Raw genomic sequence first — 72089 nt, forward strand, 5'->3', positions numbered from 1 at the left:
TGTGAATGTTTTAAGCTTAATAAATGTGAAGAAAAAAAAAAAATATATATATATATATATATATATATATATACAGTATATATATATATATTAAGAAAATATAAAAACCTTAGCCATGGCAGTGAGTTTTGCACGTGCAAGCAACACTACTTAAGAAAATGTAAAAATCTAGTCTAGTATTTGTGGTATCTGTGGTTGCAATCATTTAAGATAACATCTGATTATGATACATTATAAATATTGTTTTGTTGTAATGCATTATATATACAGGCTTCACAGAACATTAAAGATGTAATGAGCAAATGTTTTTAGTGTTGAAATGCAATCTTTTCAGGAAGCTCCGCTGGAGAATTTAGACTGAAGAAATATTGCTTGTTTATGAATATGAAATCATAAGCACCTGCTTTACATCATGTTCCCCCGTTCCCAAATTACATTTCTTCTGTAAACCTTTCAACCATTCAAGCAGATCCTTTTTTATCCCAAACCTGAAGCGTTTATGGTTATCAACCGCAAGTGAAGCGAAGTTATTTAAGCTCAATAAAGCATGGCACTGCTGTATTGTGTGTTTGCAGTGTTCAACAACTGTTTATTATTCATACGCTTCTGCCAGATGTATTATATTAACAGACATTCGGACCTGTTTTCTAGCATCCACACTTTGAGCTTTTACTGTCAAATGTGAATAAACATGAAATTACAGCTGTCATGTTTCATTGGAATGTCAAAGTTAATTCATGGCCTATAGTTATGCCTTTAATAATTATAATGCATTTACATGCACGCTTCACACTGGATCAAGCATTCACGGAAAAGTTCTTTCAGAGGCTTTTCCTGCACAATGGGATCTGGAATTTTTTGTTTTGGTTTCTTGTTGATGCCTATTAATATTGTAGTGTGTTGTACGCGTGAATACGGTTATTTAGGAAAAGTTGCAGGCCTCTTAGAAAGTGTTAACCTGAACGGTCATGATCTTCAATGAACATGTCCAACCTGCGTGAGCTGTGAGGTTTGTCCCGTGTGAAGGGGAACATGAGTGTTATGTAAACTGTGCATGCATGCGCACACACAAACGAAGCATTGAGCAGCCGAGAGTGATAAAAGACATGCATCACTGGATCTCTGTTGGCCTGATGGGTTTACAGTGGCAGAGCCCGCGCTCTAATGAGAGCTGACAGACGGGACAGAAAGAAACTGTGAAAATAAACAGCTGAACATGAGACGCAAGCTCTCTGACTCAGGTACATTTAATCACCTTTAATCCCATTACCTTCATGACCAAACACTGAAAACTGAGGGGATCTGTTTGATATGCAAGATATATGTATCTTAACATATAGTATATATATATATATATATATATATAAACTTGTATACAAACTTTTACTCATTAAATTCAGTGGCTGGAGGTTTTTTACACTGCAAAAAAAAACTTTTTTTTTGTCTTGTCTTATAAATATCTAAACATTTTTAAATGAAGATACATTTATCTGAGAAGGAAAATGACGTAAGATAATAATCTTGTTTTCTGAATAAAAAAAAAATCTAAATTAATTGTTTATGCTTAAAACAAGAAAATATGACTGTCTCCCGATGTATTGGGTCAGAAAAAGAAACTTTTTTCCTTTGAATTGCTTATTGTTCTTGTTTTAAGCATAAACTCGCCTATTTTAAATACTTTTTTCCACCCAGAATGTATAATTGTCACAGTATTTATTCTCCCGAGTCTTTCTGGTAGAAATGTTGTCACGTAAATTACAGAAAACAAAGGGAGAACTCAAATGCAAAGGGAAAAAGATATTTATTACAAAAGAAACACTAAACACAAAACAAAACCCACGAGGGGGAAAACATAACTAAATACAAAACAACAACTTCAAAAACGAACATACCAAAAGGGGTCACGGGAGAACAGGAGACGTGTACAAGACAACGATCCGACACAGACTGCAAACACAAAGGAACTTATTAAAGGGACAAATCAGGCAGGTAATGAGGGAACAACAGGTGGGACAAATGAAACCAATAATGTGATAACAAGGAGGGTGGGGTCAAAACAGAGACAGGAACACAAACACCACATGTGCTACACAAGACAGGACAGGCATGTGACATTACCCCCTCCTTAAGGAGCGGCTACCAGACGCTCCACTAGGGACGGGAGGGACAGACCAGGGTGGGACGGGAGGGACAGAACAGGGTGGGACGGGAGGGACAGACCAGAGTAGGGCAGGGGAAATGGACAGTTCGGGAGGCCAGGGCGGGCCACAGAGTTCGGGCGGCCAAGGCGGAGACCTTCCCTCGGGCGGCCAGGGCGGAGACCTTCCCTCGGGCGGCCAGGGCGGAGACTTTCCCTCGGGCGGCCAGGGCGGAGACTTTCCCTCGGGCGGCCAGGGCGGAGACCTTCCCTCGGGCGGCCAGGGAACAGGCACCGGCTCAGGAACAGACATCACCGGCTCGGGCACTGGAACTGGCAACACCGGCTCGGGCACTGGAACTGGCAACACCGGCTCGGGCACTGGAACTGGCACCACCGGCTCGGGCACTGGAACTGGCACCACCGGCTCGGGCACTGGAACTGGCACCACCGGCTCAGGCACTGGAACTGGCACCACCGGCTCGGGCACTGGAACTGGCACCACCGGCTCGGGAACTGGCACCACCGGTTCAGGAACAGACACCACCGGCCCAGGAACAGACACCACCGGCCCAGGAACAGACACCACCGGTCCAAGTGTGCGCGTAGCCCACACACACCACATGGCTGTGGTCATAATGGCCAGTGTCGCGGTCACTGAGGGCTCAGAAACAGACGGCTCCGGCTCAGGAACTGGCACCACCGGCTCGGGCACTGGAACTGGCTCGGGCACTGGAACTGGCACCACCGGCTCGGGCACTGGAACTCCCACCACCGGCTCGGGCACTGGAACTGGCACCACCGGCTCGGGCACTGGAACTGGCTCGGACACTGGAACTGGCACCACCGGCTCGGGCACTGGAACTCGCACCACCGGCTCGGGCACTGGAACTCCCACCACCGGCTCGGGCACTGGAACTCCCACCACCGGCTCGGGCACTGGAACTCGCACCACCGGCTCGGGCACTGGAACTCGCACCACCGGCTCGGGCACTGGAACTCGCACCACCGGCTCGGGCACTGGAACTCGCACCACCGGCTCGGGCACTGGAACTCGCACCACCGGCTCGGGCACTGGAACTCGCACCACCGGCTCGGGCACTGGAACTCGCACCACCGGCTCGGGCACTGGAACTCCCACCACCGGCTCGGGCACTGGAACTGGCTCGGGCACTGGAACTGGCACCACCGGCTCGGGAACTGGCACCACCGGTTCAGGAACAGACACCACCGGCCCAGGAACAGACACCACCGGTCCAAGTGTGTGCGTAGCCCACACACACCACATGGCTGTGGTCATAATGGCCAGTGTCGCGGTCACTGAGGGCTCAGAAACAGACACAGGCTCAGGAACTGGAACAGACACAGACACTGGCTCCGGCTCAGGAACTGGAACAGACACAGACACTGGCTCCGGCTCAGGAACTGGAACAGACACAGACACTGGCTCCAGCTCAGGAACTGGAACAGACACTGGCTCCGGCTCAGGAACTGGAACAGACACTGGCTCCGGCTCAGGAACAGACACTGGCTCCGGCTCAGGAACAGACACTGGCTCCGGCTCAGGAACAGACACTGGCTCCGGCTCAGGAACAGACACTGGCTCCGGCTCAGGAACAGACACTGGCTCCGGCTCAGGAACAGACACTGGCTCCGGCTCAGGAACAGACACTGGCTCCGGCTCAGGAACAGACACTGGCTCCGGCTCAGGAACAGACACTGAAGGTTTGAAGGGCGTCTCCAGGATCCGAGCTAAACGCTCTAAATAGCCGATCAGTGCCCCCCTGGCCATGAGAATGGGCATCTCCCGATCTGTCTCCGACTGGGCAGACGTGGCTTGAACCATCTCTGGCTGGGCAGATGTGACCTGAACAGTCTCTGACTGGACAGACGGAACGTGAACAGTCTCGGGTTGGGCCACTAGACTCGGGACCACCAGACTCGGGACCACCGGAACAGGGACCACCGGAACAGGGACCACCGGACTCAGGATCTCTGGAACAGGGACCACCGGAACAGGGACCACCGACATAGCCACGGAGGGGTTCTTTCCTCTCCTCCTCCGTTTCGGAACCACCGGAACTGGGACCACCGGAACTGGGTCGAGGAGGGGCCAGAGTGGAGAGTGGTCTTGAAATTCCCCTCGCCCACCTCCTCTACTGTGGCCTCCACGGGTCCCGCGAAATATGACCAACCGGGTCCCCTCAAAACTTTGCCTCCTCTCCCGCTCGGTGGCTGGGGAAGAGACCCTTTGCTGAGTCCTTGACATGGTCGGATCGTTCTGTCACGTAAATTACAGAAAACAAAGGGAGAACTCAAATGCAAAGGGAAAAAGATATTTATTACAAAAGAAACACTAAACACAAAACAAAACCCACGAGGGGGAAAACATAACTAAATACAAAACAACAACTTCAAAAACGAACATACCAAAAGGGGTCACGGGAGAACAGGAGACGTGTACAAGACAACGATCCGACACAGACTGCAAACACAAAGGAACTTATTAAAGGGACAAATCAGGCAGGTAATGAGGGAACAACAGGTGGGACAAATGAAACCAATAATGTGATAACAAGGAGGGTGGGGTCAAAACAGAGACAGGAACACAAACACCACATGTGCTACACAAGACAGGACAGGCATGTGACAAATGTATCTTGATTTAAGAATGTTGAATATTTGTACTGGGACAAAAAGACCCCAAAAAGAGGGGTTTTTTTCTGCTATGCAAACGTGTTTTAAATGCATCTTGTGTGTCTCAAACATCCCGTTTATCCACTCAAGTCTTACAACCCCAGTTCTGGATATATCTAACAGACATCTGAAACACCACTTTAATCACTTTACTTTAGTTACTTGCAATGTCACACAGAGCCCTTTATATCTAAAGGTCTTTCCCTTTAAAGAATGTGTTCTTGTTCCTCATACAATAGCTTAAAATCTTTGCTCAAAATGTATCTCATTTCCTCAGTAACCCCATATTATAATTTTAGCATTTAAAGGAATAGTTTATTTAAAATGAAAATTCTGTTATCATTCACTCACCCTCAAGTTGCTTCAAACCTGTATGAGTTCTTTCTTCTGTTGAACACAAAAGAAGATATTTTGAAGAATGTTAAAATACTATGGAAGAAAAAAAATAATACTATGGAAGTCAATGGGGTCCATCAACTGTTTGGTTACCAACATTCTTCAAAGTATCTTCTTTTGTGTTCAGAAATAACAAATAAGAACCATACACTTTGCCAGTCCATGTTTGAAAACATCTCAACAGTGTATCAGATAATGTGCAATTTATATGTTATTAAATGTCACGTTGGAGTTTTATTCCTCTGATCTGGATGATGTTGTGATAATTGAACGCAGTCTTGAGTTACTGATCAGTTTAATTTCATCTGGAAGGATCTTTGTGTTCCGTCATCCCCAGAATACAAGGCATTAAACACACACTGATTGGCTGCTGTATGGTAATTACATTAATCTCTTTTAATGGCATTTTTCTCATTCCATGAATATCTGCTCTATTCAGATGAGGGTCTGTCATAAGCGCTCAGTGTGTGTCTGATCGGGACTGTGTTGTCATACAGACGGCAGTGGCTATAAAATTGGAGACAGTCATTTTTTGGGGAGCGCCGACGCTCATCAAAAGCCCAGTGTCTGTGTTTCTGAGCCGGAAAGGGTCGTGATCGCAGCGATTGGGCGTTTGATTTATTGGACGCTATGTGAAATGAGGAATGTTGCCTGTGTCCTGCAGCAAACAGACTGAATTTCACATGGAAATCTTTAACTGGCTACAGAACAGCACGACTCCAGTAGAGACAGTGTAATTGTTGTTTTGAAATGTGAAAGAATGTAGAAAGCATCTCTCTTCTGCTCTCTACATCTTTTATTCATTTTTAAAAACATTTTTATCCAGCTATCCCTCCCAGAATTTGGAGTAGCAAAACTGAAAAATCCACCCAAGTAATGGTTTTCAGATGTTTGTAATTACTTAGAATAAACTATTATATGATTCTTCAATATTGTACATATATAAAGGTTTTAAGAGAATTCACTTATGCTATTTAATAGAAAATTCTGTAATATTCTGAATATATATGAATATATATATATATATATATATATATATATATATATATATATAATACATCTATCTATCTATCTATCTATCTATATATACATATATATATATATATATAGTTCAAAAGAACGGCATTTTTAAAAAATATGCAAAAATCTAACCTTTTATTGAAGTAAAATAATCACATTATGAAATAAATATTTTTCTCCAAAACACATTGGGAACAATTATTTACCCCTTTTATTAAATACTTTTTGCAACCTCCTTTTTCCAAGATAACAGCTCTGAGTCTTCTCCTATAATGCCGTATGAGTTTGGAGAACACCTGACGAGAGATCAGAGACCATTCCTCCATACAGAATCTCTCCAAATCCAACAGATTCCCAGATCCATGTTGGCGCTTCTTCTCTTCAGTTCAGCCCACTCATTTTCTATAGGGTTCAGGTCAGGGACTGGGATGGCCATTGCAGATGCTTGGTTTTGTGCTCAGTGAACCATTTTTGTTTTGATTTTGATGTTTGTTTTTGGATCACTGTCCTGTTGGAAGATCCAAACATGGCCCGTTATAAGATTTCTGGTAGAGGCTGTCAGGTTTTGATTTTTTGTCTGTTTGTATTTGATCGAATCCATGATGCCATGTATCTGAACAAGATGTCCAGGACCTCTGGCAGAAAATTAGGCCCACAGCATTAAAGATACAGCAGAGTATTTTATTTTACACATGGGGTACTTTTTTATCCCTGTATGAACCAAACCCATATTAAGTGTTTGCTGTCAAAAAGCTCTTTTGTTTTTTGTTTCATCTGTCCATCGAATGTTTGAAAAGTAACTGACACTACTGGAACTTCTAATGGGACGGGTTCTATGGTCAGATGAAACAAACAAAAAAAAAATGCTCAAATTTTCAAACCCATTATTTTTTTCACATTTTTGTTATGTTGCTGCCTTGTTAAACTATTGTTTTGCATCTACATGAACTGGGTATAGATCTCAGAGACAGACACAGATCTGGGGAAGACTACAATATATATATATATATATATATATATATATATATATATATATATATATATATATATATATATATATATATATACACTCCTGAACAAAATCTTAAGACCGGGGGAAGCATTCCAAGTTTTACGCATTTTATGCTGGAGGATCATAACAGGGTTGTAAGTGCTGCTTCAAAATGGCAAAAGAAGAAACAGGAGCAAGACACAAAAAAATAGAGAGTAGGCAATTTATTGAAAACTTCATTTAAACTCAAACAGGCTGTTCATCAGCTGATCAAAAGTTTAAGACCATAGCCCAAAAATAAACCCACAACATAACTAAAAGTGTCAAAAAAAGACTCAGTAGTGAGTAGCCCCCCCGTTCTTGTTGATCACTTCAAACACTCGCTTCGGCATGCTTGATGCGACTGTTTCCTGGAGGCTGCTGGGAACGTTGCTCCATGTGGTGAAGATGGCTTCACGAAGGGCATCCACGGTCTGGAACTGACGTCCGTTTTTGTAAACTTCCCTTGCCATCCAACCCCAAATGTTCTCAATGGGATTTAGATCAGGGGAACACGCAGGATGGTCCAAAAGAGCGACGTTATTCTCCTGGAAGAAGTCCTTCGTCAGGCGGGCGTTGTGAATTGCAGCGTTGTCCTGTTGAAAGACCCAGTCATTACCGCACAGACGGGGGCCCTCAGTCAAGAGGGATGCCCGCTGCAACAGATCCACATAGCCAGCCGCCGTTTGATGCCCCTGCACAACCTGAAGCTCCATTTTCCCATTGAAGGAAAAAGCACCCCAGATCATGATGGAGCCTCCTCCACTGTGCCGCGTAGAAAATATCTCCGGTGGGATCTCCTTGTCATGCCAGTAACGTTGGAAGCCATCAGGACCGTCCAGGTTAAATTTTTTCTCGTCAGAGAATAAAACTTTCTTCCACCTTTCAATGTCCCATGTTTGGTGCTCCCTTGCAAATTCCAAACGGGAAAGTTTGTGGCGTGGGAGGAGACGTGGCCTTTGAAGACGTTTTTTGTTCTTGAAGCCCTTCTCTCGCAGATGCCGTCTTATGGTTATTGGGCTGCAGTCAGCATCAGTAAGGGCCTTAATTTGGGTTGAGGATCGACCTGTGTCTTCACGGACAACCCGTCGGATCCTGCGGCTCAGTGCAGGTGAAATTTTTTTGGGTCTACCACTTGACTTTTTTGTCCCATAACTTTCAGGATCTTTTAAGAAATGTAAAATGACTGTCTTACTGCGTCCAACCTCGGCAGCGATGGCGCGTTGCGAGAGGCCTTGCTTGTGCAGCTCAACAATCCTGCCACGTTCAAAGAGAGAAAGCCTTTTTGCTTTTGCATCAGGAGATCATGACAGTGTGACTGCCTGAAGAACAATGACATGAAAGCCATATTTTTACCTTTTTATGGCTATGGTCTTAAACTTTTGATTAGCTGATGAACAGCCTGTTTGAGTTTAAATGCCGTTTTCAATAAATTGCCTACTCTCTATTTTTTGTCTCTTGGACCTGTTTCTTCTTTTGGCATTCTGAAGCAGTACTAACAACCCAGTTATGATCCACCAGCGCGAAATGCGAATACTTGCAATGTTTCCCCCGGTCTTAAGATTTTGTTCAGGAGTGTATATATATATATATATATATATATATATATATATATATATATATATATATATATATATATATATATATATAAAATAAAATGCTGCAATGGAAGAAGTTTGGAACAACCAGGACTCTTCCTAGAGCTGAGCAAATCGACATATTGCAAACTGAGCAATTGATGGAGAAGGGCTTTGTTTAGAGTGGTGACCAAGAAGATGGTGGTCACTCTGGTTGAGCTCCATGATCATACATGCAGACGGGAGAAACTTACAGATCGACAAACTTCACTACAACACTCCATTTATATGGGCTTTATGGCAGAGCGGCCAGACTCAAGCCTCTACTCAGTAAAGACACATGAAAAAACACTTGGAATATGCAAAAAAAAAAAAAAAAAAAAAAAAAAAAACTAAAAAACTAAAGGACTCAACACAATATTCTCTGGTCTGCTGAAGCTCAGTTCCATCATGTATGGAGGAAACCAGGCACTGCTCTTCACCTGCACAACACCATCCCATCAGTAAAGTGGTGGTAGCAACATTATGTGTGTTTTTCAGCGGCAGGGACTGGGGGGTTTGTCAGGGTAGAAGGAAAGCTCAACACAGCAAACTATAGAGATATCCTGAATTAAAACCTGGTCCAGAGCAATCAGAGCCTTGGGCTGGGCAGAAGGTTCACCTTCTAAAAGGACAATGACCCTAAGCACACAGCTGAGACAATGCTAGGCTTAAGCCCAATTTATACTTCTGCGTTGAACTCACACCGTAGCTACGTCGTAGGCTGTGTGTAGCATGCGTACCCTTCGACGTGCACCTCTCCAAAAATGTAACAACGCGTCAAGTCTATGCGGACTACAAGTGCAGTGATTGGTCTGCTAGAACCGCTCACATGCTCCCTCTGCATGTGTAATTGCGCGTCAACGCAGACAACAACGGAGAAGTATAAATGAAAACTAAAGCGTTGCCTACAGCGTAGAGGCTCTGGTGTAGGTTTGACGCAGAAGTATAAATTAGCCTTTATGGACAATTCTGGTAATGTCCTTGAGTGACCCAGCCAGAGTCTGTGCTTGAACCCAAACCAACATCTCTGGAGAAACCTGAAAATGACCGTCCTCATCCAGCCTGACAGAGCTTGAGAGGATCTGGAGAAGAATGGCAGAAAATTCCCAAATGCAGATTTGCAAAGCTTGTCACATCATACCCAAAAAGACTTGAGGCTGTTAAGGTACTTTAACTAAGCACTGAGTTAAGGGTTTGAATACTTATGCAATATACTTTTTTCAGTTTTTCAGTTGGAACAGGTCTGGGGGTTTTTAACAAACAAAAATGCGAGGAAAAAATAAAAATAATAAAAAATGAAGGGGTTTGAATACTTTTGCAGGGCACTGTATGTATACATAAAGTTATTGCCATGTGTCAAATTAAGTCCTCAACAAGCTGCACAGTTTAAGATATTGTAAATACTTCAGGATAAAAGTTTGTTCAAACCAAGAAAATATTATTTGGCCATTTAGAAAGAATATCATTGCCAAAATGGTTTTTAATGGATGTGTGTGCGTTTCATTTTTTCTGTTCTTTTTCAGGGACGTCAGCTCAGAGTGGTTGGACTGCAGAGACGAGCTGAAATCCCAGATTTGGATGAGCTCCATCAGGGACCCAATAAAGGTTTTGAGTAATGAACGAAGCACTTCCTGCACCAGACTTTTATTAGGTTGTGCTCAAATGCACCAAGTCTCACCATGACTTTCCTGCGAACTTCATCCGTTTCCATGTTCAGTAGACTCCGTGGCTCCCGTCAGCCCGGGACATCACGACTACTCCAGCCTGCCAGATATTAACCACACGGTTTGCACGGGTCAGTTTCCATTCTGATTACGAATTAGTTGTTGTTTTAAGACATCTTATGCACTTCTGTATGACTACAGATGTGAGAAGCTGGGGAAGAAATGATGATGAACGTCGTCTCCAGTTGCGTCTGGCCCCTTGAATCGGGAGCGTCACGATACCATGAAGTCATAGCAATCATCTGGGCTACAGTTAGTGCTCTTTCTCAAAGCGAAGTGAGCAATATAATTTCTTGAACATTCCCATTTGATGTTGTTGAGGTCATGATTATGACTAGTGTCTTTAAATGCCGGCTCAGCTTTGAAACACAAAGCAGATTCCTGCAACAACCCTCATAAATCATTGGGAAAGGTATTGACTAATATGGAGTCTCAAAGGGGGGTGGAAAGCTGTTTGGGAAAAGCTGCAAAGACTTTAATTATGGGCTCATAAAATGAGTAAGTTCTTGAAAAGGGGCGGCCTTTCCCTTTCTTCGCTGCCTGGTTCTGCACAATCACTTTTACCCAAGCACTTCTTCCCAATGTGGGTGCGAGTTTCCCATAAGTGACTCACGTAGAGGAACGCAGCAACAGCAGACAACTGGAGCTTCACACCTCAGTGGCTAAATCAACTGGCTTGTGCGACTGGCAGACTGGGAGAAGGACAGACTTCCTGAGCAGGTGTCTGGATTTTCACGTTTCCAGCACGTCGTGTCCCAAAAGAGTTCACGATCTGCAGGTTCCAGGCTCGCTGTCACATATCAAATCCGAACAAACACAACCAGAGCTCTGTGTAAGGTCATGTTGTCTGTTGCTAAGAATAACTGGCTGAATTGAGCATTGTGCAGGGAAAAGTGAAAAGGTTTTTGACGTCTCCTTCCTCACAGTTCTACATGATTCCTGTAAGCAGCGGTTGGCGGAGAAGAAGGTAAACTCTATTAGGGCCCCTATTCAGTGGTTCTCAACTAAAAAAATATGACCCCGAGTACATTAAATTAAGTGTGCGTGATCAACCCCATCTCACAGCAATTAGGTGGCTAATTTGTGCAAATTCATACAAACTCATTCGTACAACCTCACTCGTATGAATACGTAAGATTTTTGCTAAATTGTACATATTTTACGAGTTGCCCAATTCGTATGAATTCGTACGAATGACCTACCCCTGACCCTGTCCCTAAACCTACCCATCACTGGGGTTTAGACAAATCGTAAGAATTCATAAGAGTGAGTCCAAAAAATAAGTACAGTGTATATTGTGTTCATGTTGTATTGCAAACCACTTCTGGTGCTACTGAGGTGGGATACAGGTACAGTAAGGTTCGGGACAGGTTTAATGATACGGTTTGGTTTAAGGGTGGGTTAAAAGGTAAAGGAAGGGTCAACAGTGTAATTACATGCAGGTATAATTATAATAATAAGTACAATGCAGAAACATGTCTGTACATAATGAGTGCATTGTATAAAGTAAGACCCACTTTTTTATTCATGAGCATCGGTATTGTATATTTATTCGTATGATTTCAGAAATCTTGTCATTTTGCTTTATAAGTAAATGTGGTAACACTTTACCAATAGTTAACAACATTAGTTAACATGAACTAATAATGAACTGCACTTCTAAAGCATTTATTAATCTTTGTTAATGTTCATTTCAACATTTACTAATACATTATTAAAATCAAAAGGATTTTGTATTGTGTTGTATTTGTTAACATTAGTTAATGCACTGTAAAGTAACATGAACAAACAATGAACAGCTGTATTTTTATTAACTAATATTAACAAAGATGAACAAATACAGTAACAAATGTATTGCTTATGGTAAGTTCATGTTAGTTAATACATTAACTAATGTTACCAAATGAAAACTTATTGTAAAGTATTACAATGAATGTATATTCATTTAAAAATGTTAGATAGTTGCACTGGAAAATAAGGCAAATAAATATTAAGAAAGACATTTTCTGCAGTGTAGAATAACTTTTAGCACATTTTTTGGACAGTTTTCTCTTAGTAACCATAGCATTAAACTATTATGACTTATTGGTATTGGGCAGAATTTTAAAATCTGTTCGTCCCTAAATCAAATGCATGCTGTAAAATCTGGATTATGGAGCAAAACACGTAGAAAACGACTTGTAAGTACATGAACACTGTTTTAAGCAATGCTAGTTTGATGTAATGTGTTGTTGCATTGCAAAAGAATGTACAACAAGACATTGCATTGGCAAAGCATTCTGAATTCGCTTACTGTATGTTTCTGTCTTAAGGAACAGGCCAGGAGAGACTCCCTTCGGAGGATTCCTCCACTCTTTAGCCAAACGCAGTGGGATGGAGGGTCATGTGACCGTCTAATAAACATGTCCAAACATGTCTCAATGGGTCACAGATGAGAACGGGCTTTTAAAATACTTTCTCTCTGTTTTGAAGTGATGTGGCTGATAGTGGAGTGATTTACACAGAAATTACTGAATAAAGCCGCCTTTCTCAGAGCTCGGATTGATAAGGATCTCGGAGCAGAACGGACTGTGCTGATATAAACACTGAGAACAGTCCAGGCAATAGCGTGGAGCCCCAGTGCATGATGGGATATGTGAGTATATGGCCATCTGTGTCAGGCACAAATCTTCAATGACCAATATACATTGATGCCATTGAAATTTGTAATGACTAGATTGATGTCTTTGGAAAAGCTTTATTTTGATTATGCATGAGGGGAATTAAAATGTTTAATATTTTGGTTGTAATCAGAGTCCACATATAGGTACCCCATATATAACTTACGGTTTGATCTAACTTACGATTACCACATAATTGAATTTCATGGAATTCTCGGGAAGTCTTCTTATTGATATATTACGTTTCCATAACATGCATTATGCTGCCAGTTATTTAACATGGTACACCTGGATGAGAGTAATTTGATTATTAGTGGTGTTTGCGAAGTCAAGCATGCTTGTATTTATAAATCCAGTTTTGCGTGACTGAAATATTACGTCAAGTTGCTACAGCTTGAACAGTGTTTATTATGAACATTAGAAATTGGATAAATAGCAAGCTTATCCTGGTGTTTAACCATCGTTTATAAAGCTTTTAGAAACTAACAAAGAAAATGATTAAGTACTGATTTCATTTTAAGGATCAGTGATTTGTAAAAATATGCGAATGTGAACACCGCTAATTGCAAACTGAACAAAGAGGTGATGCGTATAGTGATACAGCGCCGTTCTCACGCTAATGAACGGACCCTGGAGGTAGCCAGTACTATCAAAGCATGTGGGGCAAAGAATATGTTTTTTCATCCACAGCCTGACTAATTATACGAAAATAACAGCCAAGATGGAACAGCATACCTTTTCTTCAGAAAGAAGGAGGATTTTTGCTTAGCTTGGCATTTGAAACGGCTTCTCGATATTTGACACCTCTGAGAAGTAGTTTGCCAAACTGAACCGTAGCCGCGTCCAAAAGCCCAGAGCACAAATACAGCACTGAGCACCTGGGTGTCTTAATGTTTGACAAGAAACAGACCACAGCCTAAAAAAAAAAAAACCTCAGCAACCCTCTGTTTCTTTAAACAGGTGGTCACGGGGCAGGCCGTTTAAAGTGATGTTGAGAACTCCTTCAGTAGATTAACTAGTCGGTGAGAGCCGGCACACAACTGTTAATCGGCACATCATGTAATTAATTAGATTAAAAGTTTGCATAGGCCTATATCTAACTCTCTCGATGCAAATGTAATTATGTATGTATAGATATAGGCCTATGCAAACTGCAAAATATATATGAGAAATATCACACTCGTAGCCATGGCTCTACATCAGCATGGCTGTGAGTCGAGTGAGGTAGGTTTAATCAGCTGTGACATAAGGCCATACACATGGCTATGAGTTTTACTGAGTAGAGTATTTTATTAGAGAGAGAGAGAGAGAGAGAGAGAGAGAGAGAGAGAGAGAGAGAGAGAGAATAATAAATCAGTAAAAAAATAATAAATCAGTTTTCCTTATCCGTGTGCGCTGATGAAAGCGATATATTTGTCGTAGCATCCTTTCAAGGGTTAAAGGTGCAGTAAGCGATTTCTGAAACACTGTTGATATTTGAAATCAACCCAAACAAAAACGGCCCTTCCTTTATTGCTTCGTCTCCGAAATGCACGAACACGCAATTCGAGATTGGATGCCTTCTTTATCATAGCTGAACAAAGCAAAATAGTTTCGTGAAAAATAAAGCAAAGATGACGAATGACAGACAAGGAAGAACAAAAAATGAACACAGTACACAAGAGTATACACTCACCTAAAGGATTATTAGGAACACCATACTAATACTGTGTTTGACCCCCTTTCGCCTTCAGAACTGCCTTAATTCTACGAGGCATTGATTCAACAAGGTGCTGAAAGCATTCTTTAGAAATGTTGGCCCATATTGATAGGATAGCATCTTGCAGTTGATGGAGATTTGTGGGATGCACATCCAGGGCACGAAGCTCCCGTTCCACCACATCCCAAAGATGCTCTATTGGGTTGAGATCTGGTGACTGTGGGGGCCATTTTAGTACAGTGAACTCATTGTAATGTTCAAGAAACCAATTTGAAATGATTCGAGCTTTGTGACATGGTGCATTATCCTGCTGGAAGTAGTCATCAGAGGAAGGGTACATGGTGGTCATAAAGGGATGGACATGGTCAGAAACAATGCTCAGGTAGGCCGTGGCATTTAAACGATGCCCAATTGGCACTAAGGGGCCTAGAATGTGCCAAGAAAACATCCCCCACACCATTACACCACCACCACCAGCCTGCACAGTGGTAACAAGGCATGATGGATCCATGTTCTCATTCTGTTTACGCCAAATTCTGACTCTACCATCTGAATGTCTCAACAGAAATAGAGACTCATCAGACCAGGCAACATTTTTCCAGTCTTCAACTGTCCAATTTTGGTGAGCTTGTGCAAATTGTAGCCTCTTTTTCCTATTTGTAGTGGAGATGAGTGGTACCCGGTGGGGTCTTCTGCTGTTGTAGCCCATCCGCCTCAAGGTTGTGCGTGTTGTGGCTTCACAAATGCTTTGCTGCATACCTCGGTTGTAACGAGTGGTTATTTCAGTCAAAGTTGCTCTTCTATCAGCTTGAATCAGTCGGCCCATTCTCCTCTGATCTCTAGCATCAACAAGGCATTTTCGCCCACAGGACTGTTTTTCCCTTTTCACACCATTCTTTGTAAACCCTAGAAATGGTTGTGCGTGAAAATCCCAGTAACTGACCAGATTGTGAAATACTCAGACCGGCCCGTCTGGCACCAACAACCATGCCACGCTCAAAATTGCTTAAATCACCTTTCTTTCCCATTCTGACATTCAGTTTGGAGTTCAGGAGATTGTCTTGACCAGGACCACACCCCTAAATGCATTGAAGCAACTGCCATGTGATTGGTTGATTAGGTAATTGCATTAATGAGAAATTGAACAGGTGTTCCTAATAATCCTTTAGGTGAGTGTATAACAGCAAGAGTTGTTTGTTAGTCGCCAGCAGCACAGCAGCTCCAGACAAACAATGACACTCAAACCTGTCCTGTTACTACAGCTAACATTACAACAACAGCATATCTTGGTTCTGTGAAACATCAAAAACCAAAGTTACTCACATATGGAGCAGAAACAACACAACCTCTGCATTCGTTTTCAGGCCTTCTCGCTTAGATCTCTCCAGCGCTGAGAAACTTTTGTAATGTCAATGCGGGTCCTAAAGCTCTTGCCTGATCATAACCCTTCTTTTTCCTGTGATTTTCCTCTGACTTCTTCTCTTTTGTAAAGTCTCTCAGCCATCTCTCTTTCTACAGTCTTTCTTCAAATCTCCCTCTTGCTCACTCTCTCTCCTCCCCCATCATGAGTGACATGCCCCCTACTGCTGATTGGCTCACTTTCTCCTCCCCCAGCATGAGTGACATACTGCTGATTGGCTCACTCGCTCTCCTCCCCCATCATTAGTGACATGCCCCCCACTGCTGATTGGCTCACTCTCCTCCCCTAACACAGTCTCACCCCCAAACGTCACATACTGACGGGTCTCGACCATAAAACGTCCATATGTGACGATTCGGGTTATGGGTAGGTTTAGGTATGCGTTAGGGTACCGCTAAGAGGTGTTGCTGGTGCGCTTATGTCTTCGTCTCATATGGACGTTTTAGGGGTACCCTTTTCGTCGTATGTTGCCGTATGGTCAAGACGCGTCAGTATGTGACGTTTTGGGGTGAGACCGGGCTGCCTCCCCCATCATTAGTGACACGCCCCCCACTGCTGATTGGCTCACTATCTCCTCCCCCATCATTAGTGACATGCCCCTTACTGCTGATTGGCTAACTCTCCTCCCCCATCATTAGTGACACGCCCCCCACTGCTGATTGGCTCACTTTCTCCTCCCCCAGCATGAGTGACTTACTGCTGATTGGCTCACTCTCCTCCCCCATCATTAGTGATACGCCCCCTACTGCTGATTGGCTACAAGTGTGTTGTGCTGCTCGGTCCAATCCGCTTTTTGCGTGATTTACCAGTTGGGTCTCGCTTATGGTGGTGTGCAAAGTTCAAATTATCTCCATGTTTCAAACCATTTTTTATTCCTAAAAATCTGCATTTTTAAATTGACTGAATAGTCTACTTATTCACTAATGAAGACAGTCCCTTGCCACCACCTAATGCATAACAATATAACCTGTTGCTGAAAAAAACAGACCATTTTTCAATACTAAACAGGTATTTAGATAAAATATTATTTATTGAACGATAATATTTATGAACAATGATAGCCATTATAAGAAGCTTGTACAATGGGAAATAGACAAGCAAACAATTCAGTCTAATTCTTTGACCTCAGTCAAAATTATTTGCCTGGGAACAAATAATAGATTCATGAGCCAAAGATTGAAATGTCCGAAAGGACTTGGCGAGGTAATGTTGTTCTCCACAGTGTACATGAGCGCTGCAATGATCGCCCGGTGATCGCCCGGACCTCACAACCCCAAAAAAAAAATTCTAATAGGAGCTATCTTTATAAATAAACTGCAGTCTCTAGGTTTAAGCAACTACACTCTTCAAAATTAACTACAGAGTTTTCTCCTCGGATTGTTGTATAACTGTAGTATATAAGCTATGCAAAAAAGAAACGTCCCTTTTTCAGGGTACTGTATTTATAATATTGTAAAATCTAAAAAATGTTTAAACAATGTTTTTCATGCTCGTTCAATGAACCAAAACTAATTTTTTTTCATGCACCTGTGGAACAGTCCTTGAGACACTATGGGCCATAGGGACACTATTTACTAAAGAGGGCAAATTAGCATGAAAATACAATCCCATAAAAGCACAGATTTGAGTGGAAAGTTCTGCGCGTGATCTACTGTCGACGTACAAATTAAAGGAACACAGACGCAGCCGGATCATTTCTATAACGACCAACGCAATCTACCAAGACCAGCACAAAATAGCGTGTGGTTTAAGACATGCTTTTTTGGGTGGTAAATAAAGACGCAAATACCAGTAAACTGACTAGCGCAAACCTTAGTAAATCACCTTGCATGATGTATTTAAATACTCTCCTCTCATAAATGTTGCGTCTGAAAGGGAAACTCCTGACAGAAGTTGTTTTTTTACGGCAAAAGAGATTTGCGCTGTTGCAAGCTATTAAATCGAGTCCTAACAGTTTACAAGCGGTAAACAATTAAGGTCACAGTTCCAATAACTTAGGACGCTAAAGAGACCTTTCTACTGACTCTGAAAAACACCAGGAGACAGACCCAGGGTCCGGGACAACCTGTGTGAACGTGCCATAGTCCTGCTGCAGGATCATGAGGACTGCAGATGTGAACAGTGAAATAAACTGCAATGTCCTTGATGTAAGACCACAGTGCTACAGGGAGACAAGGAGGACAGCGGATCGTTCCTGAACTGCGAAACCACGTGTTACCATGCGTCCCTCCAGTGTTTGAGAACTTGCAAGTGCCTTGGTAGAGGAGTGGAGTAACATCATAAATCTGACTATGGGTTATCAGCTCACTTGTAATGACTTGGAGTTTTACTAAATCCTTCAGAAGGAATTACTAATTATTTGGAGGAGTATTCTAAATTGAAAGTATGATAACTCCCTAATAACGACAGAAGTCACTGTAAACTATTTGGATCAGAATTCCAAAATGAAGCTCATGGTAACCCACTAGTAATGACTCAAGTGTTACCAAATCCTTAAAGGGAATTACTATCCAAATCTTACAAAAAAACTCAAATGCTTGCAATGACCATAATTAGGTAGTTATCATGCTTGTCTCTTTAGAATACTCATCCAAATAATTCAGGTCATGAATGTTGCATTTTAAAATTCTACAAGTTACAGTTTATGAATTAGAATTTCATAACTCTAATTTGTTAATAAGCAAATGCAATTATATTTTTGTCAGTTTATGCTGATGTTTATTTGTATTTTTCCCTACCACATCTGAAATGGATATTAATAGGTTTTTTATTATTCATGTTGTTTTCACAGAACAGTGTTCATTAAAGTGATTCTTCTTAAGCACGTGTGATATGATAGTTTCTCTACTCTGAACATCAAAGAAACGCACAACACACTGCATTAATTATACTGAAATGTTCCTCATTAAAATGAAATTACTCATCTGTAGCTGTTTAAAAAATTAACAGTAACATGAATCAGAGAAAGTAACGTGAATCATTTGGGAGATTTCTCCTGATCTCTCCCGGTCTTCAGACTGCATGTGTTCCTTCATAAGATTAACAGCTCTTGTTCTTTACCGATTGAAGTCGCATCCGTTTGGGACACAGCCTGATTCAACACAGTTAAGGCCCATTCACACCAAAGACCATAACTGTAACAATACCTACAAAGTTGTAATAATCGTTCTAATCCACATATGATGACAGGGGAGTCCACACTAAAGCCTAACGACAATGATGACACAGGAACCATATCGTAATTACTTTCAGAATGATTTTTTTTCCAGCTGATGAACAATAAAAACATAAATATATAGGTTATAGTGTCTGTTCGGCTCATGGTGTGAACGGGCGTTTACTCATAAACGGAACAAAAAAAGATGGAAAAGTGTCTTCATCATCATTGTAGTTTTAAAACAGCAGTTGTTAATGAGATTATCTGATGGCAGGCCTAATGTGGAAAAATATCCAGCCACCTCAACAACATTATTATTGGGTGGTTGCTATGGAGTATTTCCCATTATCATGTCTCTATGATATCCTGGCCTGTAGATATATGGCCTGTGTCCCTCATTCACCAATGACTGATCTTTGCTTAAAGCATCTACCTAGATGTACTGGAGCTTATTCTCAGACAGGGCGACGGTTTGATGTCCTCTGTGTCTCTGGCTGTTGTAATGACAGGCGGTTGTTTGCTCTGGCTAAACTCAGACTCTTCAGTGGTGTTTAGATCAGCCAAGCTCACACTCCACCCCACTCATCCCCACCCATTAACATCAAAACCTCTCATCAGCTGATACGTGATGGATGTGAACCACATGTTTGAACTGTCTCTGCTGGGAACTTATATACTTAATACAATATATATATAAATTTGTAATCTTTTTAAATGTAATTATTGATCCATTAGCTGATGGTTGTAAATGCTATTCATTATTGGAACAATATATTAAATGAAGCAATATGCATTCAATTTGTATTTTTTTTTCTCAGATTTTTGAACAGTTGCTTTTATAAAAATGAATATATGAATATATTATCATATATATTATCAGATATAGGTTTTCTTAGAATACTAATAAAACATATTAAATTAAATGTATTATTTATAAAATATAATTAAGTATATATTAATTCTAGTCAATAAGTATTGTTCAAATAATATAAAATGTAAAATAATATTAATAGAAAAACTAAATGTAATAAAGCTATCATCTCTGTCTGTCATTAATGCATTTTTATAATAATTCTATTCAATAATTATTATTCAATAATGTAAAACTATATTTATAATATTCAATATACCATATATAATACATTATTATATAATATAATATACAATATATATTATTTATTAAATATAAAAATACTAAATTTGGCTCAGTAATATATATATATATATAGCCTACTTTTTATATTTAATAAATAATAATAATAATAGTTATAAATTTCTTAATAATTATTATAATTCTTATGTTAATTGAATAATAATTATTTAGTAGAATTATTATATGATTAAATGTATTTGATAAATATTAAATGCATTTAAATACAGGCTGACCGATAGATAAATAAATGGATGGTTTTTTTTATTTTAAATGTGAATATCTGCTTAAAGTGAATGGTTATGATTATACAAGCAAATATGAGTCCAAAGATAATAGACATAAACAAAACGTAAGTTCTGATTTATTAGGTCTTACCAACTGAAAAGGAGTTGGGTTGACAGTATCTATCAAATGTAAAAAAAAAAAAAAAAAAAAACCTCTGGTTTCCAGTGGACATATTTTGGCTTTTGACATTTTGTTAAATACAGTTACATTGATTGTTGCAGATAAATTGTATTAGATTTACATCTTAGTAATTATAAATGGCAAGTGAAACTCGCGCTTTCCCAGCGATGATGACTTAAGCAGAAACAGAGAGCGTGTATTTTAAGACACTGTTTTCTTAAATACCCACAATGAGAGTTCAAGCCATGTAGACTCAGCATATTTCATATCAGAACAAATATATGTTTTCACGTGTTTACATTCGAACACAGTGTGTTTTTCACATCTTGGAGTCTACATGTCCCGTGAATGAGTTGTATTCATTTCATCTACCTAATACATCAAGACACTTCCAGCAAAAAAACGCGCGCGCTTTCCAAATGCAGCCATAAAATAGTGTGAACATATTGAAGATCCATTACGACGCAGACAATATTTTCAGATATTCAAATCAGGGGAGTGTGATGAAGGTGATTTACATGATTAAAGCTGGTAAATCTGCCAGTGCTGGCGGAGGAGGACGCGCGTACAGACAGACTCAAATCTATGCGTGCGTGCGCGTGTGCGTACGTGAGTGTGTGTGTGTGTGTGTGTAACGGAGCACGTTTCCATTGCAGTTCTGACCAGCATTCGCCACAGACCCTCTCGACCAACCCAAATGTTGCCCTGTAAGGGCTCAGGAAGCAAAGACCACACAGCTCAACGACAAGTAGCCTACAGTATGTTATTCCCAAAATGGGGAATGTCATTTTGAGGCTAACACTTCCATTAAGTAGTTTTAAGTCTATTTTACAGCTGTGTTGAGGGTTTAACTGTGTTTTCACTGCCTGTGCTGGCTTGTGGTTGGTTATATCAGAATGCTGATTATTGCTTGTTTGTATATATGCTCTTGTGGCCGTCTGGGTTGGTTAACCAGTCCAGCGATTGTGGATGTGCTGATCTTTTAGAGTCCTTCAAAATGATTGGAGTTCATAGTGTTTATTTAATGCAGGAACTATTGCCCACAATGTAGCAAATTGTATTTGGCTTCACAACAGAGAACACGTCAGATTCCACATGTAGATTAAAACGGTAACACTTTACAATAAGGTTTCATTAGTTAACTTGGACTAATAATGAATTGCATTTATTAATCTTTGTTAATGTGAGTTTCAGCATTTACTAAAACATTGTTAAAATCAAAAGTTGTATTTGTTAACATTAGGTAAAGGAATTGTTCATCCAGAAATGAAAATTCTGTGATCATTTACTCACCCTTAAGTTGTTTCAAACCTGTAGGAGTTTCTTTTTTTCTGTTGAACACAAAAGAAGATATTTTGAAGAATGTTGGTGACCAGACAGTTGACGGCACCCATTGACTTCCATAGTATCTTTTAACCGTCTGGTCACCAACATTCTTCAAAATATCTTTTGTTTTCAACAGAAAAAAAAAAAAAAACTCCTACAGGTTTGGAACAACTTGAGGGTGAGTAAATGATGACAGAATTTTCATTTTTGGGTGAACTAATCAAGAACAAAGATTAACAAATACAGTAACAAATGTATTGCTCATGGTTACTTCATGTTAGTTAATTAATAGCCTACATTAACTAATGTTACCAAATGAAACCTTATTGTAAAGTGTTACCATGAAAACTTACTGGACTGATTATTTAAGTCTTGTTCCAGGAATATGTTTTTTTTTTTTTTTTTTTTTTAAATTCAGAAATACCTTAAACATGAAATTCTTGCATTGAAAATGTTAAAAGCATTTTAAGTGATCTGTATATTCCCTAAAAGACCGTTTGACTTACTACTGAAGCGTCTAGTGGTGCAGTCACTTTCATTTGTGTTTATGAGATCAAAATCAAACCAGCAGCACAGTTGACTTGGAAAACATTCAGATTTTGTCTTCAAAAGCAACTAAACTGCTTGTTGAAAGTTTAATTAATACTCGTAAAAACGCTGCATGGCTGTTGAAACGTTGCCCATCAGTTTTCTTTTGTTCAGAATTAACATAATACATTGCTGACACGGTGAAATAATATTTTCATGAGATATTTTTCACACAGATAAAGTTTAAGAGCTTGGCTGAACGCAGTTACCACATGCATTGAAGGACAATGTCAGGATGTTCTGACTAGGACAATAGCGCCACCTATTGGACACACTGGGCTAAACTTGATGGTGCTTTATTAGTGCATGGCACTTTTTCTCAGGAAAGCATCATAATGCATATAGCTCATATTTTTGGGGTTTTTATTTCTCAAATCATGCTGCCGGTTAAAGAGAGGTGTGATGTTACTTTTCTAAGTGATCAAATATACAATTTTCACCTTGTGGAAAATATAAAAATCTAGTTTAACAAATGCAATTCATCACTATTGACTGGCATTAGGTTTCAGCATCATCAAAGCGTGTCTCGTGATTATAACAGGCAGATATTATTTACTGGCAGCGGTCTGAGGTGAGGCGGGCCAGGCTCTGGCGGTCATGAGAGGAACCCAATAGTTCTGGACTCGTTCCACAGACCACAGAGACCACAAATGAGAGGCGGTTCAAGTCCCCAGACGCGGGCCACTGACCCTCTCCGGCACGTGTCCCAGGCCAGGTACAGGCCAAAGACAGGTCGAGCTGTCACTGCACAACAGCACTCGAGGGCTTATGGGTTCATGTCACGGGCACACAGTTCACAGTCAAAGTGCTCATGAAATGGCTATATGAGGCGGTGTGTGTTCAGAATACACTAATACCTCTGTACGAAACATGCACTCTGCTGCTGAAAATGACATTTGAGTTGACTGCACCAGATTTATTTCCAGAACATCCATCCATCCATCCATCCATCCATCCATCTTCTTCCGCTTATCCGGGGCCGGGTCGCAGGGGATTTCCAGAACATATATTTTGAAATATGTTATGCATCTGGAAATAAGAAACAAATAAATATACGTATGTAGTAATAAAATAAGTAATTATAATATTATGATGATGTTGATGATTATCATTTTCTATTTGTTTGCTTTCATTTATGGAAGGTAATTTACTCCAGATAAGAAGAAATAAATATTACAACAAATAAAGTCGAAATTATTACATATTATCCCATTATCCCAATTATGTAAAAAAGTCCAAATAAAATAAGTCAAAATGATGACTTTTAATTATGATCTCTTAATTAACATTTATAAATTATTAAATTCAAATTTCTAAAATGTTGACTTTTTTCGACTGTCATAATTTTGACATCTCATAATTACAACTTTGCCATTTGTGTCATTGTCAATTTGGACTATTGTCAAACTTATGACTGTTTGTCATAATTTAGATTTTAATCTCTTTTTTGTCACAATTTGAACGTTTTATTTCACAACTGACTTCTTATCTCATAAATTTGGACATTTTATATCATAATTATGATTTACCAAAACATGATTTTTTTTTTTTTTTTTTGCCTTATGTGGCAAAAATGGCCTTTTATTTTTATTTTTTGTCGTAATTTTTCATCAAAATGAAATAACTTCTTTTTGGCAGACATCACCAAAACTGTGTGGGTTCATTTACCAATATTCAAATATCTATAGCAGGAGTTGCAAATCTTGGTACTTGTTAACATACAGTAGTAATTTAAAGCTGGTCAACATTAATGTAATAAAGGTTACAGCAAAAATATTAATACTGGGACATGTGGAGATTGTTCTGTAGTAAATGGGTTTTGAACAGTGTTGTCTGTTGATTTCAGTCTATTTCATTTATTGCATTTTGCATCTAAATGCATTGTTATAGATCTTATTGTGAATGAATCATCCATAGTTTTTTTTTTTTTTTTTGGCCCTCATAATTTTTAATCAAAATGTCATAACTGGATCCTCCGGTGAAAACCACAGACTCTGGTGACGTATGCAAGATTTCTCCAATCAATTAGTCTGTTTAAATCCTGCCAAAGCACTAAAATCATCCAAGAAAGCACAGTAGACAGTACAAATTGAAACAGATGCGATATAACCTGCTTGACCAGACTCAAGCCTCCTGCAATATTGAACATGAAGGATCGGATGAAATAATTGAGCATTACATTCAGCAAACCCTTGATCAGTTCAGTAACCCCGGCCCTCGCTTTTATAAAACACACTGAAACTACGCTGTAATTTAACAGTACACAATCAGATGCAGGACTTAAATGACATTTGGATCTGATAAACGGTGTTGCCTGCGGGTCAGTCTTACACTGGCACAGAGGGGAGCTGGCAGCGCCCGGCCCGACACACTGCCGGCCCGAAAAAGCTGCTTCTCATTCAGCTGTGACATATTTGGAAGTTTGGAAGTGGAGCAGCAAAACGAGCCTTTAAATCCATCTCACTCTCCTGTAAATTACAACCCTGCATTTTTAATTTCCTATGCATCATACAATGCTATTCAGCGGAGTCCAAGCCAAACACGACCATAAGGGAACAAACTATCCTGTATTCTGTTCACTGAGGCTCTTAAAATCTCAGGAGTAAAACAGATCTGTCTCTGTAGTGAAAGAATAAAAATACAATTGGTAATTAATCCTTTCACAAAAAGTACGGTGGCAGAACAGTGATTGTTTTTCAGTCATTTAATGTGGCATCGTAACAATGTTTTTTCAGACATTTACCATTTGTTATACAATGTTGGCGTGCTTTTCGATGTCGCCATATGCAGTATGTTTAAATTTAGACTTTAGATATTTTATTATGGTTTGGATCTGATTTTGGTCATGGCCGACTCTTGGAGCCAGACTTGGTCAGACAAAAAGAGCTTTCTAAACAGTGCATTTGTTCATCTTCTTTTACTTTATTTCTTTTCCAGCTCAGGAAGGAAATGTTTAATTCACAGTAACTCATTCTGGCAAACATACATTTATGGCCTCATTTGTCCTTTTTTTTTTATGGTTGCTTTGGTCTTGTTTCCTTTTTTTTTTATGGTTGCTTTGGTCTTGTTTCTGAATGTCCTTTGATGTTTACATGACTAAGAAACATGACAGTCTGGTGGTGTAATTATTTAGAATGCAATGTGACTAGAATCATGTTTTATACAGCGATGAGCAAAAACATTATGACCACTTTTCTAATATGTTGGTCGTCCATGTGATGCCAAAACAGCGTCAACCCGCCGAGGCATGGACTCTACAAGACCTCTGAAGGTGTGCTGTAGTATCTAGCACCGAGATGTTACCGGCAGATCCTTCAAGTTCTGTAGGTTATGAGGTGGAGCCGCCGTGGATTGAACATGTTCGTCCAGCACATCCCACATATGCTCGATTGGATTGAGATCTGGGGAATTTTTAGACCATGCAGGGAAACACCTTGAGTTCTTCATCTTCTTCCTCAAACCATTCCTGAACAATGTGTGCAGTGTGGCTGGTGCATTATCCTGCTGAAAGAGGCCACTATTGTCATGAAGAGGTGTGCCTGGTCTGAAACAATGTTTAAGATCGGTTGCACCTGTCAAAATCCTTCATGAATGGCCGGACCCAGTGTTTCCCAGAAGAACATTGCGCAGAGCATCACTCTCCCTCCACCGGCTCGTCATCGTCACTTCTCCAGGTAAACGGCGCACACGTACACGGCCGTCCACATGATGTAAAAGAAAGCAGGACTCATCGGACCAGGCGACCTTGTTCCACCTGACCAAGTTCCAGTTCCAACGCTCGCGTGCCCATTGTAGGCTCTTTCGATGGTGGACAGGGGTCATCATAGGCACTCTGATAGGTCTGCGTCTACACAGAAGAATGATGCTCTGTGTTGTGGTATTCCTCCCGTAACCATCATTTAAATTTTGTGCGACTTGTGCCAGAGTAGACATTCTGTTAGCTCGGACCGGGCGGGATACCCTTCCTTGCCCTTGTGCATCGATGAGCTCTGGGCGCCCAATACACCTGTAACTGGTTTATGGTTTGTCCCTCCTTGGATAACTGTTGGTAAATTCTCACCACTGCTGACCGGGAGCAACACACCAGCCTTGCCGTTTCAGAGATACTCTGATCCATTCACCTTGCAATAACAATTTGGCTCTTGTCAAAGTCGCTCAGATCTTTATTCCTGCCCATTTCTCCTGCATCAACACATTATACACACTCCTGTATACACACAGTAGTGGCCAAAAGTGATGTCTGGAGGAGATGTTTGTTGTTCTACAAGTTTGAATAAACCATCAAAATATGAGGAAAAAGATGTTATATTTTTGAAAATATTTTAAATATGAAGGAAGAACAAAACACTAAACTTGGTTAAGGTATCTGACAAAATTATTTGGCAAAAAAGGCAAACTGCAGATACAGGTTTTATTTTAAAACATAGAAAAACAAAAAGCTCATAGGAAAATGCATACAATGAATACAACAATCAGTTATCAATGTTACGTTGGTTCTCTCTTGTTTTTGCATGTGTTCATAATACATTTGTATGACAGCCTGGCCAAAACTGATTCAATGATTAAAGTTTCAATGCATTATCACAAATAAAACAACTGATCAACTACGCAATATGCTTACATGTACATCTTTTTAATAATACTTGAATAAAGGGTGAAGATGTCAATTTTCCTAGGCCAGACATCACTTTTTGGCCACTACTTTATATATAATACTTCTTTAATGTGGGGATTCATATGTTCCATGGAACACAATCTGAGTTTGTCAAAACATCAAATGTTTTCTGTGAGTTCTTGTCAGAGTAATGCTTTTTTAAATGTTTTTTTCACTCTTTCTTATTTCCCTTGCTTTTTTACACAATGTTGAAAGCACTTTCATGTTATTGCCTCAGGATGAATAGATTTGTTGTAGTCCTCATTTGTAAAAGCGTCTTCTAAATGAATGAATGTAAATGTCACACTCTTTTCCTTACAAAGAAAAATGCAGGATGCTCACTGTGAACTTCTTTTGCAGTTTTGCTTGGTTTCATTAAAAAATATATGTGGTCATCTAAATGCTTTATAGTGATTGTGTACTTTAACTGAATAAACTCAATGCCACACCAGAACCTCTAAATACCAACACATGCTATGAAGCTTGTGGTTTATAGAGGTGAAGAGATTGTTGAAAATATTCATATCGCACTGAACGGGAAAAACAATAGTGTCTATGCCCTCCACATTGCTCTACATTTATTAAAAACGTTTGAAAAAAAAAAAAAAAAAAAACATTCAGACAATAGCTGAGTCTCAGAGACATCTGATAGCGTTGTGTCGTTTCCAGGCAGAACTGTTTCTAATCACTCGACTTTCATTCAGACCAGTTCACTTCCAAAACAACTCAGTGTTCCTCTATATTTTTCAATCTTTTTGAACAATGGGGCTTAAAAGTGAATAAATGTCAGATTGCATGAAGTGAACATGAAGTGCATGAGTTCACGGCCCCTCGAGAGCGCTAGAAGAACATGGTCAAATTTCATTTAGATTCTTTCATGTTCATTTCAGCAATTTCAAATCATCGGCTTATTAAAGAAAACAAGCAGACAACATGAACTAATCACAGGACAACAGAAACACCCAAAAAGTATTCGGATAAACGTGTGAATGTGATTCGTTCAAATGCTCCACATCATCTAGTAGTCACTTGTGCACATCATAAAAGCAATTTCTCATTATTTTGAATAAATTGCAAATGCTTTGGTACAGTCATGCAATTGATCATGCCGTACATTATCAATTGCTTATGTCATGTTTATCAAAATGTAACTGTGAATCCAGTCCAGTCTGAATCAATATCCCACAGAGTAATGTGTAAATTCATACTGTTGAAATATATATAGGCTACATGCCATACTGTAAACGCAACATACAAGTGCAGTCTTGTGAATTTTCAATAATTGCCATCAAAATCGTATAGTTGATAGTTTACATCTGTAAATATTGACAACACGACAAAGCATTTTGAATATCTAACACAAGGACTTGTCATTCTGATGGCTCTTTAGTTCATCTCTCAAAAGTATTTGAGTAAGTTGTTCTGAGAAATGCACTTACTGGTTTGCAAATCTTATAAGGATGATTCAATAAATCAAGAAATTCAAAGCGACTAACAAACATATTGCTTGTTGTTACAGTTTTCTTCTACAATTTATAAATCTCTGTTAAAAATGTTAAGAAATACAACGGTATGAATTCATGTTAGCTCAGTGTCATTAAATAATATTAACTGATAAACATTTTTATTTTAATACTGAAATTAACAGTAAGAATAGAAATAGCTTTAGAAGATGCTTTTTCATTGTTCATGTTAATAATGTATTTAACTGATGTTAACAATCCTTACAGTGTTACCAACTTCTGTGTAAAGTGTCTTTCTTTCAAATAAATGATACTTGCTGTGATATTTAATATGACGCTGATATTTTTTGTGTGTGATTCAGACGTCTAAATCCTTTTCAAGGTGTTTAGCAGTAGGCCTACTAAAAATCTGGCAAAAACAAAACGTAAACATGTGAAAAGGGGATATAAAGTCAACATATCATCTGCTCACAGTGATCAGAGAAACAGTCAATGGTGTTAAATATTTGAGTAAATGTAATTACTTAAGTATCTTTTTGGCTGCTTAGTTTTACTGAGTATCAAGGATATTACGTTTACTCTTAACATTTTTGAATAGTATCTGTACTATTTACTCCAATACATCTGTAAAGAGTAATGCAATTATTACACAATGGCTGCGTCCGAAATCGCATATTCAAAATAAGTAGCCTACCTACTAATTACTTCACAAACATTAAAAAGTTCTATATCATTTCTATATATACACTACCGTTCACAAGTGTGGGGTCAGTAAGAATTTTTTATTTTTTTTTGGAAACAAGTTAAAGAAATTAATACTTTTATTCATCAAGGACACATTAAATTGATCAAAAGTGACAGTTAATACATTTATAATGTTACAAAATATTCTATTTCAAATAAATGTTGTTCTTTTGAACTTTCTATTCATCAAAGAATCCTGAGAAATAAAATGTATGACGGTTTTCACAGAAATCTGACAGTTTTCAACACTGATAATAATCATAAATGTTTCTTGATCATCATATTAGAATGATTTCTGAAGGATCATGTGACACTGAAGACTGGAGTAATGATGCTGAAAATTCAGCTTTGATCACAAGAATAAATTACACTTTACTATATATTCACATAGAAAACAGCTGATTTACACTGGAATAATATTTCACAAGTTTAATCAAATAAACACAGCTTTGGTGAGCAGAAGAGACTCTTTTAAAAACATTAAAAATCTTAGCGACCCCAAACTTGTGAACGGCAGTGTATATGAATATGTGCAGAATGTAATCTGTACATTGCCTTGTTGTAGTTGTGTTGCTTCACTGTCATTCATAAATCCTCTCCTGTGGCCTCATGGGATAGTAAAGTGTCTATATGCACACTGCAGAATCTCACCAGAAGAAGCTGGTCATCCGGGGACTTTTTGCCTACTCTTTTATGAGTAGGCTACTCTGAATTATACTGTTTTTCGCCTACTATATCCACGACTTTCCCGAACTCTGACCTTTCCCGTGATCGCTATGGCAACGTAGAACAAGCCGGTATCGAACTTCCGGTTTACGTTAGCCTGAAGATACCGCTATCAGAGAGCCTCAACAAACCCAAACAATTTGCTTGGATAATGAGGAGTAGAGCTTAGATAGGGCCCAAAAAATCAAGCCCGACCCTACCTGAGCCCGTTGTGTCCGAGCCCGGCCCGACACATTAACTGTAATTATGAGCCCGAGCCCAATTTAGACCCAATCATTTTTAATACGTGGGCCGTTATAACCAGGGGCGGCGGCAGATAATTTTTTAACGTGTGCTGAGGGGGTGCTATATATATTATATATATATAAATACTTTTAAGAAATGAGCAAAAATTGGCCACTTAATATTTAATATTCAATTATTTTAATGATCACAATTAAAGTATTAATGTTATTAAATTGAACAAGCACAACATTCGGCATTCAATCAAATATTATTAAAGATTTATTATTATTAATAATGTTATTTCAACACAATATCTCGTTATTTTGACATCATATGTGTGCCGAGTGTGCGTGCAATAAGCAAGATGTGCATTTGTAAAACCAGTGAAACGCGTGCATTGATTTTTATTAATAAACTAGTGTTTTGTGTCAGTGTCTGCTGCAAAGATGAAGATGATCATGGTGTTCACTTTTCATAATCAACATAGATGGAAAAAAATTGCATTATAATATTTGAACAAATATGAAACTAAATGCTCTTATTTAATGGCTATAACAAATATAGGCCAACATACTCTCTATTTGTACAAATTGCTGCACATTCAAGTTAATTCTCGAATTAATTTTCAAATTATTGAAAACAATAAACATACCACTTAAAAATATATACAGTTGTACTGCAGTTTTTTCTAAGTAGCGTTACAAGAAACACTCTATCTGCGTAGAGGGTCCGTTTATGTTGGAAACAACTCCCATTCATAAAATCCTTCAGTTTTCGCGTGTTTTGTGCACCTGACAATGGTACACGTTGAGCCACAAGGAGCCATTGCTTAATCTGTCAGCATTACTACTTGTCAGTAATCAGTTTCACCCGTTTGTACCGCGACGCGAGTATCCCTTGTGTGCAAGCTTCATTAAGCGTTACGCTAAACTGGAACTGAGATACCGGCAACAGGAAGTATCGAGTGTCATGGCGACGCCCATTAAGACTCGCAGGAAAGTTGTGGATAGTAGGGAAGTATGTGATTTCAGATGCAGCCCATGGGTGTTTCTCAAACAGAAGGCTGCATCCTACCGAGACTGTGTCCTTCCTAGTTCAGTTCTTCTGATGCTTGTAGGCTTGTCTCCTCAGTGATTAAACGCTAGAATGAGACGGTCTAAGAGCGCATGGCTACGTCACACATGTTCCCGCCCCCGCGGTCACGGCACGAAAATACTATTAAAATTTCATTTTAAACGAAGACTGCCTTCCAAGGATCCTTCAAACTGAGACGTATGGTAAGAGATATGCAGCCTTTCGTTTGAGAAACACCCCATATGTTTTGTAACTTTTTTGCTTTAAAAATAGCAAAAATCACTATATCTATGTTATATATATATTTTTAGTTGTGTACTTACATTATCCCAACTGTTTCCAACAACTTTCAAACCAGGAGAATTTTGTAATTTAATTCGAGAAACGTCCCGTTTCTTTATTTCCGTTTTGTCGCCGTCAATGGCGTCATATCCGCGTTGTCCCTGGTTTCCGCTCGTGCTGCCATGGCAACCAGAGCTATGAACCAGAGCCGTCTGATAGTAACCAAAGCGACTGACGCGGACAACTTTGTAGTTCGCAATGTCTATTTGCACGCTGTTGTTGTTTCGTTCAAACATTATGGACCATGGCAAGCAGACTTTGGATAAAAAGGGAGAACTAAAACGAGAATCAATATCAGCGCGGTGTTTTCGAGATGCCTAGAGCTCCCATAGACAGTATATAAACGAGAGCTCCACGTCCGAGAGACTTCAACCGCTCCTACATGTTCTTTATTAAACAGGTGAGCACATTTACATAAAACTAATCAATGTTATATAGTTCAACAATGATAACATGTCAGAATATGATCTGTATGTTATTCTAATGTTGATCTAGCTTATTGCTAGTCTCATACAGACAGACTAACACATACATTTAAACACATTCAAATGCAGTTTAGTGTGTAGTGTAATGTTAGACCAAGTGAAACAGCGCTGCATTACCTCACAAGTTTAATTTGTCTAATAAACTGACCTGTGAGTAGTAATTCTGTGTGTAGTTCGGTAGAATGAAATGTCCATATTCCTTTTATATCCGCGGGACTCGCGTCGCGTTTGGAGCTGATAGCTGTCTCTTAGCAATCCCGAACTGCTTCATATCACAGTCATGATAAAAGCATCAATGAATTCATTCATCCATAAACATTATTAGATCGGTCGGCTTGACGTTGACGACAAGATCCATAATTCTTAGCAAATGTTGCGTCATCAATCTACGCCTTTGTTATTGTAAATAGGTTAGCGACCCCTAGTGGCGAAAAATGCCATACTGTACGTTTAACTTTTTCTGCAGCAGTTTATTTCTGCTACAAAATAAGTGATATCGCCATCTTCAGGGCATTGACGGGAAGGCTACGTTTTGCCCTTACTCAACAAGGCTACTTTACTGCAACGCGAGTGCATTATTATCAGGTTGTGAATCACAGGTGTTTTATATAGGCTATGAGATGAGGACATGACCACAGCCACTGATGAGGCCGAAACCAGCATGTACAGTGCAAATAGGCTTGGAATATTTAATGTTTACTCATTATTTTGTTTATCTGTTATATTGAAGGATATTGGTTTACTTAAGCTCTTTTTGAGCACTTGACCTTAACTGAGACCTGACCTTGTAAATAAAATAAATTGAAGGGAACTTCAATTGTTCTCTAAATGTGAATGTATAGGTAGAACACTTTAGTGTTTGAAAAAACAACTTGCAGATAACTATTACTTTTTAATTCATTTTACAAAAAAAAAAGCTTAAATCGCTCTGCTCACAACATGTAAATAACTTCTACTGCTGATCACACTGCAAAAAAAGTGTTGTTCTTTTGTCTTGTTTTCCAGTGCAAATGTTTAAAGATTCTTAAACCAATTCTGAAACAATTCTTAATTACTTTTACTATTAATGTTTTGTTTTCTGTGAAAATGGTCAAAATGAGTTTGAGTCTGAAAACTCAATCATGAGTTTATGATTAAAACAAGAACAGATATCTGCCAGTGGGCTCAGAAAAATCAACTGATTTCAAAGGGAAGTTTACATAACTCACTGACAGATATTTGTTTTTGTTTTAAAGATAAACTCACTTCATTTTTCAAGACTTTATTTTGCATTTGCATCTCAAGTGAATGATCGCATCCAGACCAGATGGAGGACCTGCGCCTAGACACGACCACAACGCATCCCTGAAGTGTCAGCAGAGATTGTGTCTCAGATTCTCCCCTGTGAAGGCCTCGTCGACACGACAGCCATCGGCACTGATCCTCAACAAACTCGTCTCCATACCGGCCAGATGGAACTGGATAATATTCTGATTGTTCTGATCCAATCTGACTTCTGACCTGTAATGCTGCCTGGATCATAATCACACACTGTTCGTTCACTGGCCAGAGGAGAACTGGCTGAGCCCGACAGAGCCTGGGTTCTCCCAAGGTTTTTTTCTTCATTCTGTTACCTGATGGAGTTTTGGTTCCTTGCCACTGTTGCCTTGCTTAGTTGGGGACATTTAATATTCTCCAGAGCGGCTGTATATATAAATGAACTAAATTAATAACTTTACAACAAAAAATAACCATTACTGAACTTACTTAAGCTGGACTATGACACCATTTTCTTCTAGATCTGCTGTACAGCAGAAACAAACTTTGTTGCATTATTTTCCTGTTATCACTCTAACGCTGATTTGAAACAATCTGTATTGTAAAAAGCGCTATATAAATAAAAGTGATTTGACTTAAGTGTATCTTGATTTAAAGAGGTTTAGATATTTGTATTGAAAACAAATAGAAAACAGGAAGATATGCAGATGATATAATTTTTTTGCAATGTATTCAACATTTAATGCCATAACTAAATGAATTTAAGAACGTTTTAATTTGTGTAAAGGGCAAAATAAGACTTTAAGACCTGCTGAAATCTCTGTAGACACAAAGACTTTTACTCAAGTCGAATTGGAATTGGTGACTTGTAACGTGTAACGGACTCATTTTACTCAAGTATGGTTTTCAGGTACTCTTTACACCTCTGGAAACAGTTTCTGAAATATCGAGACCTGTCCCTCTGCAGACAAGAGACACTAAACACCTCCGATTCTGCAGATGAGCTGAAAATCTGACAGTTTCTGATTGCAATGAAACAAACAAACGCTCTTGTACAGGTGTTTAAATTAAACAAAAGCCAACTTTGTGTTTAATGATATTTAATCAAATGTAATGTCATGCAACCATGATATTAGATTTTGTTTAAAACTGAATTGAAGCCGTTTTTGCACTGATACCAAACTGAATTTGTTAAAATAACCAAAGAAAATAATGGAATAATGTAAAATAATGTAAGATTTTAAAATAAAATACAAAGATTAAATGGAGTACCCAGCAAAAAAATAATAAAAAAATAACTGAAATATAAACTACCCAGTAAAAATGTAAAAAAAAAAAAATGTAAAATATAAAATTTAAATTAAAGATGAAATGTCCAGCAAAATAAAAATAATCAATACTATTACCACCACACTTCATTACTTCTCATATGTGCACAGAAGGCCAAATGTGAAGCACACGTAAGATTTGAGTATGAAAGCTTTTGACAAATGTGCCACTCAATCCCAGCTCGGAGCAACTCAGCGCTGATGATTTATTTAGTAAATGATGTACATTTTCAAATCCAGACATTCCAATTTACACCTGAAAAGGAGCAAAAGCTTCTTATATTCAGAACAAACCTAAAAATGGCTTGACATGAGAAAAACATACTGGAAAACAGACGATATTTACACTTACAACATCGTATTTGCACAAGTAAAATGAAAATCATTTTTAAAAACAAAAATCTGTGAATTAGATCCCGGTGGGACATCAAGAAGCTGAAAGCAGTTCATTACAGCAGAAAGAGAAGGATCCACACAGTAAAGATGTAAAACATGCTGATGTGCACACTGAAGCGGGACGGGAATACTAGACTTTAGGATAAGCACGAACAGCTACTGTACTGACTACAGGAGATGCAGAGATGCTCAGAACTTCTGCGAGAGCGTCTGTTTCTCCAGGAGCAGGTCAGCGAATCTCTGCTGCAGCTCTTTTTCTCTGTCCTGTTGCCTCTGAACATCCTCTCTCAGGGCCTGGATATGAACGACAGTGTTGATCAGTGATAGTCAAGTATTAACTTAAGCAATTTAGTTCCCACCCAGGTCTGTTTGTTTTCAACACCACAAAAAAAAAAAAAAAAAAAAAAAACCTTAAGTAAAGCACAGAATTTTATTGAGTGAGACTTGAGTGACAAATTAATGTATTCAAAGAATGGACCCCATAAATAATTTCTTAAACTTTTGCAAGCAACTGAATTTTAGGGCTTCTTAGTACAACACATAAATATATAATATATTCTTTCTTCCTTCAAAATTGTATATATTAATACAATTATATATTGCATTTAACAAATGCATATAATTCCTCAGATTTAATTAAATAAAAATATCTGCATTATTTACATTAACTCAATTTTATAATTACAAAATATTAATATAATATAATATAATATAATATAATATAATATAATATAATATAATATAATATACAATTTAAATTTACTCATGTCGTTTAACCAGCAAAATTCCAGAAGTGGTGCATTCCACGGATGAGAATCCAAGGACTGCATTATTACAGCGGTTTCTAATTAAATAAATATATGCACTGAGGGTTTCATAAAGATTAAGTGGATATTTGAATAAAATGTTGTTTGGCCAATATTAAACAAGGATTTGATCATGCTTTAAAGTGTAACAACAACAATCACCAGGTTGTTGGCGCCCTCTGCAGGCATTTATTATAATACATAATATACTGAAGTTGATTGTTTACATTATGTATTTTAATGGTATTGATCAATAAAACCAAATGATTACTTGCTTTTGATACTTTATTTCAACCAATTATCATTGCCTCGTTGTTGTTATATATGTATTTTAAATAATTTTAAAGGCTTCTGTTCACTTAGGGTCTATTTTAATTACCACAAAAAATATCATCCGATTACTCGATCAAAATAATCGACCGATTACCAAAATAACCGTTAGTGACAGCCCTAGATTACTTTAAACATTTCAAAAAGCACCTGCATTGTTTTGCATTTTGTGACTGTCAGTCACATATTTTGTCATTGAAGATTTCTTAAAAATAGTGTTAAAATATTGTCTCGACTCATTCTCGTGAACCCAAAATCGTGTATCGTCTCGTCTTGTGAGCAAAGTGTTTCATCACACCCCTAATCACAACATCTAATAGAGACAGTAAAGTTTTTCACCTCCTTTCTGCGTGGAATGGCGTGGTCTTCCTGTTTCTTCAGCTCCTGGAAGGTGTGGAGCTCCACGTTGGCCTGTTCCACCTGATCCCAGAGTTCACTGAGCTGTTTGAGCAGTCCCATGGCCCGAGACTGATACCCGCCCAGAAGAATCTTCATCTTCTTCTCCATCTTCGCCGCACGCTTGGCTTCTGTGGTCATGTGACCTCTGTTAATCTGTCAGGCACAGGAAGTGACAGGAACTGTTACAAACAAGACTGCAATCAGAATGATTTAAAGATGACTTTGAATTGTGATTGAATAAACCACATGAAAAGCCTGAACTTCCTGCTGCATTAGTTTTCGGACTGTTGAAAGTGTATTATTGAAACTGTTTTTGCACTGTAGCCAGACTTAATTTGTCTAGATAAAAAGTAAATAATGGATGAAAATGAAAAATAATAATTTAATAAAAAATGTAAAATATCAACTAAAAAAGAAAAGCTTTAAAAAAAAAAATATTGTATATATTTATGAATTTAAGCACTTTTTAATTAGTGTAAAGGGCAAAATAAGACTTTAAGACCTGCAGAAACCCTGTGTGTAAAAAAAAAAATATATATAATAATAAATAGTATCCAAAAGCAACACAAAAAACCCACAATAAGCAACATTTAATCTCTGCTAAACTGAAACAGTTCTTGCTCTTGTCATGCTGCAATGGGAGGTCTAAGAAAAATCAGGATTCAATTCTTGCCTTCAGACACTGGCACCACGAAATATTGAAACCATCACAAACGTAAACTATTTTCAGACGTTCAATTTTGCAATAATGTGTGACATGCATAAAAGCAGTGAACTCTAAAAAGTTATGAGATGGAAACAAAAACAATAAACCTCCAATGTCAACACAGGCCTCAGAAACACACGCCATGTCTTTGGCCTTTAACAAACCATTATGCAATTATAATGGATCTGTTTTCATTCGAGCGCCTGACGTTTTCCAGCAAGCGTCCGGCTGCCAGCTGAAAGTCCTGACTGGGCATCTCTGGCTGGGTAAAACATCCATCGAGCCGAGGCAATGAGACCAGCACAACATCTAGACGACAGCAGATGCGTGACTATCACTGATCAACTGAAGTATATTATGAACACATTCAAAATTTTGAAGAAAGAAAAAAAGTTCCTTTATTAATATTTCATTTTAAAGGTAGGGTAGGTAATTTTCAGAGAGGCTAGCAATACCCACCCAATCTCACCCTCCCTTCAGAGCGTCTCCAAAGCCACTCCTCATCCAAAACACATCAACGCGTGCAAACAAAAGCATCACGAGAGACGGCATTAAACTACCTCATAGCTCAAAGTACATAACATAACATAACAATAATAATAAAATAAACAACTTAAAGGGCTATAGTTGTACCACCTGACTGCTGCAGATTCATTTAGGACTGAATTCAGTGATTGGACGAACATTTTATGGTCCTTTTATGGCCTTCCACAGATGATATATATACACATATAAATACATTTAGACCACTTAACTTAGTGATTTCTATCAGGATGCGTTTCAACCAGCATAAATGTTTCTGGAACAAATAGCCAACCCTATCTTTGACAAAATTAAACAGAATTGTGAGCTATATAACTGAGAAAAGTATTTTTTATTATTATGTGGCAGAATTTTTTTTTTTATGTAAATGTTAATGTAGAATATCAATATATATTTTCTCAGAATTTATATATTATATATATATATATATATATATATATATATATATATATATACACACACACACACACACACACAATTACTAGGCTATATACATTTTTATATGTACATTTATATATTTCTTATGTTTTATAAGTGTATATATATATTTCTTATATGTTTTATAAGTGTAAATATATACATATATACATACATATATACATATATAAATAATTGAGGTAAAACATATTAAATCTATCTACAGCTGAGGTCTGTTTATAAATGTGCAGTGCAGATGCTGCCGGCATAAATCTGGTGATTCTGTGAATGAGAGCCGCGTGCCATGGCTTCCCTCTCCCTGCAGGAACACCAGCTCCCCCACGGCTCTGAACGTGCTGCTGTGTGAATCGCCTCCAAGTTTCCACCACACGCTACCAGCCAAGACATATGAACACAAACGCAGTCTTTGTGGAACACGTGGGGGGGAGGGGGGTCCTAATGAACTGAAGCTCTGCACATGAGCACGTCCTGAAGCTGCAGGCAACTGGCTGTCTGTTTTACTGGTGGCGACCATTTCTGTTTGTGTATTACCAAGCATTAATGCCCAGGAGAAGTTTAGAGCCATCCTCATTAAAACAGAATTAACGGATTTATCAGTTTCTTTTGACTGGTTAATGACAAGGTTAACACTCTGGATAGCGTTTAAGAGCACTAAGAGGAGATCGGAATTAATGGTCTCTTGTGCTAAAAGCAATAAGACACTCCCTGAACGTTACTGAACATGCAAAAAAAGAAAAAACACAAAGAAATATTTAAAAATAAATTTAAAAGAAATAAAGTAAAAAAAAAAAAAAAAATTGGATCAAGTAAAAGATTAAATGTGAAAACAAAACATAAAAAAATACACAATTAATTACACAAAAAGTACCAGGCAAAATCAAAGAAACAAACAAAAATCAATGTTAAAATGAAAAATAAATGTAAATAATAAACTAAAAAATAAATATGAAAATGAAGAAAATAAACACACTGCATGCCTTTTAAGAGCAAAAATAATGGATTGGAATAAACTGTCTCTAAAAGCAAGACACTCAAGTGATTTTATCAAAGCCCTGATTAATACTTTAAATCCTTAAACATAAGCTTCAATTAGCAATACGACAACAACGCCATCTACTGGACGCAAAGGGAGTGCACTGAACACACGGCTGATGATCTTACCTCCAGCTTCTTCTCCATAGACTCGATTCGGTCCTTCTTGCTGGCCAGATTGGCTCGGGTGTAGCGGCTCTGTCCGGGCAGGTACAGGACCTGACTGTAACACTCCTCCCACACCTGATTATAAGCCTCCATAGAGAGATCTCCGTGACTCATCCCATGTTTCACCACCTCCATCTCCTGGCCCAGCAGCTCTCCTGCCTTCAAACGCACACATACAGCTGAGCCTTCTGACGCATTGGGTTTGAATACATAGAGTGATGTACTTTTATGACTGAACTTAGATAACTGATGCCGGAACCAAATATAAAAGACAAATTTTATTTGAATAAAGAAAAAGTTTTTTGCAAGGTGACATTATTTCTGACAATTAAGAATATTTACCCTAAATTTTCAACACTGTACAGTAAAGAAAATCGTCCTGACTGAACGTCCTGTTTTTTTTTGTTTTTGTTTTTAACTCAACATACTAACTATGATACTTATACTTAATTTGTACATACATTTGCAACAGCTAATAAAAAAGCATAAATATTTTATTTTGGGGTGAATTTTCTTTACACTTTTGCAAGATTCACCCTTCTAAATAATTTGCCAGGCCACACTGAATCTGTACCTGCAGAATGACAAAATGACTCACACAGAATTTTAATGTCATGTTTAAAATTCTAGACCTCTCCAAAGCCGTGTGTTCAAGTATAATTTAATGAAATCATTTTATAATAAAGCACTCTCAGATTTTCCACCCAGATTAAAAAAAGTGCCTATGCCATATGGGTCTACTAATTAACCAAAGCAGCAAACCTTTTTGAGCTCTTCCTCTGAGATCTTATCGTAGGGTGTTTTCTCCAGGTAGGAGATGTGCTCGGCGTTGTTGGAGCTGGATCCCACTCCTTTACCCTTCCTGGCCTGGATGTCACTGAAGGGGTGATGCAGACAGTCGTAGTGGATCATGGTGATCATTTCCTTCTTGACGAGTTCTTCTGCCAGCTGCAGGTCCGTCAGAGGCGGCTCCACATTATGAGGTCGGAGTATCGTCTCATTCACCTGAACACACAGATACATACTTCATTTCATGGTAGTATACATCACTTTTCTTTTTTAAAGGAGAACTTGGTAGCTTTTTTAACTTAATAAAACTGTCTAGAAATCATTTGGATGGTTAAACAACCTGTTCTGGTGATATTGGTGACTTTCCCCGCTCCCCCCAGCGTTCCCAGGCGGAAAACCAACCTTGCAACTTGTTCACTACCGTCCCGGCAAGATAGAAATTGGAAGTCTCGTGAGAAGCGAAAGCGAGAACGAGAACGAGCGCGAAACACAAATTGCTTTACGGCAATTCGACATAAACACACACGCATGTATGATGTATTACCAGATTACCCACCTCGGTAGACATAACTCCACACGATACAGTTGGCTTGCTCCGATCAAAACAAACGCACATGAGCAGCGGTAGAGAGGGGGAGGAGGCCGCCGCAAGTGAGTTTTTTACGACTGTGTTGTGAAATATACGCCCCCCCACAGCTGTAGGGGGAGCTCGTGGGGAAAACATGCGACAACAAAAGGGAAAATCAGCGAAGAAGTGACTAGAGTTCGCTAGAGTTGCCGAGTTCTCCTTTAAAGTACTATTTCTTTATCTATACAACTTAATGAAGCAAAAATGACTAGGTGCACTTTTAAAGGGGTGGTTGATTATGATTTCACTTTTCTAACTCTAGTTAGTGTGTAATGTTGCTGTTTGAGCAAAACAACATCTGCAAAGTTACAACGCTCAAAGTTCAAAGCAAAGGGAGATATTTTCTTTTAAAGAAATTGCTTTTTAAGGACTACAACAAACGGCTGGTAGGGGCTACGCGACATTCCTCCAAGGTTAGTGACATCACCAACCCTAGAATTTACATAAACCCCGTCCCCTGAACATGATTTATAGATTATCAAGACAGAATATGCTAATCAATGACTAGAAGATAACTACACATAAGCTACATAAATTCATCAACTACATCTGTCTTACATGTTGTCACTTCTTGAGTCTCTCCATCTTTCTGACTCCGGTTTGAACATAAAAGGCTAAAAATGTTCACTGCACGCATGTGTGAGGTAATCAAAGCTGCTAAGGACAAAAGCTGTTGAAGCTCCGCCCTCTGTGCTGGGATCAGCAGCTCATTTGTATTTAAAGGGACAGACACAAAACGAGGCGTTTTTGCTCACCCTTAAAAAGTGACAACTTTAACATGCACATCCCCCAGTTTTGCACCACATTACTTCACTCTGAAATGGGTTGCAAGACAGTATGTTGCTAAAAAGTTTATTTAATTTATATAGCATTTTAAAAAAGAAAGCAAGGCTGATCAAAGCCTTAGATACATTGTATGTATTTATTTAATAAAAAGAATATGTGCCAGTGCTGCTATCGCTAACAAAACTAAAACCAGAACTACTGAAAACATTTTTGTTAATTGAAATTAAAATTAATAAATCTCTAAAACTTAATTTTAAATGATGCCTTAATTTTTATATTTTGTTTTCATTTTAATTTAAGTTTTTGCAATTTAGTTTAGTATTTTTGTCATTTTTACTATTTTTTATTTATTTTTAAATGTCTACAAATATTGCAAATATATTTTATTTTATTTCAGTTATTTTATTACAATAACCCTGTTGGGACAGATCAGCAAGTATGGAAGTCCTCACCTCTGAAGGTCTTGGTAAATCTCTCTGAACTGCCGTGTGTCTCTGACGCAGCTCCTTCTCCCTCTCAGCATCTCTCACGGCCTGTGGAAATGTCACGCAAGATAAACACCAAAAATAAACAAACACTAAATACAGCACCCTCTGGGTCTTGAGCAACCGCTTTATGAACATCAGTGTGTTTACAGATCACAGCGTTTAGTCAACAGACCTGTTTACGCAGTTCTATCTCGGCCGCATCCTCCACAAAACTATCGTCCACCTCAGCTTCCTCCAGCTCTTTCTCAGCATTTTCAGGAAGAACAATCTCAAAATCATTTTTGGGCACCGGCAGAGACATCAAACCCAACTTGAGCTGCTCGCGGGACTCCCTTTGCTGGAACAAACAGAACAAATCTTAACCACGATGCAAAAACACACTGCTGACACATCTGTACTTAAATTAAAACTGCATTAAATCCACTGAAGGACAATGATTTAACGCACCAAGTGTTTGGCAAATGACGGGTCACTGTAGTCCACACTCCCCTCCTCTGTGTTGATGTTGAGTTTGTCCCGCAGCGGGGTCCTGCCCGGGGTCACACCCACCGAGGGTTTAGGAGTCATTCCACCTTGAGGGGTCATGCCCTCGGCTCCGTGGCTGGGGGTTCTGGGAAACCATATTCATAAATTATTCACACAGCTCATTAACCTGAAATTTAGCATCTACTTTAAAATTATGATATATTCAATGCAGATAATAGATAATATCTGGTTTAAAATAAAATAATTTTCAAAAGTTTGAGGTTGGTAAGAATTTGTTTTCAAAAGAATTATCTTCAGCTCACCAAGGCTGCATTTATTTCAATGAAAATATAGTAAAAACTGTGAAAGTGAAATATTACTTTTCTTATTTGATTATATTTTAAAATTTAATTTATTCCAGTAATGCAAAGCAGAATTCAGCATCCTTACTCCAGTGTCACATTTTCTGCTCAAGAAACATTTCTGATTATTATCAATGTTGTAGACAGTTGCTGTTTAATTTTTTTTTTTTTTTTTTTTTTTGGAAACTGATAAATTGTTTCAGGATATTTGGAAAAGTAAAAAAAAAAACGTTTCAAATTTAAAATAGAAATCTTTTGTAACATTATCAATGTCTTTACTGTTAATTGAATGCATCCTTGATGAATGAAAGTATTCATTTTATTAAAAAATAAATACATACAAATCTTACTGACCCCAAACTTTTGAATGATAGTGTATATTATATTCCAGCACTAAAATCTGAAATCTATACTAATGTGCCCAACCATAACTTACTGTGTAGAATATTGGTTTAATCTGTACTATTAAATATTTAATAAAAAATTGACTGAACACTGTCGTCTTGTTGCTGTTGGTGGCATTTAATTTAAAGGTCCCATGACATGCTACTTTTTGTAGGCTTTAATATAGGCCTTAGTGGTCCCTAGTACTGTATCTGAAATCTCTTTTCAAAAATTCAGCCTCGGTGCAGAATTATAGCCACTACAAGCCAGTCCCAGAATGAGCTTCCTTCGGACGGGCCGTTTCGGTGTCTGTAGCTTTAAATGCTAATGAGTTGGAGAAAGGCGGTGCAAGGTGGAGGGTGGGTGTGGCCTTGACCATCTTGCGCAACGGTACCATGCATGTTTGTTTACGTTGGATATATTGCAATGGCACGAAGACACGCAGTCGTTCAAGCATTTCAGTTTGACCCAGAATCTGATCCGGATGGAGAAGCAACAACTCAGCGGCTCCAGCAGGACATTTCTGAATGGTTAGTTTAAAATATTATGTCTGGATACGGTACTTTATTCGGATGGTTTACAGTTATTATCATGTAGCTAACGCTAACCTGCTGTTGCCTTTTCATGAGAGATCTGTAACATCTGTAATTTATCTTATTACAATTACATCAAGCTCTGCGATCTTGAAATGCGGATATCGCGCGCGCCGTATAACCAACAGGAAAACGGTTATCCAAATAACAAAGAAGTGTACAACACTCGCGTTACAGTGTGTGTATTCACACACATAAACTGCATAGCTAATGTGACAGCCACATTCTACGTGTAACAGTCTAGGCAACCAACCATAAACAGTAAAGCAACACACTTATATATCATTAGTTGACTTACTTGTCCGAGGTGTGTAGCTGAGCCAAAGAGAGTGATCCAGACTTTAGTTTCAGACGTTCAGCAAGCCCAGCTCTGTATCGACCCTTCAGTGTTCATTTGTACATCCAATCATTGAGCAATTGTTATGCTTCGCTCGCTCAAAAGCCATGATATCTCCCGTGGACAAACTAAAATTGCGCGCGCGCATTCCTACTTCCTATCGAATTTTCTCATGGGCGGAAAATATTCTCTGGGCGGGCAAAGCAGAGACAGGGGAGGTAACATTCCTCCTTATAACGTCACAAGGAGGAGATTCAAGATCAGTGCGTATGAGCCTCCATTTTCTCAAAGGCAGAGAAAGATAGCAAAAGCTCGATTTACACCGATTGAAATTTCTAGAAACTTGGGGACCATATACAGGCTAGGGGAACTCATATTAATGTTACAAAACCTCAGAAAGTGAAAATTTCATGTCATGGGACCTTTAAGCAATAAGTTACTCAAGGATGTGTAATACAGTGATTTTATTTGCATCAACAACCCAGAACAATAAGACCAAATCACTTGTAAACCACTCTCTTAAGTGGCTGAAGCTGTGTTGACACTACCAGTGACTTTGTCGCTACATGTCAGTGAGGTGAGGTCACTACTGAGTGTTCCCACTACTGGTTGCTAAGTAATGTTTGTGAATGATATTCACGGATGTTACTCCATGATGCAGACAACAAATCAAATTTCTTACCGCTACAAACAAACGTTTCGGAAGGAAAAGGCTAAATATTAATGGAATCCATACATAAAATGCTTAATTTTAAAGATGAACGGGAAACAGTGAGTGCTCTTTGCCATCGTGGCTATTTATCTGCAGCAAAGGCGCAAGCGCCGGTCTATCTGGGTTCACAAAACCATTCAGGCTTAAAGTCAGCATGGCAAGTAACCCCACATGTACACAGTTACATATATATTATAGGAGAGTTGCTGAGCACTAAAATAAGATCTTGCCTCGACACTCCACTACAGTGTGTCGTGACATCACGTACGCTCTAGGGGTGTGCGATATTGACAAAAAAAAATTATATCTCGATATTTTCTGGATAACAATTATAAGACGATATTTTGCTGAGTGTGTTTATTGTGTTGGTACTTTGGGAGGTAGGACTGTCGTGGACAGCCGACTCCTAAAGTTTTTGATGTTCTTCAAACTCTGTGTGGTGATCAGTTCACAGCAGTGACAGGTATTTTTTTTCCCAATATGTTTCAATAGATTTTTACCTTTATAAAGCCATTTTTTTAAACCTAATTATATGCATGCATCATCTTTTGTGTCAATTTCACAAATTTAATCAAAGTCAATTATAAAAATAAGACAATAGTTTTGTTACCAATCAAATTAAATCGCTATCAAAATTGATCTTTGCAATATTGAATACTGATATTTAAAATTATTTAAAACAAGAAAAGATACTTTAAATGTGAAATTGAAACCGGCAGTAGGTGGCAGCAAGTCACTGTCAATGAGCGAATCAGAGAGATTCAACCGATTCAAACGGCTGATTCATTCAAGGAAAGAAGCATTTGACTATCTTTATCTATCCTAGTCAACTGATTCGTTCAAAAAGCGGATTTACTTAGTAAGGAAACACCGCCATGTGTGGCTTTGTTTTGAACTATTTTCATTGGTGAAAGAGCAAAAACAGGCAATATGGCGTCTCTTGTTTAAAATTTGTATAAAATCAATATCACATTTGTTATGCTGATATTTGGAGAAAAACTGCACTCTTGTGATATTTATTACGAAATGATATAAATAAAGACTAAATCACGCAGTAAAAGCGTGCACTCTAAATGCACACCCGCACTAGTCTAATCTACAAGACTGCATCACGTAAAATATGCATGCACTCTCTGGGTGTGTGTGAGGGATATGCATCGATATTCTCCGGGATTCACCAGCTCTCCATTCAAATAAATGGGATGGTGTCATTTTGTCGCTGCCAGTGGGAACGCAGCTTTACTGTTTTAATATGGCATTTTATTTTTTAAGACGTTTTGCAAAACTCAATTACTACGATTATGAATATGCTAACCTACATTTTCCATTTAAAAGTAGACATTTTCATGCATGATGGGTACCTGAAGGGTGTAGACAGCACGGTGTTGGGCGTCTGGACCACCTGTCTCTGTGGAGTGACACCAGAGAAGTCGCTCTCATGGAGGGGAGTATTCAGCCCTCCTTTAAGAGGGGTGTCCACGTTCGTAAGTGCCATCAAGTTCTGGGCTTCCTGTGGGGGTAAAAGAACTGAAGTGAGACTCAGGGCAGAACATTAAACAACCAGTTTGAAAAGTGTGTGAAACTGCACCAGACCTGCAGGATCTTGTCCTGTGCCGCTGGAGTTTTGGGTGTGCGCAGGGCCATGGAGTTATTGGTCACGTTGTATTCAGACAGGAGAGCACTGGAGGCCGAGTTGGTGATCCCAGACTCCTCTGCGGTCTGACGGGCGATTTCACTGGCCTGACCCAGCTTGACAACCTCCTCCAGCTCGGCATCAGAGATCTAAAATCAAAACAAATCTGTCAAATGTAATTATTCAACATAAACTATCTGCAAATCTATTATAAAACACATTGAGTGGCTAACGTGTTGTGATTATTATTAAAATATTAAATATTATAGTATATAAATTTGACATTTTTAGTTTTCATTTTTAGTTTAGATTTTGTTGTTGTTGTAATTTTATATTTTGTAATTGATCAGGGTTTTTTTTATACTTCTGTTCAGATTTATTTATTTGGTTGACATGTTGCAATCAGTGTTATTTTAGTATTATTTACATTCTATTATAGTATTTATTAATATTTTGAATAAGCTTTTATTTTTTTATTTTTAGTTTCTATTTCTATTTTTGTTCAAGTTGTGTGCTTTTGTATTTTTTTTCTATTTCAATTTATTTTATTTTATTTTAGTTTTATTAATTTTAGTAAAGTTTGTCTTTTTTTTTTTGTAACTTTTTTAATGCCATGACGGCTTATGTTCATAGCGAGAGCCAGGTTTAGTTATTCAAAAATAAAACTAAATAAGATGTTTAAGATTCTTGTTTTTTCTTCCGAAAAACCTTGACTAAATTTGGATTCACTTGGTTAAAAAACCTTTTCAGAAGTATCAACAGAATAAAAAAAAGTTCCTCAAAGGGGCAGAAGTATTACGTTGCAGCAAAATATGTTTAATGGACAGTGGATTATGACAAGATGAACACTTTGGTGAATTTTCACCTGATAGTAAACATTTATGTGAGCCTTGAGCGTCCGATCCGGCATCAAGTGTAAATGACTTCATCCCAGCAAATATTAAAAGGGAATATGTGTTTTGTCGTAACATCAAGATTTATTTCCCGCAATTTATTTAAAGGTGCCATATGTCATGTCTGGCAAAAAAAAATCAAGTCATACTCCACATTCCATACCAGATGGGGGCAGTATACCTCCAGAAAGTGAATTGGTCTATGCTCCGCCCCTACCTTCTTAGCTGCACATATACAAGTTAAAATAGGGACAACATCTATTTAGAGTGTTACGCTGCCCGCCTGAAGCTAATTTAGCAGCATATATCAAGTTTGATTTTCATTAGCAATACCACTTCTAGTTAAGTTATCATTAGTCACCAAAAAACATTCGGTCTCATTACACCTTGCAATGTTTTCCGTTACGTTTCGTGCGTCCAGGGTGTGTAAAGCAGAAGCAGCCTGGCCAGCGGCGGAGTATGCGCGATCCGTGAGTGCTGAAGACGTTCTGCACGGCTTTGATGGGTGCGCAGGAGGACACAAATGGGCGGCGACAGCTTCTTCCAGTGGCGGGAGCTTTTTCCTCAGCGCCGTCAACAGATAGAGCGTTACTAAAACTGTATACACCGCCGCCGACTTGAGCTGCAAAGAAGCTCTGGCCGCCCTGTCAAGGACGCTTGTCAAAAAGTACGGGGAAACTTGACCGCTCTGAATATAGTGAGTGAGTGCGCGCGCGCGCGGCCGGGGCTCGCTCTCTCTCTCTGCTAGTTCTTAGAGGCAGAAGAGCGCGTGCGCGCTTAAAATGTCATATTTTGGTATGATCGTTCACCCGCCAGTGTGGCGGATAGCATTTTTGAGATTTTATTTGTGCTTCAGAGCGCGTTTTTTTCCCTGCAGCGGGTGGTGGTAGGGGTCTCTTGCCAAGGGCTTCAGCCATCCTTCCGCTCTCTTCCCTGAACTGAAATGTAGTAGTGGGCTGTACTTTCCACATCAGGTTCAAGTACGCCCACAAGCCGTGCGAGTTATTCGTGTATTGCATGTTTGGCTGGTGGTTATGTTGCCCGTATACCGCCTCCCATGGCCGAAACTGGTATTACGACACCTGTCGGGCCGTGGCTAGTAATGCTAATGCTAATTAAGGTTGATATCTCTGCAGCACTATAACTTGACATTTTTTTAATGACATCATCGCCCTTATTTCTTCTCATTCTTTTGATGTGTGTAGCTCATTTTTGGGATATTTTTACCTCAATTGTTACATATGGCACCTTTAAGCACTGATCCCAAGTTTATGTTATCATCTATATTTAAGCTTTATTTCAATTAACAAAAATTTTTAGTTAACAATAGGACTGGTTGCAATGCAGTTACTGGAATGATTTGGTAGTTGAGAAGGTGTTTATGCAGAGAAGTTAGCGATTTTTACCACGGTTAAGGTGGTAATGTTTGTGCTGAACTGACCTGTGGTGCCGGAAGCACCAGTTTGCTTCTCTTCTTTGTGAACTCTGACACTCCACTGGTCTGCAGGATGGCTGAAGGCAGATCGGACTCCTTCTTCTTCTTGATCTTCTGTCTGTCTTTCTTTCGGTCGCGATCCTCCTTCTCACTATACACAAAACAGCAGAGGGGCGATCAAAAAAAATGTCCATCCGAGCCACTGAAGTTCCTGCAGCTCAAAACACGACCCCACTCACCTCCTGAGATCTTTATCCAGATGCTGCTGGCGCAGTCGTTTGAAGTCAGGCTCCAAAGGATCATACAGCTCCATGGACGTATCGTAGAAGCCCTGAGCGGGTTTCTTTTCAAACGGGATCTCAGCATTATAGTCGACACCTCTCTTCTTCTTGCGCTTCTTCTGGATGTCGATGCCTGCTGCTCGCAGCTCCCTGCGTTTCTGAAGTGCTGCCAGACGACTGCGGAAGAATGAACGGTGAAGACGGCTTTATAATTAACTCCAACACTCTGTGAGAACTAATAAAATCCTCATTATGTAACCATCACCTACACTTTTTTAGATCATAACATCAACAAAGAGTTATTTAGTTAACTAAAACTAGTGATATTTGGCATTGGCCGATAAGTTTTTCTGTTTGGTCGATATGTTGTAAGCAAAAAAGTATTACAGCATTTGCTTTTCTATTTAAACTATGCTGCGTTCTATCCAGTTGGCAACGGTGTTATATTCATGTCACTTTCACTGTGTGTTGTGTGTAAAATTAGAGTTATCCTGTCTTTAAAAAATATATAATACATAATTCCCAGTGCACACAAGCTTACCAGATTACTAAATGCCCTTTTTGTTGCAGTGTTTACTTCCTTTTTATTCACATTTCTTAATTTCTTTTATAAATATAAATTATAAAAAAAACTATACAGACATTTAATAAATTATGGCAAAATATACAGTGAAATAACAAAAAATCTAAAAATAAAACTTATTTTATTTTCAAACATTCAAAATATTACTAAAACCTATAGTAGTATCTCAAAAGATTATTCAATGTTACCCCCCAAACCTCTCCTAATGACACAAGATCTTACCGCGCTTCCTCCAGCTGTTTCTCTCTGGCCTTCCGCTTTGCCTTCTTGCCTTGTGTGTTGGCCAGTCTAGCTCTGGCTTCAGACAGCATCTCCAGCTCATCTGCACAAGCATTTGTGAATGGTATGCTTTTTATCTTTCATTGCAGTGTTAAAGGGTTTTTTATTTTTTTATTTTCTGACATTACATTAAACAGACACCCTCACCTTCATCCATATCCACAGGGTCAGGTCTGGCTGGTTTGGTCTCAGGGTTTGGGTCGATCTCTCCTGGTTTTAGTTTGCGAGGGTCATCGCCCACATCATCTTCATTCTCTCTCTGAGCAGCTTTATCTCTGCGGTCATAAAGAATTAATTCAAGCTTATCTTGATTCTGCAAAAAGGTGCATGCAAACATACAAAATGACATTGCAATTGCACAACATTACATTTCCATAACCTGACTAAGACATTGAGGATTAGACTGTGAAAAGTTAACCTATAACATTAATGATTTGTTATATTTTTATCTGACAGTGCAAATGGTTTGAATGAAAGTTATTACATGTTGTTTGAATTCTGCATCAAACTAATGTACTTACAGCAGATATTCATAATGCTCCAGGCATTGAGCAGCCGTTCGTCCAATGATGGGGGCGATTGTTCTCCACTGAGTGGGCATCAGTTTGGCCAAATGAAGAAGTTTCTCCTCTTCCTCACGTGACCATTCTGTTTTCTTAATGCTGGGGTCCAGCCACTCATACCTGCATGAGACACACCATAAGTGAAATACATATGCATTCATTACAGTTGCTCATTAAGGAGATCATTTAAATGCACCTATGATGTTCAAAAATGTCATGATCACTAGGTTGAGACATCACCTAAGATATAAACTCACCATCTGGCTTTACACTGTTTGGCTGATTTGCGGTGCAGCAGGGATGCGATTCGAGACCACTGGTTTTTGCCATATTTCATTACAGCTGCTTTGAGAATCTCATCCTGTTAATAAATCACACAAAAGACATGACTAATTAAAGAGGTTTTACAAAACACAGAGTGCCCATTAAAAAATGGACGCAACAACAATACGACTCATAAATGACAGATTATTTTACTATTACTAACCTAACTTGAACTTTGAAAAGCTGAAAATTGTAAATCAACTCTCAAACATTTTTCCACCCTAATAAAATAAAATGACTAGAATAAATTTCACTGAAAAGTTAGAATACTTGTTTATAAAAGAAACATCAGTGTCAATGAAAAGCAAGGCAAACGTCACTTTTGAGCAGAATATATTTTTTTGCGTGCTGTGCCACTAACAAACAAGCTGTAAATTAATAAATGAAATAAATATTAAATAGTAGGGATGCACGATATATCAACCACCATATCGGTATCGATAGATATTTGTTCATTTTAAAGGTATAGCGGAGGATCTTTCCGAATTTTAGATAAGACCCGGCCTCTCCACTTTTTGAACAAGTTTGATTGATTCACCAGAATGATTGACAATTAGGAGGACCAATAGTATAGGTGATCCACCCGGAAGTAAAAAATCCTCCGCTATACCTTTAATGTTATCGGTCTGATAAGAAAATTTGGACGATATATTAAAGCCGATAAATAATGGATTATATCCTTCAGCCGAGACATTTCAGATGCGCACTGTTTGAAATTATGGTTTTGAATTGCTTGAAATATGATTGAAAATGACTTCAGGAAAAGGAACATACAGTTAATTAAGTGCAACATGTGCAGCACAAATCTGTCATATCGGCTACATAAGATTATAAGAACAACATTATAAATGTGTGTTTAGGGACATGGCTTTTAATGATGAGACTTTTGTTTTTGTAATCAGGCTCTAAAAAATTATATCAAAAATTGGATTTAGATTTATTGGCCAATATATCGGATATCAAATATAAAGATTTATTGGTTTCGGCCTAAATTATCATATCAGTGATTCGGTGCATCCCTATTAAATAGTCTACACACGACCAAAAGCCATAGTTGGAAAGCACCTATAAATTAGAGACATCTTGACAGTTAATACACGTGTAATTTAACGTTTGATTATGTTAAATATATGATTATTAAAACAGTATTATTGTTTGTGTTCAACCTTGACGTATAACGTCACCCAATATTTATGTTGAGTATAATTAATAATATTGCCTTAAACAATCTCAACTTTGTGGGTATATTAACTTTTGGTAAAACTACGGTAATTGCATTCATGTTTTGATATTTTATTAACTCAAAATACAATTCATAAAAATGTACAACATACAACGCGAGCTGAAATCATTCTACATCATCACTCACAACATAAAGAGAGAAGTTAATGAAAGCACAGCAACGCGAATATGTGTAGAATTCAGATAATTAATACCTATTTGAAGTTTGAATGCCTTTAATTAACAAAATGCTCATGAGTTTCAATGCTAAAATACTGTGTGTTTTCTAAACAAACCTCAGTGTTGCGCCACACGCCTCCTTTAATCATAATCCGCGGCATGTTGGCAATTTAAAGTCTTCACAAGCACTCGCGCAGAATAATCTTGTTCTGGAACCTCAAATATGTGCAATTAAAACGAAATAACAAAAATACACTGAGTTTATGCTGCAGCACGTTAACCTGCAGATGGAGAAACCGAAATGGCTGCGAGCGCACAGAACTGTGGGAAGCAAGCTCTTCTTCTATTGATTCATTCGGGATCGGTCATGTCTCTTGAACTCAATATCGCCCCCCGCGTCATGCTCAACAAATTGTGCATTCAATAATATACTAGCGTACTGTTGCACAGACAGTTATAACCGTTTTAAAAAAATATTTGATAGTGTATTTATTTTGCTTTTATTTACATTTAATTTATTTCTATTCTATGTTGCTTTATCAGCATTTCATTTGTGTTGTTTTCAATTGCTTGTCATTTGTGTCAGTTGCTTGTTTAGATGTAAAAGTCTTTGCATTGCGTTGGATTTGTTTGAAAGGTGTTATAGATATAAAGTTCTAATTAATTAATTGATTGATCTGTAGGTTCCACTTTGGAATAAGTTCCATAGAAGCTAGCGGAGCCGTTCTTTTTGGTCCTTCTTTGAGATGTGGATCTGCGTTTCATGGAACATCTAGGAAATCAAAAGACACAGTGTGAGATTTGATGTTTCACTGAATGATTTTAGAAGCTTGGAATAATGTTTGATATGATTTTCGAATGGAAGGACCTCATGTTGAGCTTTCAGAACAAGCCAGATAGGAAGCCAGTCAACTCTGAAACATCTCTTTCTATGGAATCTCATTTATTCTGAACATATCATTCTGAAAGTCAGGCCCAAAAGTACCAGGAATGAAACCACTATAAACATTTGGGGACCATGCATAAGCGGATATGTCCCAATCCTAAATATGCTGTTACATTCTTGCAAAGAATTAATATTTATTACTTAATGAGTAATATTTATGTCTTTATATTGCATACAAAACTTTCAAAATGCAAGTGAAGATATTTGAAATGAAATCTGAGAGATTATGTTCCTCCATTGACAGTCCACACAACTGACACTTTGTCTCTTTAAAAAGTTCATAAAGAGATCGTAAAACTAATCAAAAGGTTTTTTTCAATTTTCTGAAGAGACACGATCACTTGATGAATGGATTTAATTTATTCTTCAACTCACAGATCACTCATGATAAACAGAAGCTTAAGCGTAATTTCTTAAAGTGTAAGAACCAATCAGATTCATTCTTGTGTTATGCATCACGTTTGAGCTTCAGCAAGAACCAATGAGGTTCATTCTTGTGTTACTGTATGTAGCTTGTGTGTTACGTAGCATGTATGAGCTTTCGCAAGAACCAATGAGGTTCATTCTTGTGTTACGCAGTCCGTTTGAGCTTCAGCAAGAACCAATGAGGTTGAATTTCCTGTTACGCAGCACGTTTGAGCTTCCACAAGAACCAATGAGGTTCATTATTGTGTTACGCAGCACGTTTGAGCTTCCTCAAGAACCAATGAGGTTCATTCGCGTGTGTTTTGTAGAATGTTTGAGCTTCAGGGAGAACCAATCAGGTTCATTCTTGTGTTACGCAGCACATTTGAGCTTCAGCAAGAACCAATCATGTTAATTCTCGTGTTACGCAGCACATTTGAGCTTCAGCGAGAACCAATGAGGTTCAATATCGTGTTACACAGCACGTTTGAGCTTCCTCAAGAACCAATGAGGTTCATTCTCGTGTTACCCAGCACGTTTGAGCTTCCACAAGAACCAATGAGGTTCAATATCGTGTTACGCAGCACGTTTGAGCTTCAGCGAGAACCAATGAGGTTCATTCTCGTGTTACCCAGCACGTTTGAGCTTCAGCGAGAACCAATGAGGTTCATTCTTGTGTGTTATGTAGCTTGTGTGTTACGTAGCATGTATGAGCTTCCGCAAGAACCAATGAGGTTCATTCTCGTGTTACGCAGAACGTTTGAGCTTCACAAAGAACCAATGAGGTTCATTCGTGTGTGTGTTATGCAGAACGTTTGAGCTTCACAAAGAACCAATGAGGTTCATTCTTGTGTGTTACGTAGCACATTTGAGCTTCCACAAGAACCAATGAGGTACATTTTCGTGTTACGCAGAACGTTTGAGCTTCCACAAGAATGAATTAGGTTCAATCTCATGTTACGCAGCACATTTGAGCTTCCACAAGAACGTCTCGGTAACCCTCGTTCCCTGAGGGAGGGAACGGAGACGTACGTCGTAGTAACCGGACAATAGGGAACCAATGAGGTTCATTCTCGTGTTACGCAGCACGTTTCACGTTTTCACGTAAAAGGCAGAAATATTTATATGCGAAGACATATTTCTGTTTTTATATTTAATGTTTTCTTATTCTTGTCCATGTTTTTTACTTCTGAATTATGTAGCACTTTGGGATTTGTTCGCAAATGAAAAGTGCATTATAAATACAATTTATTATTATTATTATTAAGACTATGCGTGCTAACCATTACCATAGTAAACATGGTAAATACGACCGCTTGAAGAAAACAAGACAAATCATAAAGGCTATCACAATCGTGTATTTATTTTATCTGTCAGTACGTCTCGTCTCTTTATACCGGACTGTCTGATATGCATATTTAGCTCTGCAAATGTCATAAAATAAAGCAAAGCAAAAATAAAGTTTTTTTTCTGTTTCTATAGAAATATATATGACTGAAAATATAACTGTACTGGGCGTGTCACTGGAGAGAATGCTAAAGGTCCTCAGGTCATATTTTTGGTGGAAAATTAGTAGAAATTATCATTCTGTCTAAATGCAATGTAAACATACTGTCCTGTGACAACAGATAAACAGAAACAGACACGACTGAATAAGCATGTGTGTTCCCTTTTTCTTTTGTGAAATAACGGTAAATACCACTTTATTTCTGTGACTAATGTGAAATCTTGACACAAATGAATTCATTATGATCAATGTATCACTTATTATTGTAAAACTGTGGTAAAACATCAATCCTTGGAATTTAAATCTTTACAAGTAAACAACAAAAATGCCAACAAACGGCAGCTTTTATCGTGTTTGTTTTGCGATCTAGCTAGTTTCCAGTCATTAGTCAGATTAGTTTTCTGGCGAAATGATGGGTTTGTGTGACATTGTTACAGAGAGGCATGTTACAGGCGGGTTTTAGTGAAGTGCTACGGAGCTTCTGGCCCGACAGTGGAAACGTGGCATGGATTTGGGCTCGGTGCTACAGGTCCGAGGCTATTAGCCCAGCCCGGCCTGTTAAACAGCCCTGGCTCGCACTGGCCCGACAGTGGAAAAGCTGCTATTGAGGTTTGTTCTCGTGTGTTATGCAGCACGTTTGAGCTTGTTTACGACACAAACGAATTTCTAGAGAGAGGTTTGACTTTCACTTAATTCTCATTGAAAAGGACAAATAAACCCTTTTAATCCCATATATTCATATTTATAACCACTTGAGAAATGTATAAACACGTATCCAATGTTCCTATCTCATGATTTTCCTTTTATAGAGTTTGGCCCATGTATTAATTCAAACTCTTTTGGTTTAATGTTTCAGAATTGCATACTTTGGTTAACTAAAATCACACGTGTAGCATGCTATCTATATGAACTCCAAAATTTGCTTCCTATTTGTTAATTTATATTACATTTAGCTAACTCTGTGGCACATTATTATATTATAAGAATCTTTAAGGTTATTCTCTTAACCACTTACACCCTGAAGGCATTTAAAATTTTTTCATGTCTAAGTGGCATATTTAAAAGTAATGGCTTATAACTCTACAGAAAAACAAGATATAAACAAGTGCATGGTCTCATTTGATAGAAAACCTTTCAAAAATTGAAAAAATAAATTTGATCATGTTTGGTGGTTCTTATGTTACATCATTGCTGAGAAAACCCCAGAAAAAGCGATGCAATTTATTGATTTATTTTGTTATTATTGATGATTGAAATTATGACTAAGTATATATGGAAGCTCATAAAAATCAAGTTTGGACTTGTTCACAATCCTGTCAACTGTATCTGAGCAAAACTTTGTGTTGATTTTTCAAAGTAATCAAAAGTTATGCCATTTGGAAGCATTTAGCCTGTTTATGAGTGTTATACTGAGCATAAGACCTACTTGCATGTGTAAATCTACAATAAAGCATACAATTATTTATAATTACATAGAATAAGTATCAAGTAATAAGATCCTGGTTGATGAGTCTTCCAGTCAAGTCAAGTCAAGTCAAGTCAACTTTATTTATATAGCGCTTTTCACAATACAGATTGTATCAAAGCAGCTTCACAGTATTAAATAAAATAGTACATCAGTGTATGTTTCTGGTGTAAAACATCCACGTTTGGTAATGCAGATCAATAGCACTGTTGAATCGATTAATCAAATTAAGTATCCCCAACTGAGCAAGCCAAAGGCAACAGTGGCAAGGAACCGAAAAACTCCATTAGGTGACCTAATGGAGAAAAAAAAAAACCTTGGGAGAACCCAGGCTCAGTCGGGGGCCAGTTCTCCTCTGGCGTTTATGAAGTAGAGACCGGATTTAACTGTAAGATTAAAATATTATATGAATGCCTGGCTGAAGAGATGCGTCTTTAATCTAGTTTTAAACTGGGAGAGCGAATCTGAGCAACGAACAGTATCAGGAAGGCTATTCCAGAGTTTTGGTGCTAAATGTGAAAATGCTCTCCCTCCTTTGGTGGATCTGGATATCCTAGGTATGACCAGAAGCCTCGAATTTAGTGATCTTAAAGAGCGCGATGGATTATAGGGCGATAGAAGATCCGTTAAATAAACTGGAGCTAAGCCGTTTAGGGCTTTATAAGTCAGTAGCAATACCTTGTAATTAATACGGAACTTTATAGGTAACCAATGTAGTGATGATAAAATTGGTGTTATATGGTCAAACTTTCTTGATCTAGTAAGAACTCTAGCGGCGGCATTTTGGACTAACTGTAGCTTGTTTATTGAGGATGCAGGACAACCAGCTAATAAAGCATTACAGTAATCTAGTCTCGAGGTCATGAATGCATGAACTAGCTTTTCTGCATCAGAAACAGATAGCATGTTACGTAATTTAGCAATATTTCTAAGGTGAAAAAAGGCTGTTTTTGTAACATATGAAATATGATTTTCAAAAGACAAGTTACAATCTAATATAACACCCAGGTCTTTTACTGTAGAGGATAAAGTAACAGGACACCCTACTATGTTAAAGTTGTATTGAAGGAGGTTTTGTGGGCGGTTTTTTGAACCGATAAGTATTACCTCTGTCTTATCTGGATTTAATAAAAGAAAATTGTGCGTCATCCAATCTTTTATATCTTTAACACACTCTGTCAATTTGGATAATTTAGCGTTTTCATCCGGCCGTGATGAACTGTTTCAGCACTGTTTCAGCTGTGCACTCCTATTCTGTGGCGCAGAGTAAATCAAGACCTGTCAATCAGGGCAATCTGCCCAATCAAGGGCACTCCTGGAAGGGAGTGTCCGATTGCTCTCTACATATCGTCCCATCCCACTATACCCACCCACATCACCTGAGATCCAGTTTCCACTGGTTTAACTTTCAAATGACGTTGCGTCATGGGCTGTTTCTCAATATGCGTTATTGTCTCTATTGGCTTGTCTGTACTGAAACGTCATCAGTTGCTGCCCAGGTACTGTTCTAATTCAAAGTTAACATCTAGCCAAGTACAGTTCAAATCCCGGGATGTGTTCTTGATCCACCCCTTTTGTTTTTTGAGGATGCATCGAGAGGTGACTTGTGCGGACTTGAGCACAGGTATCCCAGAATGCATCTCGCACCAACCAGCAAGTGTCAATAGCAGAGGAGAAACCCCACGTAATTGTTATTGTGTCACAAAATTTAGTTTTAAGTGTTTTCAGGCGAGAATGTAGTTGTTTATAGCTCAAATCTGTGGTTTATTTAGAAAGATAGTGCCTATTTGAAAATTTTATCTGACATTTTCAGAGTTGTGAGATCCAGACAATCAGCAGGCTCTCAGCGCTCATGTACCCCGCAGAGAACTGCCTTACCTCGGCTAGTCCTTTTGACGTTTGCCGCTGGCTCTGATGTCTTTGTAGTGGTTAAACATAAAATATAATTCATCTCGTGTGTATCTATAACGGGCAATCTTTGGTCTCATGAATCTATAATTTGGTCCCTGGCAAATCGTTTTGGATGAGGGCAAAGTGAAGTTTCATAACTTTATATATGGCAAGAGGTGTAAAATCAGGTTCGGAAAGTAAAAGTCCTCCTCAGTATTTTGTTCCAATCACCTGGATTTGTTAATTAGCACAGTTTTTCAGCCACAGAACTAATTAGTTAAATCAGCTGGCTGAGTTCATGGGTGGAATAAACATATGGCAGGACTTTTACTTTCTGACCCCTGGAGTATACACCTCTATATATGGCTAATTAACTTTACCATTGTAGCCTACAAGAGCTTTGTATGTTTGACTGAATTGTTTGCTTGTCTTTATTTATTATTATATAGCTTCTTATTCCTTTTACTTTTACTTTATAATGGCTATTATTGATCATTAAAACTGACATTTAACAGTTGAGTTTCTATGTCATATTACATTTTATTACAGTGAATATCCATATATTGATATATTTTTAAAATGTAAACGAAGCAGGGTTGTGTTTTATATTAGCCTTTATCTTTCTGGTTCTCGAATCTGATTGGCTGAGAGCCTTTTTCAGAAGTGCTATAGTCACACAGTATCAGCACTCTGATCGTTTCACAGTTTGTATTACACAGTTTGCGGCGACTGTCATGGCGGTCAAGCAAATCGACCATATAAAAAAAAAAAGTACTACTGTTGTAGTGTCACGAAGTGTAGTTTTAAGATTTTTTTTTGGCGAGAATGTAGTTATTTTAGACCTCAAACATGTGACTAATATATAATCAAACCTATTTTACAATCTGTCGAGACGCTTTCGCAAATGCGAACTCCAGGCCGTCAGCAGCCATTCAGCACTCATGTTCCCGCAGAGAACAGCGTCATCTCGGCCAGTCTTTTGGGAATTTGCCGCTGGCTCATTTGGGGTATATCAAAAGGGCAATCTTTGGTCTTATTAATCTATTACTTGTTCCAGGTCAAATTGATTATGGTTAAGGGGAAAATTAAGTTTCATAACTCTATATTTAGGCAATATTTGACTTAAATGATGTACAAGTGCTGCTTGTACGTTTGACTGAGTTTTTTCCTATTGTCTTTTATAATGGCTATATTGTTCATTTAAATATTGTTGTTCAACAAATATTATTTTATATAAATAATATGCCGTATTTGGTATAGAGAAAGGATCGTAATATAGACTTCAGTGAAAGCTACATCATTACGCCATTAGATGGCGTCAAAAACTGCCTTTATGAGTGAGTCAGAACAAGGTGAGCGCTGGGCACCGGAGCAACTGCAGCTTATACGCACACACGAATAGAAAACATTTACTCAATCGGAAAGGCGGCAGTTGGCACAGCTGTACTGTGACTGGACTGGAGATGGAGGAAGGAGATGGAAGAGGATGAGATAAGGGGAAAGATGGAAAGGGAAATCAGGTAGGAGGTAAAAATGCTTTGGAAGGCTTGCACACTAGGTACAAGTAACTCGGATTTGAGTGGTAAGGAGAGTGATATGTACATTAGAGGAACGAGATGACGAAGATTATAAAGTAGTGATCAAGTTTAGGGAGGAAGGTGGAGTGGAAGGTATAAATGACATCAGCATTAAAAAAGGCGATTGATGATATAAATGCAGCAAGGGTGCTAAGAAATGGAAGTTTATTGATTACTTGTAAAGACATGGGTCAGAGGGATCGGGCACTCAAGCTGGAAAGAATGGGGCAGTTTCAGGTGGAGAGTGCTGTATCTGATCATGGAAGGACAAAATGGAGAAAGGGGGTGATTACAGGTATTCCAGTGTGTGTAGGGATGGAAGAGGTGAAGGCTAATTTAAGGGGTGGGATAATGATGAGTGCACAAAGACTTCAAACAACAAGAGAAGGAATTAAGGAGGATAGTCTGTCAGTTTTGTTACAGTTTGAGGGAGAGGCCCTCCCAAAGAAAGTAACAATTTGTTATATGAGTTACTTTGTAAGACCTTACATGCCAAAACAACTTAGATGCTATAACTGTCAGTGGTTTGGACATGTAGCTGTAGCCTAATGTGCAAGGAGACAAGAAGGTGTGCCAGATGTGGAGGAAATCATAGTTATGGTCAGTGTGGGGAAGGCGTACCACCTAAATGTTGTAACTGTGGAGGTGCTCATAATGTGGCTTATGGAGGATGTGCAGTGATGAATGAAGCGGTACATGTGCAATAAATGAGAGTAGGACAGAAGGTGACATATGCAGACAACCAGACAACAGGAACTAGCAGTGTGGGTAGTGTGGAGAAAGAAACAAGACAAATAAAGCAGAATGAGGGGAATATGATGCAAGTAAATGTAAGGAAACTAGTCACATTTATAGCTGGTGTGATTAATGGTACAGCAGATGTAAAAGAAGTACAAAGATGGAAAGAATACAGTTGATAGTTATGGCAGCAGAGCGACATTTGGACTTAACAGGGCTGACATGGGAAACAGTGAGAGATGATCTCAAACATCAGTCTAGTCAGGAAACATGGGTTGGTTGATATTAATCATGGTGTTATTAATACAATGGAATGCCCGAAGCTTGGTAGCAAATGGACAAGAACTTAAAAGCTTTATTGATGAAGTGGTGCAAAAGCCAGATGTTATTTGTATCCAGGAGGCCTGGCTTAGACCAAAACTAGATTTTTGTGATACAGGGGTATGTGTCTATGTGTCTGTCGAGATAGAAATGAAGGAGGTGGGGGAGGATGTGCTACATTTATTAAACGGGGGCTCCCATATAGGGTCCTGGGATTGGGAAAGGAGTTGGAATATGTGGTGGTGGTGGAGGTGTGGGTAGGACTGGGTGGTGTAGCTATAATTAACTTTTACAATCCATGTAGGAAATTGGAATTAGATAAAATGGAAGATGTTGAGGGACAGGACAGACGAAAGGTAGTGTGGTGTGGGGATTATAACGCTCACAGTCCACTTTGGGGTGGGAAGAAGTTGGATGAAAATGGTCAGTTGGAGTTTAGGAGTTGTTGGATTTGAAAGGGATGGTGTGTCTTAATGATGGTAGAGGAACAAGGATTGATATGGTTTCAGGAAATGAGGCTGCACTAGACCTTACTATTACATCTAATAAAGTAGCAAGGTTATGTGAATGGGAGATATGGGAGGGGTCGACAGTAGGGAGTGACCATTTTCCTATATTATGCTCAATTAGAATGAGAGTTGAAAAACAGTCTGAAGAGGGAGTAGGGAGAAGGGTGTTTGGTAAGGATAATTGGGCAAAATTCAAGGAGTTATGTGAGGAAAGATTAACTGGGGAAGTTAGAGATATGGATATTGATAGAGAGTTTAGTAGTTTCCAGGAAATTGTTAGAGGGGTGGCAGATGAAACTATTCCCAAGAGTTCTGGGAAAAGGAAAAGGAAAGCAGTTCCATGGTGGACAGAGAAATGCAGAGAAGTATTAAAAGGTAGGAATGGGGCCTTCAGGCAATTGAGACGAACCCATAATTATGAGCATTTGTTACAGTATAAAAGGGCTCAAGCATTACTAAGAAAGACCATACGCCAGGCTAAAAGCTGCACCTGAACAAACCGAGAGAACTACAGCCGACTGTTAGCTAGAAAGCGTGTTCTGCGCCTGCGTGTAAATGAGACAACCGTCTATTTCTGTAGATATATTCGTCTATATTCGTCATTCAAAAAGGGAAACCGACGCTGCCGGCTGCAGATACACACACCGTAAACAAAGCACTGCATGCTTACCGTTTTGAATATCAATCCTGCTAAACACTTTCTTTATTCCACTCCTCTCGTGTTAATATTGAAATATGCGCCAAGGAACACTCAGGTAAGATGACATATCATTAGAACAGCCTTCTATCTGTAGCGTTTTGACTTTGCTCGCAGTTTTGCTATTATTCTCGTGCACTGCCTCATTCAAGCTGAACAGCCAATCAGAGTTCCCTCTTTCACCGACAGCCCGACGCCGATTCAACATGTCGAATCGGCCGTTACAAAGCCGACGAGGACCAATTTCAGCCGACGGTGCGGAACACACTGAGAAGATTTAGTCGGCCGACGCACGGAAACTGCCCGACGGCCGACCGTCGGCTTGGTGTGTTCCAGGCTTAAGAGGAATTATTGGCATCAGTTCTGCAGCTTAATAGGTAGAATGACACCGGTCGGAGAAGTATGGGGGATGATAAGGAAGATGGGTGGCGTGAGGAGGGATTGGGAGTACCCCTACTGGCCAGTGAGAAAAGAAGGCAGTGACTGACAAAGAGAAGGCAGTGATGATGGCAAAAGTTTTTGTAGCAATACACAGTTCTGATAACCTAGAGGGAAATTGGAAGAAAGGAAGGGAAAGGACATAAAGGCTTATCCTGGAGTCTTGGAAAAAAGAGAGGAGGTGGATGATGCATTAAGTGCACCTTTATCTAAGGCAGAGATGGAGAGAGAGAGATTACCAGAGCAGGGATGACATCACCAGGAGGAGATGAAATGTGTTATGTCATGTTGTCTTTTATGGGTGAGATAGCATTAGGAAGACTGCTTAGACTATTCAATAGAGTTTGGGAGGAAGGACAGCTTCCAAAAAGTTGGAAAGAAGCAGTTGTAGTCCCAATTAGGAAACCAGGATAGGATCTTACAAAACCTACTAGCTATAGACCTATTGCATTAACATCTCATGTAGGTAAAATTATGGAACGTATGATCACGGATAGACTGGTTTATTTTTTGGAAAAGAGGGAATTAATTTCATCATTTCAAAGTGGATTCAGGAAGGGTAGAGGGACAATGGATCCAGTGTTTTGCCTGGAAGATGAAATAAGGAAATCGCAAGTTAATAGGGAAACAGTGGTGGCAGTCTTCTTAGATGTTGAGAAAGTGTACAATATGATGTGGAAAGAGGGGTTGCTGATTAAATTAGATATTTTGAGATTAGGAGGTAGGGCCTTTAACTGGGTGAAGGATTTCCTGTATGGGCGCTCTATTCGGGTGAAAATAGGGAAATAAATATCTGGTAGCTATCTTGTAGAAAATGGGACCCCTCAGGGTAGTGTTATTAGTCCTTTGCTCTTCCTCATCATGATAAATTACAGTATTAAATAACTAAATAGCATCCAGTGTCTAGCAGTTCAGCATTTTTGACATAGGTCTAAATGTTCATTCTCATTTGACTTCTACTCAGCCAACAGAAAGAATGCAGAGGACCTGCACCACCACCTCTGACACATGCAGAGGAGATGGCCCTGAGCCTGAATGCTGGAAGGCCAATGGCTGAGGAAAATTCCTGGAGGGACTTCATCAGAGCAAGTCACTCCGGAAGATTCAAGTGCCTTCATAAAATATAAGAGGTCTACCTATGTGTTATTTTTTTATAAAGGCTATTTGTGATATTTCAATTTATATTCTTTGGGTTGGTTTTTTTTGTTGGTCCCAACAGATTCTGATGGTAATATCTGTCTTTTGGAGCCTCCTGTCCCAACAGAACCCCAGGCAGTTGTAAGCAGCCTACTCAATACACCAGAAATTATGACAAATAGTATTATAAAGTGTACTCAACCAAATGCTCATCTTCACAGGACGATGGGGATGAAGAAGCAGTTTCTGCTTCCACAGAGAGGCCTACAGAGGTAATGTTAACATTATGTGTCTATACATCAAACAATGTACACATTCACATTTCTTCACATTTTTATGTGGAGTAGCCTATAGAATCTAAGTTTATATCTAAGTATTAACGGACATTCTTATCTCTCCCCCCCAGAGTGTGGAAGAACAGCAGGAGGAAGGTCCATCAACTCCTGGTGCACAGATGAACACAGTTCAGTGATTTTCAGTAAATGCCACCGTTTAATTCTGAAAAGAAAAAACGCAAAGAACTTATATACTTGGATCGCCAGATCCAAAAGGCAGATCTGGAAATCGAGATTCTGAAACAAAAGCTAGAGTTGAGTGTATGGTCACAGGTGAATTCTAGGAATTATTGAAACTATATTAAAATCTAACAGTTGTTTTTGAATTTGTAGGAAATAAAGAACACCAAATAAATTGCTGTGTTTATTCATTTTGTTTATATTGTGGTTGGTTGTGGTGGTGGATATAATGTGGATTAATCTGAGAAGACATTGCGACATATAATATCTTGGACTACCCTTCCACCCTGGAAATCTGCAGGGTTGATGGGGTCTTCCTCGGGGTCTTGTATTTGTAGGGCAGGGTGTTGCTGCCCTCTTATTATGGCAATATTATGGAGAACAACACATGCCACAATAATGTCACAGGCCCCTTTAAGGGGTTACCCTGAGGTGACGTAGGCACTGGAAACGTGCTTTCATCAGGCCTATGGCTTTCCGTGCTTTCATCAGGCCTATGGCCTTGATTGTAGTCTCGAGTCTTGGATCGATTGCTCCTGTCTGCCTCGCTGCCTGCTGTGAGTGTGTTTGGTTGATTCGGTGCGATAAGCTCCGTCTTAGCCATATATTTCTTTGTTTTGAACCATCATTTTACTACCATTTCTAGTTGTTTATACTACTACATTTTACCCAACATCTCAGATTAACCTGACATCGCTAGCTTTTGTTATTAGTACTACTAGCACAAAACGCTAGTAATTCGCTAGCCTGTTAACGCGCCACCCGTGCGCTCAGCTATTTTATTTATTTATTTTTCTCTCGCGCGTCCGCGCCTTTGAGTTCATAAAAAGCTCAGGTGAGTAAGAATCACTCAACAAACACGGTGAGTAATGTCTTGTCCTGTTATTGTCACTTGCACTTCATGTCACATGTTTAGTATAGGCTTCTCTGTCGACAATATAGGATTTATATGTGATAAATGTAAGGAGACAGTTAGGTTGACAGAGAAGATTTCAGAATTAGAAACACGCATCCAAACTTTAATTGAGGATAGTAAGAGTGCTAGTGCTTTAGATGTTTTGGATGCGCATAGAATAGTGCACACTTTACATGAGTCGGTTCTGGCTGAAGTAGAGCCCGTGCAGCCGGGCAAATGGGTGACAGTGAGGGATCGCTCTAGTCGCGGATCTAAAAACCACTCTTCCGTTCCGATTACCATAACAAATCGATTTGCCCCGCTCAGTGAAACACCCACTGAGAATGATTGTGCCCTAGTTATTGGCGATTCTATTACACGGAACGTGAAAATAGAGACACCAACCACCAGAGTCACATGTTTGCCGGGAGCCAGAGCGCCTGACATCAAAGCAAATTTAAAAGTGCTGGCTAATGCTAATCGTAAATTCTCTAAGATCATTATTCATGTCGGCACTAATGATGTTCGACTCCGCCAGTCGGAGATCACCAAAATTAATATTAAAGAGGTGTGTGAACTTAGCCTGGTTCTACCAGACTCTCGTACATTTCATTTGTACAGAGAGTCTGGAATCTCTCCATTGAGAAACGTTTACTTCCTTGTAGGCGGGTTCTCTGTTAAAGTTCAAAACTATTGGATCTGCCCAGAGTCACTCAGGATCTGCCATAGCCAATCGCTAACGTGTGGTCGTGACGTATGTCATGCGCCGAAACCGGCCGGAAACATTTACAAATTCAAAATGTATAAGGACAGTGATGTATTCAGTCAACTGTCGAAGCTGGGTCTAATCATTAACAATACGCCGCTGCGGTCGTTTCGGATCTGCCGCAAATGCTGTACAGTGATCACCGGCTACTGCGCGATACGGAAACAACTTTTCTGCCTCCTTCACTTGGTCCTCCATTAGTGCAACAAGAGGGGAGAAGACAACAACTATCGGCTTTGCATCCCTATCGTTCGCCTTAGCTAACACATTCACCACTAGAACTGCCAGTCATTTTTACCGTTTTGAATTTTATATCTGCAATAACTTTGTTGAAAAAATAAATACAATCCTGCTGGTACCTGACTTTTCCTAAAAGTGTCTGTATTTTCATTTAAAATGTTTTTCATATAAATTACCTATGTAAATTACACATAAAGCAAAAAAAAACAAAACAAATGAACATATTTACCTATTTCGGCCATAAACGGTCATATTGACCGCACTGAATTTCGCGGTATTATTATACCAATATACGCAACAATAAAATGTGGTAAAAAATACACTAACATATTCAACAACAAATCATTTAAATGTAATGATATTCAGAACAGAACAAGAATGAAAAAATAACTAAAGCCAAAATGAAATGCTTTATACGCGAAAGTGAAAGTAAGCGGCGTTGGGCTCACGTAACTCTCTAATTAGAATCAAAATGTTTCAACATTTGCGATGTATTTGGATGCTAAACTATTCTTTATCATATAGGCTTTGAACTTCACTCACGTTCCAATATCGACGGAAAAAATCATCCTCTTCACACGCATAAAATGGTACGAATTGTAGCCTACCAGTACTGAGAAACAGAGCAGTGAAATTTTTATATGTTAGGTTGACTATTTTATTATTATATTTTATTATGGCTATAATGAACAGGCTGCAATGCTGGAATATGGTGTGTGTGTCGGCGGGCGCGATCGAACAGTGGAAACATGAAAACATCTCCGTCATTTTGTTCAGGGCATCTACGAATATTATTTATTTATAAATTATAATTAAACTTGTTTAAATGTACAGTTTGGTGTTGTGTTGTTTTTAAAAGACATCCTAATACAATAAATGCATTAATCTCTCAATTGGGGATTTATCATTAAAGATACAGAGTTTTGAATAGCGATCAAAATGACCGCTTGTGGCAGTTCTAGTAGTTATGGAATTCTGGCACTTCTAGTGCTGAGTGAGCTGGAAAATCAAACTTTTCCCGAACCCCGTGGGGAGGAGGGCCACAACATCATGGCCACCAACAAAACTTAGCAAACATTGTTCTTGCTCCGGCTTTAACTTCTGTATATTCGGCAGTTTTGCAACAACGGACCGAATAGCTTTTCTCACATCTTTCTCCGCTGCCATTACTCCAACTCAAACTGACGCACTACATCAACGTCATCGTTCTCAGCCACTCCCTCTGTTCGCTGATTGGTCCTACAAAAAATTGATTTCTGGAAACCTAAGAATATACAGCAGTCCCAGACGTAGTACTGAAGGAAAATGAAATTGAGCGGAAGTACGTAGGAGGGCGGAGCCAGGCTAGTGTGAACTTGCAAGTACGATGTCAAGGACTGTAATTTGCTCTGGCCCCCTTCCTGTTCGCAGGAGTGATGAGATAGTTAGTAGATTGTGTTCGCTTAACGGTTGGCTGTCTCGGTGGTGTCCGCTTAATAATATAGAATTCATAGACAATTGGAAAAGTTTTTGGGGCAAACCTGACATGTTGAAAAGAGATGGTATTCATCCCTCCTGGGATGGTGCTGCTCTTCTCTCTAGTAATATGGCTCATAGTCTTAGAGCTCAAACATGACAATCTGGGGCTCAGGTCAGGAAGCAGACAGACTGGCTTAACCGACTGTCTGCTAGCGGCCTCGCGTCACCAAGGTCAGATAAATCCCATCACATAGAGCCTCTTTCACCTAGCTATCATCATATAGAGACTGTGTCTGTTCCCCGAATTTGGAAATCCAAAAAACGTTTAAACCCAACTAAGGTTAAAAATTTAATTGATGTTCAACAAATAAAAAACAGCTATAATACAGATGAGCAAATGCTAAAGCTTGGGTTGCTGAATATTCGATCGCTTACTTCAAAAGCACTCGTTGTTAACGATATGATTTCAGATAATAACCTAGATGTGCTGTGTTTGACAGAAACCTGGCTAAAACCAAACGATTACATTACTTTAAATGAATCAACCCCGCAAGATTACTGTTATAAACATGAGCCTCGTCTGAAACGCAAAGGGGGTGGTGTTGCTGTAATCTATATTAATAGTTTCAAAACCACTAAGAAATCAAGTTTTAAATATAATTCTTTTGAAGCATTGGTGCTTAATGTAAAAATATATAGTGTAAACGATAAATCACGTTTGAGATTTGTGCTGGCTACTGTATACAGGCCACCAGGGCACCATACAGACTTTATCAAAGAATTTGCGGACTTTCTATCAGAATTAATATTGACTGCAGATAAAGTACTAATTGTTGGTGATTTTAATATACACATCGATAATGAAAAAGATGCATTGGGATTGGCATTTAAAGACATTGTAAATTCAATTGGAGTTAGACAACACGTGTCAGGACCCACTCATCGTCGTAATCATACTCTAGATCTAATATTATCACACGGAATAGATGTGGATGCCGTTGAAATTCTGCAGCAGAGCGATGACATCTCAGATCATTACCTAGTCTCGTGTAATTTGCATTTAGCCAAGGCTGCAAAGCCGACTCCGTGTTACAAATATGTGAGACCTATCACTTCTGCTACTAAAGATTGCTTTATTAATAATCTTCCTGATCAGTTTCATCATCTCAGCATCTCAGATAGCTTAGAAGAACTAGATATTACAACAGAAACGTTTAACTCTCTCTTTTCCAGCACTTTAGACACAGTTGCTCCGTTGCGCTTAAAGAAGATTAAAGAAAATAGTCCAACACCGTGGTACAACGAGCACACTCGGGCCCTTAAGAGAGCAGCCAGAAAAATGGAGCGCAACTGGAAGAAAACAAAACTAGAGGTATTTCGCATTTCATGGAAAGAGAGCTCAATTACTTACAGAGAGGCTTTAAAAGCTGCTAGATCTGCTTAATTTTCAACCCTATTAGAAGAAAATAAACATAATCCTAGGTATTTATTTGAAACGGTGGCTAAACTAACGAAAAATAAAGCTTCAAGCACCGAAGTTTCCAAGCAACACAGCAGTAATGACTTTATGAATTTCTTCACTTATAAGATTGATAATATCAGGGACAAAATTATAACTATGCAACCGTCTACTACAGCAGTGGTTCCCAACCTTTTATTGTCTGAGACCCCCTTTTTCCCAAGAAAATATTTTAGGGCCCCCCCCTTCATATTAATGATATTATCGCTCTTGTTGGCTACAGCAAGGATGACAAAATATGTTGTTTTCAAGCAAACGGTAGGCTATGTTTATTATAACCAGATATGTTTATGCACAAATAATAGCCTATAGCCTAATATTGAAAATACAATAACAAAAACATCAGTGGGCCATTTGTAATTTAAAAACGTAAGCCTAAGAGTAGCCTATAAATTGGCCCTATTTGAATCGCAATAAAAAAATATCAGTATTCACTCTGGTGTGTAGGTAAAAAAAAAAAAGAATGAATAGCCTATATATAGGCTATTACAAAATTACTGCTGTCTGGGACCCCAATACTTGCATGTTATTTGTGAGGCTTTATCAATAAGTGTGAGGATCTGCTGGTCGTGAGTAATTTGGTCAATGGTGGAGAGATCTTTAACAGGGTAAGACATCTTTATCATCCTCAAGGGTCAGTCTGGCCCATTTGTATTTGTTTTTTAAGGCTGTCATGGTTAAAATCCCATTTTTGGTCAGCCAGGCCAGGGAATGGATCAAATTAGCTAATGTAATATGATCGTTCTCCTTAAAGCATGCATTCCTTTTTTTTTGCGCTATAGCGATCGTTAATAAACATGCGTTTGTTAACAGAATAATGCGTCTTTTAGAGCCGGAATTACTTCTCTGTGTTTGGCTATGACGAGTCACGCAGGTCAAGTACCACTACTCCGCAGCGGCGGCGATCCGAACCAGTGTTAAATAGTCCCAATATAAACACTTATTATAGGTGTACCATAGTGATTCAGAATAAGACAAAAACACGGTTTGGAAGATGGATTCATAATGAACTCGCTCATTATATACATTTTGTAAATTTTTAACATAGAAGAAGTTACGGACGACTTGAATGCTCATTACTCAAAACTTTTCAAAATATGACGCGACCCCCCAGAGAGCTCGCCGAGACCCCCTTGTGGGCCGCGACCCCCCTGTTGGGAACCACTGTACTACAGTATCACATCAGGCAGTGCATTGTAGTCTCCCTGAGGAAAAATTTGATTCATTCTTTGCTATAGGAGAGGAAGAATTTACTAAACTCATTAAATCATCTAAATCTAGAACATGTATGTTAGACCCTATACCGACTAAGCTACTGAAAGAAATACTTCCAGAGGTCATAGATCCTCTTCTTAATATCATTAATTCATCTTTGTCTCTAGGATACGTACCAAAAAACTTTAAGCTGGCTATGATTAAACCGCTTGTTAAAAAAACGCAACTTGATCCTTCAGAATTAGTCAATTACAGGCCGATCTCGAATCTACCTTTTCTGTCAAAGATATTAGAAAAGGCAGTATCCTCACAACTGTGTTCCTTTCTTGAAAGAAATGATATCTGCGAGGATTTCCAGTCAGGATTTAGACCGTACCATAGTACCGAAACAGCTCTCGTTAGAGTCACAAATGATTTGCTCTTATCATCCGATCGTGGTTGTATCTCTCTATTAGTGTTACTCGATCTTAGTGCTGCATTTGACACCATCGACCACAACGTTCTTTTAAATAGATTAGAACATTATGTTGGCATTACGGGAAATGCACTAGCATGGTTTAAATCATACTTATCTGACCGTTATCAGTTTGTAGCAGTAAATGATGAGATGTCTCATCGATCACAAGTTCAGTATGGCGTACCACAAGGCTCAGTACTAGGACCGCTGCTGTTCACTCTGTACATGCTACCCTTAGGAGATATCATTAGGAAACATGGCATTAGCTTTCACTGTTATGCCGATGATACTCAGCTCTATATTTCTTCAAA

General features: G+C 38.7%; 1 protein-coding gene across 1 annotated transcript; it reads right to left on the reverse strand.

The window, feature by feature from the left end:
• Positions 1 to 35511: 35511 nt before the first annotated feature.
• On the reverse strand, positions 35512 to 53483 carry cdc5l (CDC5 cell division cycle 5-like (S. pombe)). Its single transcript, XM_081347051.1, has 16 exons — positions 53200 to 53483; positions 51616 to 51719; positions 51317 to 51478; positions 50943 to 51070; positions 50739 to 50838; positions 49892 to 50110; positions 49659 to 49803; positions 47285 to 47473; positions 47053 to 47201; positions 43286 to 43448; positions 43011 to 43175; positions 42803 to 42883; positions 40910 to 41152; positions 40109 to 40306; positions 37201 to 37413; positions 35512 to 36019 (listed from the first exon to the last, which is right to left on the reverse strand). Exons 1-16 carry the CDS (start codon positions 53242 to 53244, stop codon positions 35915 to 35917), a joined length of 2409 nt encoding a protein of 802 aa, XP_081203177.1. The 5' UTR covers positions 53245 to 53483; the 3' UTR covers positions 35512 to 35914.
• Between the last annotated feature and the right edge of the window lie 18606 nt (positions 53484 to 72089).

Source organism: Scardinius erythrophthalmus (assembly GCF_964197995.2).
Source record: "Scardinius erythrophthalmus genome assembly, chromosome: 19".
Taxonomy (NCBI): domain Eukaryota; kingdom Metazoa; phylum Chordata; class Actinopteri; order Cypriniformes; family Leuciscidae; genus Scardinius; species Scardinius erythrophthalmus.

Excerpts from the sequence above, each read along its gene's own strand:
- cdc5l (XM_081347051.1), bottom strand. The coding sequence starts at position 53,244 with ATGCCGCGGATTATGATTAAAGGAGGCGTGTGGCGCAACACTGAG. Across the intron at positions 49,804-49,891 it reads CTGGATAAAGATCTCAGGAG|TGAGAAGGAGGATCGCGACC; the intron begins GTGAGTGGGGTC and ends TTTTGTGTATAG. Across the intron at positions 41,153-42,802 it reads ATTTACCAAGACCTTCAGAG|GTGAATGAGACGATACTCCG; the intron begins GTGAGGACTTCC and ends CTGTGTGTTCAG.